Source organism: Carcharodon carcharias, chromosome 31 (assembly GCF_017639515.1).
Source record: "Carcharodon carcharias isolate sCarCar2 chromosome 31, sCarCar2.pri, whole genome shotgun sequence".
NCBI lineage: Eukaryota > Metazoa > Chordata > Chondrichthyes > Lamniformes > Lamnidae > Carcharodon > Carcharodon carcharias.
Window position 1 is genome coordinate 14661361 of NC_054497.1, and position 71090 is coordinate 14732450.

Sequence of the window (71090 nt, forward strand, 5' to 3'; positions counted from 1 at the left end):
ATCGCTGGACAAGCTGCTCCAAAAGCAAGAAAGGCCAACGTAAAGGGAGTTTGTAAATAGGGAACATTCAGAATGCAGAAACTGTGCTTAAAGTGTGGCAAAGAGGAAGTTGGATAAGTATGCAGGGAGGTAACCTGATAGAGGTCCATTATGAAGGTAGAATCGAAGGAGAAACAATATTTCAATTTGTAGGGGGGGGGGGGGAGGGCACAAATATAAGGTAGTCACTAATCCAGGAAAATTCAGGGAAAGCCTCTTTACCCAGAGAGTGATCAGAATGTGGAACTCGCTGTCCGATTGAGTGGTTGGGACAAACACTATAGATGCATTTAAGGGGATGCTAAATAAACAAATGAGCGAGTGCCATGAAGAGATATTAATATGTGTAGTGTTATTGGAAATTATTTTTTTAAATAGAATTCTAGTGGGAGTCTGTGTCTGTGGGTGTGTTTGTGTGTGTCTTAATTGGATTAAAGCCAGCTAGTCTGGGTGCTTTGATGTATAGTAGTTTTGAGATGTTAATTGGGTGAACAGTAAGGAAGTTAGGGTAAAGAGTGCATTTGCATTTGTTGAATAAACCATTCAAGACTGTGGGTAAAATCTTGCACCTATCTAGAAGCCAAACAATGACCTGAATGTTTCCGGCGTCGGGTGGGCTTGGCCAGGAGTGGGCGGGAGCGGTCAGGAACCCGAGCGTCACCCGCGATCGGGTGTGCACCACCATTTTGTGTGGGCAGGCCAATCACGGCCCTCCCGGCATAATGCGCACCTCCAGGATCAGCGGGAAGGGGCGGGAGCTCAGTGTCCGCTGGGTCCAATGGCAGCCCGGCGGCCTATTCAAAAACAGCGCAGGCAGCTGTGCGAAGGCTGCCATTGGCTTTGCAGTGCCGTAGCGATGCAGAACGTCGTTGCAGAACAGGGCAGAAAGGAGGACAGTCAACCCCGAGGTTTTCAGACGAGTGCCTCGCTGCCCTCCTGAAGGAGGTGGCAGCACGTCGGGATATCCTGGTCCCAAGGGACAGGAGGAGGAGGAGGAGCCACCCCCCCCACCTCCCCAAAAATACCTGGGATGAGGTGACATCCAGGGTCAACTCCCATGGTTTGGTGAGGCACACATGGGAGCAGTGCCACAAGCGTTTCAATGACCTCCTGCGATCGGGAAGGGTGAGTACCGGGTTGGATTGGGTCACTTAGCACAGCAGGTAGGTGCGCCCCCATCCATGGACCTCAGAGCTCTTAGAGTGTGAGTGGCAGATGTCAATGAGGCAGCATCTGGACAAGAGGGTGAGCCCTGGCTGCTCGGAATGAGTGTCTTGCGGCTCCAGGGTCACGACTCAGCTGAGCGCTGTGAGGTGATCCTCAGGTGGGGCTGGGCAGGCTGCAATGGCGCTGCAGGTACAGGATGGACTAATCAATGCTCCTCCCTCCTTTCAGGAGAAGACAGCCCACAGAGAGGCTGCACACTGGTGGAGGACCGGTCCACCTTCTAATCTTGAACAGATACGAGCAGGAGGCACTGGAGCTGGAGAGGCACCACGCGCCTGGATCAACCGGCCGCGGTGAGCTTTGGGTGCCACAGCGAGGTAAGAGTGCACTGCACTGAGGTCAGAATGTCTGTCGTTGCAACCATTCCACTCCAACATGAAATCCCCATTGATAATGGAAAGACGAGGGCACCCTGATCCGGATGCCAGGCATGCATAGTAACAGTGTAATGACTTCAACTAATCACATGTCCTTGTTCTTCCTTTCAGGCTCACCAGAAGCCCATCGGGGTCAAGAGCTGAAGGACCACCGCTCACCCCAGAGGACACAGAGGATCTAAACGCACCAGCGTCACACCCTCTCAGCCAGGCAGGCACCAGCGCAGATACCAGCACCTCGGTGGGGATAAGATCGTTGGATAGTATATCGGTGAACAGCACTGAGGGCACTTCACACTCGCTTGAGGTGCAGACAGAGGCAGAGCGCGCCCAGGGTGCCGGCAGTCAGAGGGCTGCTGGGGACCAGGAACATGCTCGGTCGGTGGCTGATGATGAGCCTCTGGAGTCGTCCCTGAGGCAGCAGATGCTGGAAGTCCAGCAGAGTGTGCGGGAAGATCTGATGGAGATACACGAGGGAATGTGTGCTATGGTGTCCGTGATGGAGGACTCCATGCAGAGCAAGAGCAATGCAACGACCCTCATGGCCAAGCGCACTGCCTCCTCCATAGAGAGAGTGGCAACTCTCATGGAGAGGCTGCTCCAAGGGCTCAATCAGGGGTTCCTGGGAATGCGATCGGACCTGCAAGCCCTCACACTGGTCACTGTCAGTGTGGGAGATGGATGGGGCATCCAGTATCCCAGCTAAGTGCCCATCCATCAATGGTGAGCAGGGAGGTCCAAAGCGACCTGATGTTGGCACACGAGCTGCCTGTCGTCTCTGCGGGCTCCTCTCAGGGCGCTCCAGATGAGGGCAGCAGCTCCTTCGTCCCTCTGCCGGTAACTGTGGCATCCAATAAGGCTGCAGCGACTGGGGAGATGCCAGCCATGCCACTGGCCACTCCCTCCCAGGTGGGGCCAGCACAGGCTCCACGGGCCAGAGGACGACCGCCAAGGTCATCAAGGCCAACAGGACAGCAGAGTCAGCAGCTGTTTCCAATACCGCTGGCAGCGAGGGGGGAGCACCAAGACATAGCACCCAGAAACGCAAACATAAATCACCGTACGCACAACACAGGCTTATCACTGGTGTTATTTTTTTGCCCCACGTTTAAGTTCTTTTCAAATTGGTATGATGGAGGACACCTTTACATTTAATTTGATTTCTGTATGCCAGGCTCCACACCAGTAAATGTATTGGTTCTCAACAAGCCTCTGGGTGCTTCATTAGTTCTGCAGGAGCAGGGTAACCCATGATGTTATGAGTGACTGTTTGTCATTGAGCTTTATTGAAATGGCACATAGTGCATGTCGCTGACGAAGCAAATGTTGCTCTCAGCTATCGAGTATGGAGCCTGCAGCCCTGGCATGTGATAGTGGTTCATCTTTAGTAGGCTAGCTGAAGGAGCGTTGGATCAAAGCCTCCTGGGTGTCCCTGCCTCCTTGGAGGTTGCCCAGGTCAGCGTCTATCCCCTCAGCGTTCTCCTGAGTGTGCTTGTCCTCAGATTCACTACTGGACTCATCGTCTGCTGCCAGAGCAGCTGCATCTACATCTTCTTCCTCCACTGTGTCCCCCCTTTCCAGCGCCAGATTGTGGAGAGTGCAGCATGCAACCACTATCAGTGACACACGATCTGGGGCTATTGGAGTGTGCCCCCTGAACAGTCCAGGCATCGGAAGCGCATCTTGAGAACACCGATGGTTCTCTCCACCTTGTGGAGGTGCTGCTCCTATTGTAGCGCTGCTCAGCTTCTGTTCCTGGATAGTGGAGAGGCATCATGAGCCACTTTTTGAGGGGGTAGCCCTTGTCGCCCAGCATCCATCCATCCAGCCGGGCTGGAGCACTGAAGAGCCCCGACACCTGGGAGTATCTCAGGATGTAAGTGTCATGGGAGCTGCCAGGGTATCTTGCACACACTTGCAAAATCTGGATCCTATGGTCACGCTCTATCTGCACGTTCATGAATTGGAAGCCCTTCCTGTTGACAAAAGCTCCCAGCTCACCCACTGGTGCCTTGATGGCCACTTGTGTGCAGTCGATTGCCCCCTGAATGTGGGGAAACCAACAATCACGGCAAAGTCTCTGGCTCACTCTGCCTGGCTGGCCTCGTCCGTGCGGTAGTGAATGAAAGTCAATACTTGCCTGAACAGAGCCTCTGTCACCAGCTTGACACAACTGTAAACAGCTGATTGGGAGACTCCACAAAGATCACCCCACCGACCCCTGGATAGAGCCAGAGGTATAGAAGTTGAGGGCAGCTGTGACCTTTAGCGCCACCAGCATGGGGTGTCCACCCAGACAGTCGGAGCTGATCTCAGGACCGATCAACTGACAGATGGAGGTCACTGTCTCCCTTGAGAGACGGAGCCACCTTCAGTATTGCACCTCGGACATATCGAGGTAACTGCATCGCCGACTGTAAACACTGGCAGCAGGATAGTGGCGTCTTCTGTGGCCCCTTCCACCTTGGACTTCCTGATGGCCCTGCGCCCCTTGTGCCTGCGTCTCTCTTCCCACAGGTGGCTCCCCTGGAGGCTGAAGAGGGACACCTGGCCTCCTCTCCCCTCTGGCCCTCTCTTCCTCCTCAGAGGAGGTGCCTCCAGTGGAAACCACAATCCCCATTCCCTGGGTAAGGGAAGGCTGTCTGATACCTGGAAGGCCCCAAGTGTTATGACTCCTCCGGGGTCCTGAACTGTTATTTCTGACAAAGCAGCTCTGAAGCAAAATGAAGTTGTCCTGTTCACACAAGCAAGTAGCCGTAAGTAATAATCTAAAGTTCTAACAGCTCACATTCGCAAGCCCACTCACCCCTCTTATCCCGCCCGTGGATGAGGTTACTGAAAATGTGGCCTACCCGCCTGCCCATTGTGCCCATGTGACACCCTGAGAATCGCACGGGCTGCACAAAATGGAAATCAATTTCTGCCTCAAGGGCCTTAACTGGCCCATTGATTAATGGCGTGTGCGCCTCCGTACACATAGCGCACCCGCCTTCCGAAATATCGTGACGGTGCGCAGTGATGTCGGGTCCACATGCCTGACATCATCGTGCATCATTTTATGCCCACCCCTGCACACCGACTGTAAAATCCTGGCCGATGTGTTTAATTTTTCAAATTACTAATAAAATTGATTCAATGGAAGGGGTTTTATTGTTAGAAGAGCTAAAGTTCAAAAGACCTGGGGATACAATGGAAAATTTACCTTCAAAGGGAAAGCTAGCTATATAAAGAAAGGAGTTTGTGTGTGCAATGTAGAGGCATTTAACACCTAACCAGCCTGTACGCCTCCAATCAACTTGCAAAGGAACCTCATTTGGAATTCGTAAGGTCAAATGTGCTTTGCCTGGTGTCTATTTCAAGTCTATGGGTTACTGTTGCCTTAGTGGAGATTTACCTGGGGGTGATTAATTTGGAGATTTGCTAAAAAGTTGTTATAATAACAATTTGTAACTTGTAATTTGTAGCCATGTGTATGTGTTTGATTTGCTGTTAAATTAATAAATGTTCAATTTAGTTTGATATAAAACCCACAGGACACGGTGGTCTTGTTCCTACTGAATTCAAAGTCTGCATATCGAAATTGCAAATTGCAAGAAATGGGTTATGACAGTTGTTTCAAGTTTCCCTCTGGGACTTGAACAGCTCAGCCTTTACCAACTGCTGTGTCATAATAGGGAGAAAGGAATAGAATGATATGTTGGTGGGAATAGATGGGGTGGGGGTGGGAGGAGGCTTGCGTGGAGCAGAATGACCTGTTTCTGTTCGGTAGACCCGATGCAATGCGGAATAATTATCTGTAAGAGTTATTATTTCTCCCCACCCGAACCCCCAATCACATTTTCTCTGCTCTTTCCCTGAGGCTGCTGACTGATTCAGAGGGGGCTCACGAGTGCCTTGGCACTGTGTCCTTCTTTAATTATGATCCTAGGCATTAACCATTACCAGGCTAGTGGCAGCTTGGCTCAGTTGGTGACACTTTTGTCGCTAAGTTAGAGTTGGTGGGTGCAAGCACCGTGCCACTTATTCCAGTGCAGTCAATGTCACATCATCAACTAGGCCATCTTTCGGATGAGACAATAAGCCGAGGTCCCATCCACCTGCCAAAGTAGACATTGAGGTTCCTGCAGCACTATACAAAGATTGAGGGTAGCTATAGAGGTAATTCTGGAGCTTAGGACGTAGACAACTGAAGGCACATCCAGTAATAGTGAAGAAAAGGGAATGGGATGCATAAGAGGCCAGAGTTGGAGGAGTGCCGAGATCTCAGGAGGCTGTAGGATTGGAGGAGGTTACAAAGATATGGGGGAAGGGAGTGGGGGGGATCACGGAGGGATTTGAAAACGAGTATGAGAATTTGGAAATTGCGGCTTGGTGGACTGGAATCCAATGCAGGTCAGCGAGAACAGACTACACTTCAAAAGTGAAAGCAAAGCACTTTGACACGTCCTGGGATGTTACTTTTATATTGATCTGAGTGATGTTGAAACTGTCAGCATGAGACTCTGAAGAAATGAATTGAGTCAAATGGTTGACACGTTTCCTGGTTATTCTAGGTTAGGCTTAGAAGCTTTCCGCATGACACACAAGGCAGACAGAGCATGTCCTTATGTCTGTTTCCATAGCTAGTTTTTCCCGGAACAGGTCACCAGAGGCTATAGTTTGAGGGGTGCCACTCAACATCAAACATGGTTGGCCAGCATTCCTGCTCTCACCACCTGCAGTAGACATGTTGGAAGGACTTGCAGGTTGATAACTAACCTGTTTGGCCACATTATGAACGCACCTTCCTTAGCCACTAAATCCTGAAATGGGTCTCAAACCTGGAGACTCAGAGGAAGGGACTTTACCCACTGCACCACAAGACCTGGTTCTAGATTGCTGGCTTTGAAAAATGAATAATTTAATATTTAGACATATTTGCAGGTTGCTGATCGGAAGGTTCACTCTATTTAGTGAACGGATTTGGTTTTTGATTACTCCAGATTTAGTCAATGAGGTTATTTGATTTAATCAACTTTGCTAATGTAACAATCAGGGTAGTTAGTTAGTTTGCCACCATATCGTGTCTATCAGAAATGTAATATTATGAAAATTGTTAAATGTAAGACATTTTATTGTATAGATGTTACACTTGTGTTCTCCTACACCCGTAATCCTTATGTCTTCTGAAACACATTGCATAGTTAATGCTAATTGTTGCTGAACTATGACTACAATGCTGTAGACACATGGCTACTGGAAACTGGATTATCACTCCCCAAACTCCTGTTAATCAGGTCAGTCAACAGCTGCCAGAGATAGAAACAGAAGAAAGGAGTGGGAGTGAAGGAGAAACAAAGAGACAGATCTTATTGAAATGTATACAATTTTTATAGATCTTGACAGGGTTGCTGCTGACAGACTGCTTCCCCCTGGCTGGAGAGTCTAGAATACAGGGTCATAGACTCAGGATAAGGTGTCGGCCATTTAGGGCTGATATAATGAGAAATTTCTTCACTCAGAGGGTCGTGAATCTTTGAAATTCTCCGTCCCAGAAAGCAGTGGATGCTCAGTCGTTGAGTGTGTTCAAGATTGAGGCAAATAGCTTTTTGAATACTATGGGAATCAAGGGCTTTGAGGATAGGGCAGAAAAGCAGTATTGAGGGAGAAGATCAGCCATGATCCTATTCAATGACGGAGCATTACGATGGGCCGAATGACGTACTCCTGTTCCTATTTGTGGGATCCTGCTGTGTGCAAATTGGCTGTCACATTTCCTACATTATAACCGCAACTTCACGTCAAATGTACTTTGTTCAATTTGGAATGCCCTAAGGTTGTGAAAGGCACTCTATAAATGCAAGTCTTTCCTTTCTTTCCCTTATCACTAGGTCATTAAGAGAGCTCCTACAATTATTTGGTTGAATAAAGCTTCCAATTCATTTCAGATTCAGAGCGGGATTAGTTCATCAGCCAGCAAGTGTTGGTCACTGATGTAACAGCTCATCGAATATGTTGAAATTCCCTCCTAGCCCCTGAAATATTAGTTTTATTAGCAGGTGGCTGTCGCAGATGGAGCAGAAAAAAAACTTGGGACAATAAAATGAAATAAAATATTCAGAACAAGGTCATCCTATAGGATCATACGGCAATGGCCAGAGTGCCGGATGACAACTCATGGAAAGCAGACGGGAAATTTATAAACCAGCAACTTGTGGGACACGCGCAATGTGGAAAGGAAAGTCTAAAAATTAAAAAAGACTTAATTGTTTTCAGCATTTTAATCTTGTTTGAGCAAAGAGCCTAAGCAGTTTCTCTTTGGGTGTGGAGAGGAAGTCAGGTTTATTTTTGTGCGGCTGATTTTTGCACTAGGGCCAGAGTGGAATATTTATGAGACAATTTCCTACTGATCTCATTATTGGCTAGACTGAGTCAGAGTCAGGCTTAAGCAGTTCATTGAAGACTGGAGCGTGAAAGAAAGAAATTGGATTTCTATAGCGCCTTTCACATCCTCAGGACATCCCAAAGTGCTTTACATCCAATATAGTACTTTTTGAAGTTAATTATAATGCAAGAAACAAGGCAGCTAATTTGTACACAGCAAGATCCCAACAAAGAACAACGTAACTATTGGCCAAGACAACGGAGGGAACCCTTTTTCAAAATAGTGCCTTGAGATCTTTTATGCAAACCTGAGAGGGCAGATAGGGCCCTTGATTTAACGTTTCATCCAAAAGATGACACATCTGACAGTGCTGCATTACCTCAGTAGTGCACTGGGAGGGCTGGTCTGGATTATGAGTGGGGACTCAAACCCATAATATTCTGACTCACAGGCAAGAAAGTGACCCATTGAGCCACAGCTGGCATAGTGTGTAAAACTTCCCTGCCGCAATGTTACATCAATGGTGGCATCATCAAGTGCACAATCCACCACAGGAAGTTTTGGTGGGAGGCAAATATATTGCCTGGATAGTACAGGCCCGATAGCTCAGTTGGCTGTTTCCTGCCCATCATTTTCATCTGCTCCTAAATGTGAGAAGATGAGAGCCTTGGCCAATTGACTAAGATCATTGTGTATATGATACACAGCCCTGCATGCTTACTTAGAACGTAGGGTTTGGTAGCTTCCTACAGCTAATTGGAAAAGGCAAAAAGACTCTTTGTTGTCCAGTTGGATTAATCTCGACCATTAATGAAACAGTCCAGTGCCAATATGCTTATAACAAATGAAAGTCTTTGAAGAAATTTAAATAAAATAACAATTTTGTTTTAATACCTCCATGATTTTACTCCTGGAGTTGCTGGCGGAAGTGACCTGAAAATTAATTTTCAAATCCTGGGAGACTCCAGGACATCCTTGGACAGTAGGTAATCGCTGTTGCAAATGACCATTTTCAGCACCTTGCTATGAGTTAAGATTTTTTTTTCTGTACTTTAATAACGAACCACAGCAAAGTGCCTTATGTTTGGCCAAAGCACTGATAAAGTGAGAGACGATCTCATACTGTCAGTCACCTGTCAGAATGTGGCAACAAGGGGCCGAGTCAAGAGCTCAGAAATATGACATTTATGTTGGCTGGAGATTAGCAGCAAGTCCACAACATTATTTTAGACTCACCTTAATTAGGCAAACAATAACAGATCGTTGCTTGTAACACACAGAACAAGGTCATTAATCTGCTGTTTAAGAGTGTGCTGCCTACATGAATCGCACAGCTACACATTTCAGAGCACATTACCTATTTATTAATACAGTAATACACTTGATTTGTCATGCGTGGCTTAGTGGGTTGTACTCTTATCTCTGTGTCTAAAGGTTGTGGGTTCAAATCCATGCTCCAGAAAATTAAGTCCATTAATCCAAGCTGACTCTCCCAGTGCAGCACTGAAGGAGTGCTGCACTGGGGGGTGGGGTGGGGTGGGGGGGGCATGTAAAATATGACAGATGGGTAGTCCACTGCTTTCCTGTCCACCCCAAGCTGGTTCCCATAAAATGGGTGAGGGGGCAAGATGCCCCTAGCCCCCTATCCTGCCTGCCCTTTGCCCTATTGAGGCATATTATTGCCCACTTAAGGCCTCCACTACCATAATATGCTGCACAAATGAAGGCTGCAAGAGTGGGAAGGCTGTTTTTTCACCAGAGTTGGCTAAAGGGCAGGAGGGTCCTGATCTGGGGAGGAGGTCTCAAGGTATTCCCAGCTATCCATTCTTTACCCTGGTTCCTTGCCTTCCTTTCACTCTCCCACTTTCTATCCTTTTCAAATTTATGGGGACGATGGAAAAAAGGTTTAATTTATGGATCAGCTCATAATTGTCAGCCATTACTGCTGCCTGTCTAGCACATGGTCTTCCTCATTGCAGAAGGTAGGGAGTTTTTAAATTCTTCTATGAGAATGGTTTCTCTGAGAACCTTCATAGGTAGTTTCAACTCCTGATGCTCATATCCACCTGTCAAAACTACTTTGCTTAACCCTTTCAAATTCAATGTAAGTTTGCCCAGGCCGTTTCCTTAAATTTCGAAACTTTTGTCTGTAAGCTTCAGGGACCAACTCATATGCACTTAAAATGGCCTTTTTCACCACATCATAATCCTTAGAAACCTCCTCTGACAGTGAGGCATAAATTTCCTGTGCTCTACCTGTCAGTTAGCTCTGCCTGAGCAATGTCCAGATTTCCTTTGGCCAATTCATCTGTTTAGCTTTCTTCTCAAATGAAATAAAGAATGCTTCAACATCCCTTTCTTCAAACTTTGGAGGAGCTTGTACAAAATTAAACATCTCCCCACTGGGTTCTGATCTGGGAATAAGTCCTGCCTCACCTCCTGGTGTCTTTTTTTAACTGCCAGCATTTTAAGCTGGTATTCCCTTTTTTTATCCTTCTCTCTTGCCTGGAGTTCTCTGTCTCTCTCTCTTTTTCTCTTTCCTCCTTTTCTAACTTCACCATTTCTAATTCCTTTTGGAATGCCCTTTCTCTTCCTTTTTCTGCTGCCTCTAGTTCCATTTTTTTTTATCTGCAACTGAATTTGAGCCCATTCCAATGAACTACCCCTTGGAGAACTCGATCTCTGGGGTATTCCTTCCAGTTTTAAATTCTATGCCATCTCTCTGATTATCTCTGCCTTCCTAGCTTTGGCAATCCTACTCTTAATTTACTTGCCAATTCGATTAACCTGGCTTTTGGGATCCCTTGTAAAATTGTCATGGACATCTCTTCCACTTGCAGGAAGGTTCTAGCAGTTTCCAGTGCCATCTTATTTTTGACAGTGCTAACCTGGTGTTTCCTATTAGCTTTTATTATGTACTGAATCTACACCCAAATCGTTGTTGTCTTTTGTTCCAAAATATCCCTGACCTGAGCCCCCAAACTTTGTCACGATTCACTGAGGATATTTCGCTGTAATATCAAGCCACATTGCTCCCAAGCCAAGATAAATGTGAGAAGTTTGATCAGGCTACCAAATTGCCCCAATTCTAACTATTTCATTTAGATTAACAGAATACGAGCACCAGGTTTGTAAACTTAACAAGTAAATAACTGTTAATTAAACAAATCTGTAGCAAAAGAAAGAAAAATGAACTGCTAATTTCTAAATTTATAATTTAAACTCTACCCCTTCTTAAACCCAGTACACAAACACAAACACACACACACACACACACACACACACACACACAAGACACACAAAACATGGATTTTAAGGGTGAGATAAAACAGTTCAATAGCACCAATCTGGAGTACAGGATTCAATTGGTTGATTTTGACTGATGTCTTCCAAATTCCTTGTAGTTTGGTGTTGATGACATGAGGTTGTTTCCCAGCATTTTCAGTCTGTGGTTCACTGGTTGAAAAACTTGCTTTTCAATGTCTCTGCTGGTGATTTTTCCCCTTTTCCTCTTGACAGGGGTTTTCAGAGAAAGCAGGCTACAGAAGTGTGCAGGATAGCCAGCTAGCTACTTTGGCAGAATTACTGGGATCTTTCAAACACAGGAGAGGTTTTAGGTCTTCCCTCTTTGCAAGCTAGGAACTGTACTGCCTGCACTGCTACCACACAAAACACTGGTCACCTGGTCAGGAGCCAATTAAAAAAGGAAGTGAGAGAGGAAATTGCAGAGTCACCGGCTCCTCTTAGTCCAGGACTCCATTCTGGCACCATCCTGTCCTTTTATGGCACACTCTGTTCCAGGATAGCAACATTGTAGATATTCGTCATGCTATTCCAATGAACATGTCTTTCAAACTGCAGCCATGGTAGTTTTTAAAGCTACAGTCCAAGAAAAAAAAAGGATCTTTACAGAGACAAGAGGCATGGCTGAGATGTTAAATAAATACTTTACATTTGTCTTTACCTACGAGGTAGATGCTGCCTAGGCCATGGTGACAGAGGAGGAGACTCAGTGACTAGAAGGGTCTAAGATCGATAAGGAGGAGGTGTTGGATAAGCTGTCGTTACTTAAAGTTGACAAGGCATCAGGACCAGATGAGATGCATCCAAGGATATTGAAGGAAGTGCGAGTGGAAATTGCAGGAGCACTGGCCATAATCTTTCAATGTTCCCTGGATTCGGGGGAGGTGCCAGAGGACTGGAGAATTGCAAACATTACGTCCTTTTTCAAAAACGGTTGTAAAGATCTGCCCTGCAATTACAGACCAGTCAGTTTAACTTCTGTGGTGGGGAAACTTCTAAAAACAATTATTCAGGATAGAATTAATAGTCACATGGAAAAATGTGGATTGATTTGGAAGAGTCAGCATGGATTTGTTAAAGGAAAATCATGTCTAACGAACTTGCGAGAGTTTTTTGAAGAGGTGACAGAGATGGTTGATGTGGGCAAGACAGTTGATGTGGTGTAAATGGACTTCCAAAAGGCATTTGATACAGTGCCACACAACAGACTTGTGAGGAAAGTTATAGGTCATGGAATAAAGGGGACAGTAGCAACGTGGATACAAAATTGACTGAGGGATAGGAAACAGAGAGTAATGGTTAATGGGTATTTTTCAGACTGAAGAAGGTTTGCAGTGGAGTTCCCCAGGGGTCGGTATTGGGACCCTTGCTTTTCCTGATATATATAAATGATCTAGATCTTGGTGCGCAGGGAACAATTTCAAAGTTTGCGGAGACACAAAACTTGGGAGCATTGTAAACTGTGAGGAGGACAGTGTAGAACATCAAAAGGACATTGACACATTGGTGGAGTGGGCAGATAGGTGGCAGATGAAGTTCAATGTGAAGTGTGAGGTGATACACTTTGGTACAAAGAACATGAAGAGACAGTACAAAATAAAGGATACTATTCTAAAGGGTGTGCAGGAGTAGAGAGACCTGGGTGTTTATGCATATAAGTAATTAAAGGTGGCAGGACAGGTAGAGAGAGCTGTTCCTACAGCAGACAATATTCTTGGCTTCATTAATAGGACAATAGAGTACAAGAGCAGGGAGGTTATGATGAAGACACTGGTTAGACCTCAGCTGGAGTATTGTGTACAGTTCTGGGCACCACATTATAGGAAGGATGTGAACACATTGGAGAGAGTGCAGAAGAGGTTTACAAGAATGGTTCCAGGGATGAGACACTTCAGTTATGAGGAAAGGTTGGAGAAGTTGGGACTGTTTTCCTTGGAGAGGAGAAGGCTAAGAGGAGACTTGATAGACGTTTTCAAAATCATGACAGGTCTGGGCAGAGTAGATAGGGAGAAACTGTTCCCGCTCGTAAATGGATCAAGAACCAAAGGGCACAGTTTTAAAGTGTTTTGCAAAATAAGCAAATGTGAGGTGAGGTTTTTTTTATTATTCATTCACGGGACGTGGGCTTCACTGGCTGGGCCAGGATTTATTGCCCATCCCTAGCTGCCCTTGAGAAGGTGGTGGTGAGCTGCCTCCCTGAACTGCTGCAGTCCCTGTGGTGTAGGTACACCCACAGTGCTGTTAGGGAAGGAGTTCCAGCATTTTGATTAGTGACAGTGAAGGAATGGTAATATACTTCCAAGTCAGGATGGTGGGTGGCTTGGAGGGGAACTTCCAAGAGGTGGTGTTACCATCTATCTGCTGCCCTTGTCCTTCTAGAAGATAATGGTCACAGGTGTGGAAGGTGCTGTCTAAGGAGCCTTGGTGAATTCCTGCAGTGTATCTTGTAGATGGTACATACTGCTTCTAATGTGCGTCGGTGGTGGAGGGAGTGAATATTTGTGGATGTGGTGCCAATTAAGCAGGCTGCTTTTTCCTGGATGGTGTCGAGCTTCTTGAGTGTTTTGGGAGCTGCACTCATCCAGGCAAGTTGTGAGTATTCCATCACATTCCTGGCTTGCGCCTTATAGATGTGTACAGGTTTTGGGGAGTCAGGAAGTGAGTTACTCATTGCAGGATTACTAGCCTCTGACCTGCTCTTGTAGCCACAGTATTTATTTGGCTGGACCAGTTCAGTTTCTGGTCAATGGTAACCCCCAGGATGTTGATAGTGGGGGATCCAGTGATGAAAATGCCATTGAACATCAAGGATCAATGATTAGATTCTCTCTTGTTGGAGATGGTTATTGCCGGACACTCATGGGCATGAATGTTACTTGCCACTTGTCAACCCAAGCCTGGATGTTGTCCAGGTCTTGCTGCATTTGGGCATGGACTGCTTCAGTATCTGAGGAGTCGCGAATGGCGCTGAACATTGTGCAATCGTCAGCGAACATCCACACTTCTGATCTTATGATGGAAGGAAGGTCATGGATGAAGCAGCTGAAAATGGTTGGGCCAAGGACACTACCCTGAGGAACTCCTGCAGTGATGTCCTGGAGCTGAGATGACTGACCTCCAACAACCACAACCACCTTCCTTTGTGCAAGGGGTAAAAGCTTTTTCACAGAGCAAGCAGTTAGAGTTTGGGATGCACTGCCTGGAAGTGTGGTGGAGGCAGATTCAATTGAGGCATTCAAGAGGGCATTGGATGATTATTTAAATAGAAACAATGTGCAGGTTACAGGGAAAAGGCAAGAGATTGGTACTGAGTTAAAATGCTAAGAGAGCCAGCACAGATACGATGGGCCAAATGGCCTCCTTCCACACCGTAACAACTCTGTGATTCTGGGGTATATCCTTTGGGGGAATGCCCTGTCCGCATCGGGAGAACCCCCCCCCCCCAACCACGAAATTGTACTCCCAATTTTTGCCTCCTCATCTGGCCTCCAATCCCAGCCCTCCCCACCTCCCTCAACCTACTCCTTAGGGTGCCCAATCCCACACTCAGCCCAAAAAGGCCTGGTCTCACCTCACTCTGGGGTGCATGGTGTCCTCTTCGTGCAACTGTTTGCCATCCCGGTAGCACCCATTACTGAATTCTGGCACTGCTGACTGCAAGAGCTCCTGGCCAATCAGGTTCCCAGCAGCTCTCAAGGGTGTGACTTCCTTCTACTGAGGATTGGAAGTCCGACTTTCTGCCTGTTAAGGTCACCATAGCAACTGACTTTTCCAATGGGGGGCGATGGTGTAGCGAGCAATACGCCCCCTGTAAAATTCAGCCCGCGGTCCTTCAGACAAATCATTAAGCCAAGGCCTTGTCTGCCCTTTCAGGTGGTTGCAAAAGGTCCTGTGGCACTATTTTGAAGAAGAGCAGGGAAGTTCTCCCTGGTGTCCCGGCCAATATTCAACACCACTTAAAAACAGATCATTTCTCAATCATTATCACGTGGCTGTTTGTGGGATCTTGCTGTGCACAAATTGATCGTTGCGTCTCCCAGGTTACAAGTCGGTGATTACACTTCAAAAAGTCCTTCACTGCCCGCGAATCACATTGGGATAACCTGAGGTCGCGAAAGGCTTTACACAAAGGGGGAGTTTCTATCTTCGGATTAAATCGGTTCTTACAACGTTCTGACTCAGAGGCAAGAGCACTACCCACTGAGCCATGGCTGACACTTAATTCACTGCCACCTTCATTTCAACTTGTTTTTCTTCGTCTCAGTGAATGGAAAACCGCTGAGCTCAACACGCCAACGACAAGTGACAGATCGATAAATATTTGGAGTTGTTGATGCTGGCATCAGCTTCAGACTAGAGCGTGCCAGGAGATAAAAACCAAGATCAGAAAATAAAATCAAAGGCCCAGGACCACCCATTGAGAGCAGAACAAAGCTATCAGGCAGGAAGCATGCAGTCCAACTGTGTTCAATAGATCAAAATGTGGCTTTGAAGGAACAGAATGGGGTCACCTTATGACTTTGCTTAGCAGCTTTTTGTCCCTCGCAACTCTGAGATCAATGGATTATCTGGTCGGTCAAGGGTATCAGGGACATAAAGTTAAACGGGTACATCAGGATGGAGCAGTTCAGTCATGATCTAATGACATGGCAGAGCAGGTTCATGGCAGAGTAGGCTTCCTAACGTGCCTACAAAAGTGTTTTACTCCCTGATAATCCTCACATCGGTGGGCACAATTTCAGAAGAATCATTTTGCATGGAAGATCAATTGTTGGTGTTGCAGTAATTTTTTTGTCATGTTTGTAAGATAAAGGACCTGAAACTCTACCAGATCTGTGGCTCCTGCAGGTCTCTTCTTTCTTTTCCCTTTGGGAAATAAATGGATACACTCAATGACTAACTCCCTGAGGTTGACAACGCAGGAGCTGAGTTGGTGGGTAAATGCTGACAACAGCCGTAATTCCACGGTGCTTTGTCCAGAATGGTCCTTGGGGTTGTGCCACTCAACTAGAGACTAACTGTGTTGCTCTGACATTGGGCAGAATTTTATGACCGCGGGATTTAATGTTCCCGCTGTCGTCAGTGGGATTTATAATGGCCACCGCATTTTCCGTCCCCACCGAAATGGGGCCATAAAATTCTGCCCAATTGATTTTAATGTTGCCATCTTGTCACAATGAAGTTCATGCTGCAGTTGTGAGTGAAAGCAGCTGTTACTAACTGGGGAAAGGTTAGGGCATTATTCTTAAGTGTATATAAGAACCGGTTTCCACCTGTGTGTGGGGGGAAAAGGAAAAATGAGTCCATGCCCCTGTCCCTGTCTGTGTCTGTGTTCGTGTCTGCTGGGTTTTGTGAATAAACCTATGTTAAGGAAGGACTGGCTCCAGATTCCTCCTTTACTCAGTGAATGAGCAGCGAATTATAACACAATAGTCCAGGAAACAGCAACAGAAAAATGGTGAAACTGTCTTTCATCAACAGGAGGGGAGATTTCATAGAAGTGTTCAAAATCATGGTGGGGTTTTTTATAGAAAGGCAGAACTTGCATTGCTATAGTGCTTTGCACAACCTCATATCATCCCAAAGCCCTTTACAGCCAATGAAGTGCAGTCATCGTAGGAAACACAAAAAATAGGGAGAAACTGTTTCCACTAGCAGGAGGATCGGTATTCAAAATACACCGATCCAAAATAATCAGCAAAAAAGATGAGGATCATTTTTTTTGTTTACACAGCGAGTTGTTGTGATCTGGAAGGCGCTGCCTGAAAGGGCGGTGGAAGCAGATTCAATAGGAACTCTCGAAAGAGAATTGGCGAAATACTTGAAAATGAAAATATTTGCGGGGGGGGAAGAGTCATGTGAGAGTGGGACTAACTGGATAGTCCTTTCGAAGATCCAGCACAGCACAATAGGCTGAATGGTCTTCTTTGCTGTGTGATGCTCTAATTCAATTTTTCATTTTAATCTAGTTGCCAGTTACGAGGAATACCTGTCACAACAGAAAGCCTGAAAAGATTAACAGGTGGGCTAAGATTTTACATGGTCTTTGAAGCAAAGAGGCCCACTGAACAAAGCATTTTTGGGGGAAGCGGGAGCAGAGTGGGAGAGTGGCCTAGTTAGGAGAAGGAGACGCACCGCACCAGGCACCAGCCAGTACAGAGGGTTCATCAACCAAGAGAGGAAAGAAACCACAGTGCACATCGCAGTTGAGGAAATGAATAAACCTGCTGCACTGCAAATGCTTTTTATTCCTGTCAGTTGGTGTGAAAGGGGTTGCATGTCGAGTCAGTTGGTCCTGTTAATTAGTATAAGGTGCTAATTTGACCTGTGGATGACTCTATGATTTCCCCCTCCAGTCAAATAGCTGCCGGCATGGGAATAATGACTGTTTGGTTGGGGGTACCAGATGGTGTGCTGTACTTGTGCAGCAAAACCCAGCCAGACAACAGTGACCTAGATCAGGGTGAACTTAATAAATTCTTACACTTAAAGAAGTATGTGGGATTTTCTTGGCTTTATTAATAGAATATTAAAGTACAAAAGCAAGGGAGTTGTGCGAAACCTCTTGAACGCATTAGTTAGGCCTCAGCTAAGCACTGTGTCCAATTCTGGGCACCACACTTTAGGAAGGATGTCAAGTCCGTAAGAGAAATTGCAGAGGAGATTTACTTAGAATGATAACAGGGACGAGGGACTTCAGTTATGTGGAGAAACCGGAGAAGTCTGGGTAGTTAAGAGGAGATTTGATAGAAGTGTTCAAAATCAGGAATGGTGTTATTGATAAAGTAAGTAAGGAGGAATTGTGTCCAATGACAGAAGGGTCAGTAACTAGATGAACAGATTTAAGGTGATTGGAAAAAGAGCCAGAGGGGAGATGAGGCAATTTATTTTTATACAATGAGTTGTTAGGATGTGGAATGTGCTGCCTGAAAGGGCGGGTGGAAGCAGATTCAATAGTAACTTTCAAAAAAGAATTGGATAAATACTTGAAGGGAGAAAGTTTACAGGTCTCTGGGGTAAGAACAACAGATTAATTTTATAGCTCTGCCAAAGAGCTGGCAGAGGAACAATGGATCAAATGGCCTCTTTCTGTGCTGTATAATTCAGTGATTCTAGGAGTCAACATCATCTATGACACGCAACACAGCACAGCTGCCACCTAACTGTCAGTGTGGCCTGGTAGCACTCACCACCCCCCCCCACCACCCCCCACTGAACCAGAAGGTTTTGGGTTCAAGCCCCAGCCCAGATCTGAGCGTAATATCTAGGCTGACGACCTCAGTGCAGTACTGAGGAAGAAACAATTCTGAACTATTTCTGTATTTGTGGAATAACACCAATAAAGGTAGTTTCCATGGTGACAAGGCTTCAGGAGCTGTTGCTGTCCTTTGTTCTTACGTGGTCTGTGTCTTGCAATGCTTGAAGAAAGCAACTTGGGGAATAGTAAAGGCGAGGGCTTGGGGTGAATTTCTGGCCCTCAGAGGCGACAGCGGCGGAGGGGGGAGTGGGGTGGTGGTGGAGCAAAGACAATGAGCAAAAAAAAAAAATGACATTAGAAGAAATGCTGATGTGTTCTCACCTCCTCCCACATTTCCCGGAGGTGGTTTCTGGGCACTGGTGGCAACTGGCCTGGCAGCAAAGGGAAGCCAATTGAGGTTGTTAATGAAGCAATTAGCAGACGTTCTCCAAGGACGATGGAATTTTACCAGCAGCAGACAGGACCCCCGCAGTATCTGCAGCTCCTCAACTCACAGGAGGCGAGTGAACGACAGGAAATTGGAACACCGTGAAAATAACATGTAATCTGCACGTCAGGGGTGACAGTCAGCAAACCTGAGGTCACCCAGAAAAAGTGGCTTGGATCGCATGATTACCTCCTGGAGGTGGGTGTCACAGGCAGTGCTGGTGGGGAAGAAGTGGTTGCCACTTCCTTGAGTCGTTTCGTGCCTCCACTTTGTCCCACCTTCTCTCGTCCCACGGGGACGTTAGGGAGGGATTAGGAGGGTGGAGACTGGGTGCACGGTCTAGGGCTAAGGGAAGTGAGCTTGGTACACGGGGAACAATGGAGCAGGGCTGGGTGATGGGTGGAGGACAATGCAATGCAGGTAGAGTAAAAAAACAGCCCACAGAATATGGAGCCTAAATGCGAAATTCACAGAGGATGGCATGTGTGCAGAATACAGGATGAGGAGAGTGAAGAAGATAGGAAAAACTTACATTTATATGGAACCATGGAAAAATGATGGCGCAGAAAGTGGTCATTCAGTCCATACAGTGCCTCTCACACCCTCAGAACATCACAAGATGGTCAACAAAGGACTTTTGAAGTGTCGCCACTGTTGTTGCAGAAGCCATTCTGCACATGCAAGATCCCACAAACAACATTATGATAATGACCGGATAATCCGTTTTTTTTTTAAGTGATGGTGGTTGAGGGATCAATGTTTGCCCCAGGACACTGGGGGTAACTCCACATGCCTTCTTCAAAATAATGGCTATGGGATCTTTAACTTCCACCTGAGAGGGGCAGGTTTTGATGGGGTCAAGGCTGGAGGGCATCGGCGAGACATCCTTAGTACTTAGGCTCCGTGCGATTTCAGGCCTAGTGCGTGTAGGTCAAGTGAGGACAGAACTGGACAATGCTATTGTCGACCCCATTCTCCTCACACCCCCACCAGCCCCCCTCCACCACTCTGTCAGCCCCTGGATACAAACCCCACCCCACCCCCCCAACCCCAATTGGAATCTTTCCTTTGAGCTTCACACAGGAATAAGGCGCATTTGGACAAGGTGCAAGGGAGAACAGTCAGCACCTGTGCAACCAGTGCGCCAGGAAAGGGAAAGGTCAGAGAAAATTGGCAGCGATCCACGTCACTTGTTAAGAAAGAAAAATCTGAGAGCACTTTGCATGCTACACATGTATTTAATTTAAAATCAGTTGTTGGAATTTGAGCTCAGAGGGACTGCTAAAGGAATTATCTCATTTATAATGCATGGACCACTCTGCTCGTCAGCATTGTCAGATTGTACTGTATTCCCCCATTCCCCACACTTCACCCCCCTCCCCCGCCCCCCGCACCCCCACCGACCCCTAACCTTCTGCAATTCTCTTTACCGCTCTAGGAACCATTTAAAGACATTTTGGAAGCTGCAGGTTCGAAACTGCAACAGGCTACAGAAAGGAAAATTCTCCCCGGGCTATTCCTGTTTGACTCATATCTCCTCCCAACAGAGTGTGTAGCAAGGCTGTGCTCCCTCAGTGCCATGCATAATACAGAAGTCATTATCAATAATATCAACAACTTGCATTTATATAGGGCCTATAATGCAATAAAACATCCCAAGGCACCCCACAGGGGCACAACTAGCAGAAAAAAACTGACATTGAGCCACGGAGGATGATATTAGGATAGATGGGCAAAAACTTGATCAAAGAGGTAGATTGTAAAGTTTTAACAGGGAGAGGAGCAGAGGTCTAGTGAGGGAATTCCAGAGTTTAGGGCCCAGGCAGTTGGGGCATGGCCACCAATGGTGGAATGACAGAAATCAGAGATCTTCAAGGAGACAGAATTGGAGGAGCATGATTCAGGTGAGAGTGCTACCCACTGAGCCAACATTCAGCCCGTCTATCCAACCTTCTATGAAAACAGCACAGCTTTTTGACTAACTGTCAGGTGTTTGGCTGTATTCATCATGCTTATTTCAGTTCCTGAACCTGGCATTACCAAATTGTGGAGGGTTAACAAGAAATGGAGCTTTGGATTAACCCTTCCTATTCCAATGGGTAGCATTCTTGCCTCTGGGTCAGGTCATCAGTTCAAGTCACACTCCAAAGACTTAAGCCCATAATCCAGACTGACACTCCCTGTGCAGTACTGAGGGAGCACCGCACTCCCAGAGGTACCATATTTCAGATGAGACGTTAGAGTGAAGCCCTTTCTACCCATTCAGGTGGACATAAAAAGGTCCTAAGGCACTATTGTGAAGAAGAGTAGGGGAGTCTTCCTGGTTTCCTGCTGCTTATGCCTCTACCAACATTACTAAGATTATCTGATCATTGCCACATTGCTGGTTGTGGGATCTTGCTATGCACAACTTATATTACAACAGTAGCGACACTTCATTTGGCTCTCATGGTCAAGAAAGGTACCATATATGACCACAACTGGATCCCAATTTGCCACATGTGACTACAGCCAGTCTGTGGTCAATAAGGAAATGGTGCAGAAAGGTAATGGAATCACGAGAATATCTGATCCTCTTCAACAACCAAATCAAAATGACAACAATGTTTAAATGTTCTCATTTATTCTTTTATATTCCACCTGTTTTTAATGGTGTTCCTTTCCATCATCTTTCATCCATCTCCAAACACCATGTGCACCCCCCCCCCCCCCCCCCACCCGGCAGATGAGCAGCTCTGTGTCAATACCACATCCAACCCAGCCCCTCAGAGATACCCAACAACAATCCAACGCACCAAGGGAAGATGGGGAGAACAAAGTCCCTCCCATGTTGCTTTCCTTTCCTAGGGGTGAAAACTCACTGGCAATGTGACACTATGCCACAATGGAATCGGCTGGAACAGGAACTCAGAGCCTAGGGCATTGCAAGGCCCCGATACCGAGCACAGTTTGGTCAGAATTAGACCTCTGACCCATTTTGCCTGTACCTCTGTAGAGAATTTCAAAGGTTTTCCCCTCTCGGGAGCATCAGCATGGAGTGTAAATGCACAGGCACAACTTTAACTCACCATCTTATGAGTGCGGTGAGGAGGGATGAATTGGCTCCACTTTATTCAGCCCCCTCGGTTGGTCACAACAAAGGTTTTTAAAAATTTTCTTTTCCCCATAAATGCCTTTTCTAATCCAAATGTATTTACTTTTTAATAAGGAGCCAATCAAACCAGGTCTTCTTGAGTCAAAGAAAAAGCAAATTTATTAGCTACTAAACCTGAGAAAAAATAATAAAAGACACACACAAATCTCAGAAGTCCAAATAAAAGTTAAAAGGAACATGATTAAGTTCTTTGCTTGTCTTTGAGGCGCAGATTGTTGAACGCTGCGGCTGTTTGAAGTTAGCTGGTTTCTTTTAAATTCTTGGGGTTGAATTGAAGTTCAGGTAACTGCACTTTGCTGGAGACAATCTTAGCTTGAGAGAGAGACGTTTCTTACTGCTTCCTTCAGCAGTTTTTCCACATGACTGCAATGACTTCCATTTCTGGTTTGGCAAAACCAGTTCTTAAACCTCCTGTCTGTATATTCCATGAAAGGAACTCGGTTAACGTGTCTTGCAATCGTTGTTGTAAAACAAGTAATCACATTTCTGATCTTTCATTTCAGAAAGACCGCATTTCAAGATAGTAGAAATCAACAGGAAATGGAGTTATTTCGTCCTCCATAGGAGGTTTGAATGTCTATTGGGTGTGTCTGGCTGGTTAGTAGTTCCCATTGTCTTGACAGAATTACCATTGATTAAAGTCCAGACTTTGCATTTTTAATACCTTTCTTTCAAGAATCCCTTTTTGAAGTGGACCCTGACACCACCCACAACACCCCCCCCCACCCCCCACCCCCACAAGGTGTGAAATTCCATGCAACATGCCAAGACAGTTCTGCAATGCAATCCATATAGGAACGTTCCATAAAAGTGGTCAAGTTACAATACCAGGCATCAGGTAGCCATCTTTGGTCAGTGTCTTTTCTTGTATTTAAAAAAACAGGTCCTCTTTAAACAGTTCAATATGTTTTTGGTTAGCTTGGAAAGTTACAGGTAGATCTCACTCAGTCACAATTTCCCATCGTCATGACAACCACTATAGGTTGATCCAACTTTTCAACCAAGTTATCATAGTATGGAGCACAGAGAAGAGGCTATTCAGCTCATCATGCCTGTGCTAGCTCTTTCCATCCAACCAGTCCCTTTACCTCTGCGCTTTACCCATTTCCCTGCAAATGTTTCCCCTTCAAGTATTTATCCAATTCCCCTTTTGAAAGTTACTATGGAATCTGCTTCCATCGCCCTCTCAGGCAGCGCGTTCCAGATTCTAACATCTCATTGCGGAAACTAAAAATTACTCTAACATTAGCGCCCCTCACCAAACCCCGGCTTTTCTGTCAATTATCTTAAATCTGTGTCCCTCTGATTACCAACCCACGGCCCACTGAAAACAGTTTTTCCTGCTCTCCTCTACCAAAATCCTGATTTTTTGCAAACCTCTTTTAAATCCCGTCTTAACTTTCTATGCTCTGGGGACAACAGTCTCAGCTTCTCCAGTACCTGCCCGTTACTGAGGTCCCGCTACCCTGGAACCATTCTGGTAAATCTCCTCCGCACGCTCTCATAGGCTTTGACATCCTTTCCTAAAGCAAGGCGTCTGGAGTTAGACACAATGCTCCAGCGGAGGCCTAACCAGTGATTGACATAAGCTGGGTAGGGATGCAGAGAATTTGTCAGGGGGTGTCTCAAGAATGCAGTGAGGAGAAAGGGGGGTGTTAAGAGAACAATTATCTCAACAGTGAAGTGCTGCAGTGTCAGTGGGTCAGCGGAGAGGCTTCTCACAGATAGTATGGTTGCATTTAAAAATAACTTTAAAAAAATTATTCTTGTGAGAAACCAGGACACAACAGGGTGAAATCAAGGTGAATTCACAACGCCAAGAAATGGTACAAAAATCAGGATTCTGCTCAACCTTTCTGTGCCAAGTGTTTCTCAATTGTCCCATTGACCTTCCAGGCTGAATCAGGAATTGAGGAGACACATCCTCTGACAAACATTCCACCCTCTCTATTCCCCCTTTCTCCCTCATGCTAACATGCACTGTTGCTTCAGATAAAGCACACTGAGGCATCTCCCACACAGGGAGCTGGCATTCTTGTGCTTTCCTGCAACCCTGCGTGCAATGAACTTAGGCAGTCTCAATCTAGTAGGTCCAGGCATAAAATGACAATAAACTGTCTGTCTCACTCAGACAGGCCACACAATGACTCGTGTGGTTAGCGGAACATTGTCGGACTGGTGCAATAGAAATATATTTTTACAGTGGGGAAGACAAAGGCAGGTTGTTGGCACAGTGTAGAAGAGGTTTACTCTGTAATCCGTGTTGTACCTGCCCTGGGAGTGTTTGATGGGGACAGTGTAGTGGGAGTTTTACTCCGTATCTAATCCCGTGCTGTACCTGTCCTGGGAGTGTTTGATGGGGACAGTGTAGAGGGAGTTTTACTCCGTATCTAACCCCGTGCTATACCTGTCCTGGGACTGTTTGATGGAGACAGTGTAGAGGGAGCTTTACTCTGTATCTAACCCTGTGCTGTACCTGCCCTGCGAGTGTTTGATGGGTTAGCATTTCCATTTAAAATAAGGGACAAAGGAATCGTACACAAGCGGGTTATGTGATTGTTCCCTGCTGTCCACATAGGGTAATTTCAAGGCCTGTATTTATTGAAGCTTCTGTGTGTGGGGGCGTTGCTGTTTTAAAGCTTTGCCCTTGTGGTCACCCAGAGCTTAAAGTATGCTCTTTGCTGCCATCTAGAGGTCGTCCTCAAACTGCCCCATTCAAAACCACACAATTAGAACGATTTGCTGGTTGCCTTGCCTACTCTCCTGAAGGCACTGACACAAAACAGGAACATAGTCCCACAGCCAATGGTAAACCACAGTCCCTCACCTGGGCAGCCACCATCTACAGAGGCTCCACGTCAACCATCAGCAGATAACCTAACCACCAAAGAGGAATAGAAGAATCAACAATGCAGTTATCATCCCATATCCCGCTTCCCTGCAAAGCTCCTGCTGCCTAGTGAATGGGATCGCTTGGCTGCTTTGACCATTCCCATTCCTGGAATTGCAACTCCCTCTACACTGTCCCCATCAAACACTCCCAGGACTCAAAGCAGGCCAGGGAGTGCACCTTAGCTCTGTACCCCACAACCTAGTGCAGGTTTGTGTATCTGTACCTCCAGGTTCCTCTGTTCCTCTACCCTTATTTTCCAGGGAGTATGGGGCCTCCTTTATGTTCCCGCAAAAAGTACTATGTCACACTCGTCTATATTGAAGTTAATTTTCCATTTACATGACAATTCTGCAAGTCTGTTTTTCAGTATTGTCTCACACTCCTCCGCTGTATTAACTAAACCTCTCAATTTCCTGTCAGCCCCAAATTTTGAAATTTTAAATTTGCACTTCCAATTCCCGAGTCTAATTTGTTCATAAGTGATGAACAGTGGTCCCAGCACCAAGCGCTGAGCAACATTAACCTTCCCCATTTGCCAAAGAGAACAAAGAGCAATTACATATATAGTATAGCAACAGACCATTCAGCCCAGTTAGTCAATATTTTCCACACGGGTCTCCTCCCATTCTATCTGGCCCATCTCAGCCTTTCAGCATTATCTTTCTCCTCCCTTTTCTCTCAGGTATTTATTCTTCTAGTTTCCTTTTGAAAGCATCCAAGCTCTTTGCCTCAACCACTTCTGACAACTGCAAATTCCACATTCTAACCACTCTCTGAGGAAATAAATTTCACCTTATCTCCCTATTAGATTTATTAATAAGTAACTTGCATTTATGGCTCCTGAGTTTGAATTCTCACACAAGTGAAAACATCCTCTCTATATCTACCCAGTTCAACACATTCATCATTTTAAGAAGCTCTATCAGCTCTCCTCTAAATCTCGCTTTCACTAAAGGAAAAAGGCCCAACCTGTTCAATCTTTCCGATAGTTGTAATCACTCAGTTCTAGCACGATCCTTGTAAAATCTTATGTTTTTTCCAGTGCTTCTATATTCTTTCTCCAGTATGACCAGGACTGCATACAGTACTCTAAGTGCATCCAGACCAGGGCCTTATACAAGTGTAATGTAACTCCATGACTTTTGAATGCTATAACTCTCAAATTAAATCCTAATGATTTGTTAGTGGCTTTAATTGCTTTGCAAAGTTGGAAGGCAGATAAATTTTATTTTGTTTGAAAGGTTCTGTCTATGCTTGGTCTGCCAGCTTCTATACAACCCCTTCCCCAAGAAGAGTGATTGCAGGAAAGCACAATGCTGCTCACAGTACAACCTACTCACTGCACTAATCATGGCTTCAAATCTGATACACCTCACTCTAGGTGCTTCCCTCTCCCAAAGGTGAGCCAAGCTGGGGTGCGATCCCACATGGGGCAAGGTACCAATGTTCCCTCTAAATTTGCTTTGTTGTGCTTAGAGTATTTATTGCAATGTACGGTACCATTGATTTTTTTTTTGTACAGCTGTCCACATGTAGTATTTTACATGAAAGAACTCCAGGAGCCTGCATGGTACCTTACAGTTTGCTGTATGAAGTCACACAAATCCAGCTTAGCAGAATGATTGCTAGTTACCCTCTGATACCTCACTCAAGTTGCCATTCGCCGCAAGAGGGTCTAAAAAGCTCAGTGAGTTAGTCATTTCGATGGATATCACAGCCAAACCTGATCCTGCTATGCATACATGGGCAACTTAGGCAGCGATCACTGTGCAGTGATCAAAAGCAGGAACCCTGCCTGATTTCCCTCTCTCTCTGACCCAGGGATCACTGTTCAGTGATCAGGAACAGCAACCCTGGCTGATAGCCCCTCTCTCTAAACCAGGGCTCACTGTGCAGTGAGCAGGAACGGGAACCCTGGTTGATTTCCCCTCTCTCTAACCCAGGAATCACTGTGCAGTGATCAGAAGAAGGAGCCCTGGCTGATATCCCTTCTCTCTCTAATCCAGGGCTCACTGTGCAGTGATCAGGAACGGGAACCCTGGCTAGCTTTTCTTTTCCCTCTTTATAATCCCAGATTCTAGCTGCTGCTGATCCAGCCAAGCCTGCACATCCCCAAATTCCTTCGCCCTGTCATTGGAGGAGGAGCCTCCAACCGTCTAGGACCTAAGTTCTAGAATCTGTACCCTAAACCTCTCCATCTTGGTCTCCTCCAGTTTAAGATGCGCCTTAAAACCCAAAGTTTTGACTAAGCATTTGATCACCTGTCCTAAAAATCTTCTTCTTTGGCTCAGTGTCAATTTTTATTTGATAACAAAAACAGCTTCCTGTGAAGCGCTTTTTTTACTTCATTAAAGATGCTGTTTAATGTGAATTGTTACTGGTTACCCTGCTGCCTTGGCACTGACAAGGGATGGAAGCTGGGTGCAATCTAGAGCTGGCTAACAAAATGGCAGAGCAGCTCAATAGGCCAAATGGCCCAGTTCTCTTCCTATGTATCTATACAGGAATTGGCTTCTTTAGCTTGTCATCAGTGACAGGATTACATGCTGGCAACCAAACCTATATTTAAACTGGCAAGCTGTCCCACTCCACAATATTGATTTTGAGCGTCTTAATCTGTGCATCATGATCAATAAGATATTCTGACAGAAAGTCTTTTAATTTTTCTAAAACAGTAATATTTTTGGCTTGCAGGAGAGCAGTGTGCTCCAACCAACTGGTACCCTCTGCTGTTTTCACCCCTCAATGCAGGTTTATCCAAAGGCATATTGGGGAAATGAGAGCTGAGACACATCCTGAGGACAGACCCTGTATTTCAAACTCTGTTCTAAGGAACTAAAGCCCACAGCCTTCCATTTAAACAGCCTAAACTAGCCTCTCTGAGCACGGCTGCAATTGTTAAATACGACAATGTCCACAGCTTAGTGACAGGATGTGTTAACCCTCGGAGTGCCACTGTAGCATCTCCCAGCAGTTTCTCCCAGCAGAACATAATGAATACAATGGATCTGGCTAACAGCCGAATGTAAAAGCTCCCATGGCACTGTTTCAAAGAGCATTCTCCCCGGTGTCCTGACCAATATTTATCCCTCAACCAACATCAAAGTACTTAATTGGCTGTAAAATGCACCAGGGTGTCCCGAGGTTGCTACAGAAATGCAAGTTCATCATTTTTAAAAATATTCCAAAAAAGAAAATTGTTTTGTTTAAAAATGTGAAGAGCATCACAGCTAAGCAAATGTTGTGAGGTGGATTTTTTTTAATAAACAGCTTTGCAAAGATAAAGTTACTCCACAGAACTGGGCCAGGTGCTTTAAGAATAATAACACAGCAACAACTGATGGAACGAGCTTCTCCCTCCGCTCTGCGAGTCAGAGAATGCCGAAAATCAGAATCTTATTGCCTGCATTGGCCGTGGGACACAGACAGAAAACAGTTGCATAATAAGCTGAGTTACTTTACAGGAAACCCTTCCCCAACTGTTGCAGGGATCCCACCACCCCCCCATTGTTCCCACTTAAACTGAAGGTTTGTACTGGCCTCCCAGTGCTGCTTAAAATGCAGCACCTTGTGTCTGTTGCTGCAGTGGATCATGTGGCACTGTTTCCAGATGCATCTTCCGTTTGGCCAATGGTATAGAGTCAGAGAAAGAAAGAGAGACAGACAGGGAGAGACAGAGAAAGTCAGAGACACAGAGGGAGCAGGAACCCTGGATGATTTTGCCTCTCTAACCCAGTGTACAGTGAACAGGAACAGAGAAGGAGAGACACACAGACAGAGAGAGAGAGACAGACAGACAGACACAAAAGAGACGCAGAGAGGCAGAGTGTTGCCCAGCTCAGACCAGGGTAGGATGGGTCAGAGGTGTGGATGGAAGAGTCAATGCAGAATGCTACACTCTGGCGAAGGCAAGAGTTGGTATGCCAGGGGTGCCTTCTTGTAGTTTATGGTCGAGTGTGGTTTCAGTTATAATGCACACACTCTGCAGGGCTGAGAGAGGGGGTGACATGTTCCTGCCTGCAAGGGGACATGGTCACACAATGGATCGGATGTGTTCTAACTTGTCCTCATACATCCGGTGAAACACTCTGGCCAAACTCTGAAATGGAGCGTCGCAGTTCTCCATTTCTTTCTGCAAAATAACACAGAATGAAAGATGGTGAAGCTAAAGGCCAAAGTACAACAAGCAGCCCAATCAACCGCCCACAGCCCAATCAACCACAGTCCAATCACCTTCAGCCTCACTAACGATATACACAATTCGCTATCAAATCCTTGTCCATTCTAATCCCGTCAAGTCGATGTTCTGCACCTTATTATACACAAGTCTCTCATTTTTACTTCTTATGGTTTACATTCAGTTTTTACGTCTATATAACTATTCGGTTCAATGTTTTCCCTCCAGCTCATTCAAAGGAGTCTCAGTATTGGTTACACGCTCAGCGCAATCATGTTACACAGTTCACAAACAGTGTGACAACTGGTTGGGTGAGGGGTAACAGGAAGTATCTGAGTCACGGCCTTGAGTGGGAAGCCATGCTGATGTATTTTATACACTAAGACTGGTTACAGTGACAGGCGACTGTCACCCTGACTGAGCGCAGCCACTTCAGTACACACTGCAGCTAGAACAAGGTCCCTCCTGGTCTAATGGTTCAGGACACTCAGCAAATAAGAAGGGCTCTTAACCTCAGCAGTTGTTATTTCTTACCCATTGTAGCTATGACAGCTGTGTCCCAGTGGGTAACACTCTCGAACTCAAATCCTTCTGATTCAGGCAAGTTCCACTTCAGGAGCTGGAGCATAAAGTCCAGACTAGCATTCCTTATTCAGTACTGAGGGATTACCACACTGTTAGAGAGTTAGTACCAAGGCAGCATTGACCGTCAGAGGGTCAGCACTGAAAGAGTCTTACATTGTCCGAAGTGCAGTACCAAGAGTGCTGCAGTTTCAGACGAGGCATTTTTCGGATGAGACATTAAACCAAGGCTCTACGAGATGGGCGTTAAAAAGTCTCCCAGCATTTTTTTGAAGAAATTCGGGGAGATTTCCCTGGTTACCTGTCCAATATTTATTTCTTGACCAATGCCATTATCACATGGCTTTTTGTGGGAGCTTGCTGTGCAAATTGGTAACTGTGTTTCTCACATTACAACAGTGGCTACACTTCAAAAAGTGCTTTATTGGCTGTAAAACGCTTTGAGGAGTCCGAAGATGTAGAAAGACACTCCATGCTTTTGCTGAAAGTCTCTGTCTCACTTCTAGACTGACTGTGAGATACCAGGTGTTTCTCAGGCTGGCAAGTCGATGCAATGGGGAGGAGGAGAAACAGAAAGAGAAAAAGTTGAGATTATCCCTTCACTTACTGCAGAGGTCTCAAAGTACTCCAGGCCCTGGCTCACTGCCCATTCCTGTGCCTGGGTGTACTCCACAGCACGCCTGCAGGCTAGGTCCATCTTATTGCCCACAAGGACTCCTGCAAACCAATCAAAGGCAATGACTGGTTGAGGTACCAAATTCACTGTGCAACTTTCCTACATTCTACAATGACATTCTCAGAGCCAGAGGAGCACTGACCTGCCAGCTGGCCACTGGGGGCTTGTGCTCGTGCCCTTTCCAGCCACTTTGTACAACTGTTGAACGTTGCCTCATTGGTGATGTCATACACAAGGCAAATGGCAGCCGCAAGCTCCCACTGTTTAAATGGAGAAAACGCAAGGTTTAAAAAAAGCAAGAGAACGTGCACTTTATCCCTGTTGTAGGCTCTGGGGGTTCACAAAGGCTCTGATCAGCTGAGAGTAGTCTTAAAGGCTCAGCTTCCATTTCAACACAATATCCAAGTCAGAGAGGCTGACGGCAAGTTCCAAATTCACCAGAAAGACACAACACAGCAACACAAAGAAAAAAAACGCTAGGCAGAGCTTTCAACTTCCTGAATGAATGATCCAGAGAACGTGAGTTCATTATCCCACTGCTTCAGTTTGAGAATTTGAATTTGGCTTTATAGGAATCAGTGAAAGTTACCAGAAAGCTGTTGAATTATCATAAAAAGGAAGAAAACATGCCTACATCAGTGTAACGTACACACTTAAAACTTCAGCAACCATGTAAAATGCGTGATATCAAATCAGGCGCCCATTCTGCCACTCACCTGAAGGCAGGCTGGTATGGGACTGGAGTCAGATATAGGCCTGCCCAGATAATGTTGGCAGGTTTTCTTTCTTAAAGTGATTTTTACAACCATGGGATGACTTTTACCTATTCCTTTATAACCAAGCTCAACTTATCAAACTGCCACAGTAGGATTTGAACTCACTTTCTCTGCATTACTAGTTCAGTAACAGCTTCTTAGGCAATCCCCTGGGATCAAGGATGACTTGCTTCCATGGTACTGAGATGGCTGATAGGTCCAGTGCAGGGGGCAGGTGATGCTTGAAGGGTTTGGTTAGATGGGGTGTACTCTCTCTTGACACTTCGACTTGGCCTCTGTGTGTTCTTGTTTAATAACAGAGTCACTACACCTCAAAACTGGGAGAGTCAGCCCTGGGTATGCTTTTTCACACAGCCTAGCCGTCAGTTTCAGAGTAGCGTTGGCAGAGGACTGACAGTAAATGATCCTACCTGCCCTTGCTGGTATGGATAGTGGGCATGTCCTACTGAGAGGTGTAGATTAAAGGACAAAATAATTCAAAGAATGAATGACAGAGCCTAAGCCTCTGCAGAAAACAAACCTACTAGTTGATCTCCGTACCTGGCTTTCCACCATGTCATAGAAGATTTCTTTTCCTGAAGAATCGAATATGAAGAGTTCCTGGAGACAGGGAAGGTAAGGGAACACAATTAATCAACATCGACGCGCTGAAAGTCTCTCGGAATTCACACTCAAACAGAATGATGACATGCACTTTTTTAAACACTCACCACGCTGTCAGGGGTGTCTGGAATGGGGACTGGATTAACAAAGACTTCCACTCCAGTTGTCTAGACAGGATAAAGAGAGTTAGTACCACTCTCAGACCCACATCCTCTGTAACCTCACTAACTAAGCTTCCTGCTCGTAAGATTCAAACCTGACCAAACTCCCAAAAAATGGAATTCAAAGATTGGGGTGTCGAACACGATGAAATCTAGAAATATCAGTTCTGGCGTCCTACAGTTGTGGTGTGACGCTTGCGGCCACCATCCCGACTGGTGCACAGAACACTCCATCTCCTAACGGCCAGGATTCACATTCAGTAGCCCCTTGCCTTGTATAGACAGTTGAACAAGAATCAATGGGGTAGCAGCTATCACACAAGATCTCTGTTGAGTAAGTTTATGAAGATCATCGTAGGAACATGGGATTCAGCCCCTTGAGCCTGCCACACCATTCAATTAGATCATAACTGATCTCCACAACTCCATTTAATCACCTTTGCTCCATATCCCTCATACCTTTACTCAACAAAAATCTATCCATCTCAGTCCTGAAAGCTCCAGCTGGCCCCTAGCAATTACAGCCTTCTGGGGAGGGAAAAGCGTTTCAGATTCCCACTACCCTTTGTGTGAAAATGTGCTTCTTGATTTCACTCCTCAATAGCCTATTGCTGATTTTAAGGGTAAATGTGTGTCAAAAAATAAAAACAAAAAAACTGCGGATGCTGGAAATCCAAAACAAAAACAGAATTACCTGGAAAAACTCAGCAGGTCTGGCAGCATCGGCGGAGAAGAAAAGAGTTGACGTTTCGAGTCCTCATGACCCTTCGACAGTTCTGTCGAAGGGTCATGAGGACTCGAAACGTCAACTCTTTTCTTCTCCGCCGATGCTGCCAGATCTGCTGAGTTTTTCCAGGTAATTCTGTTTTTGTTTTAAATGTATGTGTTGGCATCCTTCCATCTATAAGAGATGACGATATGCAGCAAACAATCCTTTTAGGTGGGAAGGTATTTATTTGGTGCACCTTCACTGATGGCTGTGAGGGCCAATCCTTGAAAGGGAGATTCTTCCACAAGTGCTGCACATGAAGCTGCCAAGTGATTTTGTGGGTTGCCAAGCTGCTGGTCATCGTGGTGGTGCACATCAGCCCCAGGAGACATCACCATTTCTCCCTTTGGCCAGCTATAGTCAGGTGGGATAGTCAATGTCTAGGACCTTCATGTCTTACTTGCAAGCATCCTTGAAGTGGAGCTTTGGGCATCCCACTGGTCGCCTGCTTCCAGCTATCTCGCCAAACAGAAGTTTTAAGATTTAAGAATGTTGGGATTATGTCCCCTTGTCTGTGTTTCCCCACAAGGGAATAGTTCCTCCCTATCTATCAAAACCCTTTGTCACTTTAAACACCTTGACTAGATCACACCTCAAAACTTCTAAACGCAAAAGAATATAACCCAAGTTCATACAAAATGGCCTCCTAATGTAACCCTTTAAGCCTTGGTATCAAGTTTATTATTCACTGTTAAATTAAAATTCCTCTGAGATTGTTTGGCCCAATATTGTGTTATAATTCCTTCCCCAAACGGTGTGTACTACCTCGCAGGTAGTTTCTAAAACCTGAATTTAGGGAAAAGTCTAGAAAAATCAGAAAGTAAATGAGTCAGATTAACTGCAAGCTTGTTTGGAAGCTCTCAACCAAAACAGAGCATATAATCTCAGCAAAGAAACCTTGATGGTTCAGATCACAAGATCGACACAAATGAAGATAAGCCTCTTTTATTCTAGATCATTACTCTAGTCATTCCTCTTGAAGGACTGTAACAATGTCCAGAATGGTGCTAGCATTTCTGTCTCCCTCCACAACTCCACTTTGAGTCCGCTCCATATCCCGATCATTCCATATGAAACACACGCTGTGTTCTGTTCTTCCATCACCTCCTTGTGCTTGCTGACCTACTCTGGTTCCCGGTCCTACAATGCCTCAATCTTAAATTTTATGTCCTTGTTTTCAAATCCTACCATGTCTTCGTCTTCTCCCTATCTTTGTAACCTCCTCCAGCTTCCAAATTCACTGCACTCTTCCAATTCTGGTCTCTTGCGCATCCCCGATTTTAATCACTCCACCATTGCCAGCCATGCCTTCAGCTGCCTGGATCCTACCTCTCCCTAAGCCTCTCCACATCTCACTCCTCCTTTAAGATGGTCCTTAAAAGCTACCTCTTTGACCAAGCTTTTGCTCATGTATCCTAAATCACTTTATGTAGCTCAGTGTCAAATGCTGCTGTGAAGTGCCTTGGGGACATTATACTAATGTTAAAGGCACTATATAAATGCAAGTTGTTGCTGTAAAGTAACAATTTTTAAAATTCATTTTCAGAACGTGGTCATCACTGGCGAGGCTGGCTTTCATTGTCCAGTTACCTTTCTTGTATAAAGGCAAAAAACTGCAGATGCTGGAAATCCAAAACAAAAACAAAAATACCTGGAAAATCTCAGCAGGTCTAGCAGCATCTGCGGAGAGGAGCAGGGTCATTCAGACTCAAAACGTTAACTGTGCTCCTCTCCGCAGATGCTGCCAGACCTGCTTAGTCTTTCCAGGTATTTTTGTTTTTGTTACCTTTCTTATTTACTCTTTACGTACCTCTGCAATATCTCATAAACCTTTCTACAACCTCCTTTCAAGGTTGAATTATTGCTCAATGGACGGACATACCAGGGTATAATTTTTCAGAAAGTGAGCACTTTCGCTGCGAAACACATGCACCAGCGCACTCTTCCCAACAGTGGAGTCACCTGGAAAAAATTGAGTAAAAGAAGAGCGTTGTGAGTGGAGAGCCAGGAAACACAGACAAACACTACACCACAACACAGATCCAACTGGTGCCTCCGCTGGTGTAACGGTTGTGTGACTGGGCTGGACTGATAATCCAGAGGGTTTCTTCTAACAATCCAATATGAGCCAGAGTTCAAATCTCACCATGTTTGAGAATTTGAATTTAGCTTTAGAAATAGGGAATTACAAACTTTGCATCAGTGGAAGTCAGGCAGTCACACGAACTGATAAAAGTCATCGACCTGAAACGTTAACTGTCTTTCTCTCCACAGATGCTGCCTAACCTGCTGAGTATTTCCACCGTTTTCTGTTTTTATTATAGGTCACAAGAATGCAACTGGTACACTAGTGTCCCTTTAGGGAAGGAAACCTGCTGTCCTTACCCAGTCTGGGCTTTCAAACCCCAACACAATCAACTCTTAACCGTCTTCCAAGCTGGTTTAAGCTCATCACCACCTTCTCAAGGAACTATGGATCGGCAATATTTACCAACCTTGCCAGCAACACCACCTCCAAAAATTTATTTTTCTTTAAGTTATTGAGTGAAATGGCCAGTTTGGAATTAAGTCAGAGATATCTCACCCTGGTCGGGACCAGGTAAGCAATATGGTGAGATGAATTAGGGTGGGAGGAGGTAAGAAGCATAAACACCAGCAGCTTTTGTGTTGTGAAATATTATGTACCGTAATTCTACTGCACTACACAAGGTAACTTTCGCTTTTCTTCCCACTTTCCTGAAGCTGCTGACACTGCTTCAATCGACAGGTAGGTGCCAACAGCCACTCTTACTGTGTCTAAGTCACCATTCTTCATAGTATAAGCCCAAAGGGCAGGCAATGTCAGCAGGGATTTTCCAGGAGGCACTGTCTGGTGGGTCAGCATTCTGCTCAGCAGAGAGTTCTTGGAAAGCGAAACTTTCGCTGGAAAGCAGTAAGCGTCAGTTCAGCATTAGCCGATGCTGATGCTCAGGCTTTCAGGACTGCATGAAGTGAAAACAGAGGCAAGGCACTCAAAGATCAAAATACATTTGCACACTCTACTTCTCATCTTAACCATTTGACCCACAAAACACACAAGGTTGAAGTCAACAGGTGTCAGCATGCGAACATGAGTATTGAGATCACATAACCAACGACATTGTCTATTACTCATGTTTTATTTACTGTTTAAGAAACACAATTAGCCAAATCTGAATTTCCAATTAGCCGCAGGCTTTTCAGGTCAGCTCTGAAAATCTGATTGCACAATTTGAAGAGAAGGGGAGTTTGTCTATTGTCTGAGATAATGTGGTTCAGGAGAGCTAAGGGAAGAGGGGGAATGAAGAAAGCTGTGGGGGGCCATTATTAACCTTTTGCCAGTTTTCCAGGCATAGCTCCCATCCATTCGATTTCAGTCACAAACAAACCGTTTTTCAAGGCAGAGAATGTAGACAGTAACCTGTAACTCAGTGGGATGCACTCTCACCTCAGGGTCAGAGTCATTGTTCTGCCAATATTTATTCCTCAATTAAGATCACGAAAGAAGATGGATTACCCAGACATTATCATCTTGCTAGTTGCTTCCTACATTATAACAGGCCACAAAAATTTTAATGTATTTCATTGGTAAAGCGTTCTGGGAAATTCTGAGGTTGTGAAAGGCACTACAGAAATGCAAGGAATGGATTCCACTCTGAAACTTGAACATGGAATTCAGGCACTTTGAGTGCCAGCACTGAAGGAGTGCTGCACTGTCAGGAGCCAGTGCTGAGGGAGCGCTGCACTGTTGGAGGAGCAGTACTGAGGAAGCTTCACACTCGCAGAAGTTCAGTACTGAGGGAGTGCTACACTATCAGAAGGCCAGTACTGAGGCAGCTCCGCACTGTGGGAGGGGCAGTACTGAGTGAGCACCGCGCTGTCGGAGCATCAGTACTGAGGGAGCACTGCATTGTTGAATGACAGTACTGAGGGAGCTCCACACTGTCGGGATGGCAGTACTGAGGGAGTGGCACACTGTCAGAGGGGCAGTACCGAGGGACTGGCACAGTCAGAGGGGCAGTACCAAGGGAGTGGCACACTGTCAGAGGGGCAGTACCATGGGAGCGCCAAGCTGTCAGAGGTGCTACCCTTTGGATGAAACATTAACTAAAAGATCAGTATACCCTCTCAGTTGGGTGTAAAAAGGTCCCACGGCCACTATATTAAGAACAGCAATTGTGATGAAATTGGTGCCTAGTTTATGCAATGTCTTCTTCTCTGGTGTCCCTGGCCAATATTCACCCCTCAACTGACATCACACAAAAGAACCACCTCATTATCAGGGCTAGCAGGAGCTGGATCTCGGTGTGGCTAAACAGAAAGACTTGCATTTCGATGGGGATCACCTGAGGTTGCGAAAGGCACCAAAGTGCTTTACAGCCAATAAAGTATAGAAGGTTTCACATTGCTGCTTTGTGGGATCTTGCTGTGCGCCGTTTGGCTGCTGCACCTCCTGAATTACAACCGTGGCTGCGAGGCGCTCTGTACCGTCCTGGGAAGGTGACGGGCGCTAAGGCAACGTAAGGCCTGCCTCTCCCCTCCCCCCTTCACCCACTCACCTGCCAGCACACATTTGGCTCGCAGTTTCACCATGGCTCCCGCTTGGTCACTAAACCCATTAACTGGTGAACTGCATCAATAATAACCTGGTAATCCTACCCCCCACCCCCCCCCCTCCAGCCTCAGCTACTGCAGGCCGCTGGCCGCCATTAGCCGCTCCTTGGTTACAGCTCCCTAGCAACACGGGGTCTCCCCTCCGCACTCATCCCATTGGTTGCCGCGCCTGCCGGCAATTAGAATTGGTCGCTACGCCGTCAATCAGGCTTCCCTTTCGTTTGATTGGGCGGAGCGGCTGTCAATCAAAACGTCACTTCTGCCAGTAGTAGGGAGGAGGTACTCTTTCAAATAGCTGGGATTGGGATGGGGATAATTAGCAATGTTATTTTAAAGCATAAAAATATTTCCTAATGCTGCTGTAATTATATTTTCAATTCTAAATAATTTGGTGTTCAGCATTCCATTTTTTCTGTCAGGCATTTTATGTTCACTTGGCTTGACCTCAATGGGTAAAATAGATGGTGGCTCAATATGGTTTCTAAACTGGAAGATCTACAATTGACATGACTTTCTCAGAAAACAAAAACAGAATTACCTGGAAAAACTCAGCAGGTCTGGCAGCATCGGCGGAGAAGAAAAGAGTTGACGTTTCGAGTCCTCATGACCCTTCGACAGAACTTGAGTTCGAGTCCAGGAAAGAGCTGAAATATAAACTGGTTTAAGGTGTGTGTGTGGGGGGCGGAGAGATAGAGAGAGAGAGAGAGAGGTGGAGGGGGGGGGGTGGTTGTAGGGACAAACAAGCAGTGATAGAAGCAGATCATCAAAAGATGTCAACGACAATAGTACAATAGAACACATAGTTGTTAAAGTTAAAGTTGGTGATATTATCTAAACGAATGTGCTAATTAAGAATGGATGGTAGGGCACTCAAGGTATAGCTCTAGTGGGTTTTTTTTATAATGGAAATAGGTGGGAAAAGGAAAATCTTTATAATTTATTGGAAAAAAAAGGAAGGGGGAAACAGAAAGGAGGTGGGGATGGGGAGGGAGCTCACGACCTAAAGTTGTTGAATTCAATATTCAGTCCGGAAGGCTGTAAAGTCCCTAGTCGGAAGATGAGGTGTTGTTCCTCCAGTTTGCGTTGGGCTTCACTGGAACAATGCAGCAAGCCAAAGTCAGACATGTGGGCAAGAGAGCAGGGTGGAGTGTTAAAGTGGCAAGCGACAGGGAGGTTTGGGTCATTCTTGCGGACAGACCGCAGGTGTTCTGCAAAGCGGTCGCCCAGTTTACGTTTGGTCTCTCCAATGTAGAGGAGACCACATTGGGAGCAACGAATGCAGTAGACTAAGTTGGGGGAAATGCAAGTGAAATGCTGCTTCACTTGAAAGGAGTGTTTGGGTCCTTGGACGGTGAGGAGAGAGGAAGTGAAGGGGCAGGTGTTGCATCTTTTGCGTGGGCATGGGGTTGTGCCATAGGAGGGGGTTGAGGAGTAGGGGGTGATGGAGGAATGGACCAGGGTGTCCCGGAGGGAGCGATCCCTACGGAATGCCGATATGGGGGGTGAAGGGAAGATGTGTTTGGTGGTGGCATCATGCTGGAGTTGGCGGAAATGGCGGAGGATGATCCTTTGAATGCGGAGGCTGGTGGGGTGATAAGTGAGGACAAGGGGGACCCTATCATGTTTCTGGGAGGGAGGAGAAGGCGTGAGGGCGGATGCGCGGGAGATGGGCCGGACACGGTTGAGGGCCCTGTCAACGACCGTGGGTGGAAAACCTCGGTTAAGGAAGAAGGAGGACATGTCAGAGGAACTGTTTTTGAATGTAGCATCATCGGAACAGATGCGACGGAGGCGAAGGAAATGAGAGAATGGGATGGAGTCCTTACAGGAAGCGGGGTGTGAGGAGCTGTAGTCGAGATAGCTGTGGGAGTCAGTGGGTTTGTAATGGATATTGGTGGACAGTCTATCACCAGAGATTGAGACAGAGAGGTCAAGGAAGGGAAGGGAAGTGTCAGAGATGGACCACGTGAAAATGATGGAGGGGTGGAGATTGGAAGCAAAATTAATAAATTTTTCCAAATCCTGACGAGAGCATGAAGCGGCACCGAAGTAATCATCGATGTACCGGAGAAAGAGTTGTGGAAGGGGGCCGGAGTAGGACTGCAACAAGGAATGTTCCACATACCCCATAAAGAGACAGGCATAGCTGGGGCCCATGCGGGTACCCATAGCCACACCTTTTATTTGGAGGAAGTGAGAGGAGTTGAAGGAGAAATTGTTCAGCGTGAGAACAAGTTCAGCCAGACGGAGGAGAGTAGTGGTGGATGGGGATTGTTCGGGCCTCTGTTCGAGGAAGAAGCTAAGGGCCCTCAGACCATCCTGGTGGGGGATGGAGGTGTAGAGGGATTGGACGTCCATGGTGAAGAGGAAGCGGTAGGGGCCAGGGAACTGGAAATTGGTGATGTGACGTAAGGTGTCAGAGGAATCACGGATGTAGGTGGGAAGGGACTGGACAAGGGGAGAGAGAAGGGAGTCAAGATAACGAGAAATGAGTTCTGTGGGGCAGGAGCAAGCTGAGACGATCGGTCTACCGGGGCAGTTCTGTTTGTGGATTTTGGGTAGGAGATAGAAGCGGGCCGTCCGAGGTTGGGCGACTATCAGGTTGGAAGCTGTGGGAGGGAGATCCCCAGAGGAGATGAGGTCAGTGACAGTCCTGGAAACAGTGGCTTGATGTTCAGTGGTGGGGTCATGGTCCAGGGAGAGGTAGGAGGAAGTGTCTGCGAGTTGACGCTCAGCCTCCGCGAGGTAGAGGTCAGTGCGCCAGACAACAACAGCACCACCCTTGTCAGCGGGTTTGATGACAATGTCAGGGTTGAACCTGAGAGAATGGAGTGCAGTAAGTTCAGAGAGAGACAGGTTAGAGTGGGTCCTACTCCGGCCCCCTTCCACAACTCTTTCTCCGGTACATCGATGATTACTTCGGTGTCGCTTCATGCTCTCGTCAGGACTTGGAAAAATTTATTAATTTTGCTTCCAATCTCCACCCCTCCATCATTTTCACGTGGTCCATCTCTGACACTTCCCTTCCTTGGCCTCTCTGTCTCAATCTCTGGTGATAGACTGTCCACCAGTATCCATTACAAACCCACCGACTCCCACAGCTATCTCGACTACAGCTCCTCACACCCCGCTTCCTGTAAGGACTCCATCCCATTCTTTCAGTTCCTTCGCCTCCGTCGCATCTGTTCCGATGATGCTACATTCAAAAACAGTTCCTCTGACATGTCCTCCTTCTTCCTTAACCGAGGTTTTCCACCCACGGTCGTTGACAGGGCCCTCAACCGTGTCCGGCCCATCTCCCGCGCATCCGCCCTCACGCCTTCTCCTCCCTCCCAGAAACATGATAGGGTCCCCCTTGTCCTCACTTATCACCCCACCAGCCTCCGCATTCAAAGGATCATCCTCCGCCATTTCCGCCAACTCCAGCATGATGCCACCACCAAACACATCTTCCCTTCACCCCCCCTATCGGCATTCCGTAGGGATCGCTCCCTCCGGGACACCCTGGTCCACTCCTCCATCACCCCCTACTCCTCAACCCCCTCCTATGGCACAACCCCATGCCCACGCAAAAGATGCAACACCTGCCCCTTCACTTCCTCTCTCCTCACCGTCCAAGGACCCAAACACTCCTTTCAAGTGAAGCAGCATTTCACTTGCATTTCCCCCAACTTAGTCTACTGCATTCGTTGCTCCCAATGTGGTCTCCTCTACATTGGAGAGACCAAACGTAAACTGGGCGACCGCTTTGCAGAACACCTGCGGTCTGTCCGCAAGAATGACCCAAACCTCCCTGTCGCTTGCCATTTTAACACTCCACCCTGCTCTCTTGCCCACATGTCTGTCCTTGGCTTGCTGCATTGTTCCAGTGAAGCCCAACGCAAACTGGAGGAACAACACCTCATCTTCCGACTAGGGACTTTACAGCCTTCCGGACTGAATATTGAATTCAACAACTTTAGGTCGTGAGCTCCCTCCCCCATCCCCACCCCCTTTCTGTTTCCCCCTTCCTTTTTTTTCCAATAAATTATAAAGATTTTCCTTTTCCCACCTATTTCCATTATAAAAAAAACCCCACTAGAGCTATACCTTGAGTGCCCTACCATCCATTCTTAATTAGCACATTCGTTTAGATAATATCACCAACTTTAACTTTAACACCTATGTGTTCTATTGTACTATTGTCATTGACATCTTTTGATGATCTGCTTCTATCACTGCTTGTTTGTCCCTACAACCACACCACCCCCCCTCCACCTCTCTGTCTCTCTATCTCTCCGCCCCCCACACACACACCTTAAACCAGCTTATATTTCAGCTCTTTCCTGGACTCGAACTCATGTTCTGTCGAAGGGTCATGAGGACTCGAACCGTCAACTCTTTTCTTCTCCGCCGATGCTGCCAGACCTGCTGAGTTTTTCCAGGTAATTCTGTTTTTGTTTTGGATTTCCAGCATCCGCAGTTTTTTTGTTTTTATCTCTTTTGACTTTCTCAGAGTTGTCCCCAACCGAGTGTTGCAGGCTGGCACAATCCAAAGTCCAGGACTACGTGCTAAGGGACACACTAAAGCTTGGGTCAGCTGCCGCAAAGGCGCAATGGGGAAAGGTCGCTGTCTTAGACCTTTCTGCCACAGTGCACCGAGGGGCTGGAAACTGTTTAGAACCCCTCGGGCTGTATAGCTCAAAATTAATGTCTGCAAATGATTATAATATTCATTTTGATGCATTTCGTGATACATGTTGCAAAAGTTGAACCTGATTGTACTTTTGTGATGGTGATTTTGAAATGGTTTGGTATGTTCTTCCAGATATTTTATGAATAAAGTATATTTTTCCCAAAAAAAAAGCAAGAGAATGAGAAACAAAGGAGACCAGTATATATTGCCTCCGTAGGCCTCACCAAGTTGAACATGTGAGCACAGAATCTCAGAATTGTTACAGCACAGGCCATTCAGCCCATTGCATCTGCACCAGCCCTCCAAACGAGCAATTTACCTAGTGCCCCAGAACCCTGCATTCTTCCTTTCCGGAATAATCCAATTTCCTCCTGAATGTCTCCATTGAATCTGCCTCCACCACATTCTTAGGCAATGCATTTAATCCTAACCACTTCCTGCATGAAAAAACATTTTCCTCACATTGCCTAGTACCTAAAATCTATGCCCTTTTGTCTTGATCCTTTCACAGTTAGGAAATCCAGACCACTCATGATTTTGGATACTTCTGCCAAACCACCTCTCATCCAAGGAAGACAATCCCAACTTCTCCAATCTATCTTCAGAACTGAAACTCCTCACCCCTAGAACTAAGAGGCACTCTACTGGAGTAATTTGCCTCTTGCCAAAGCTGCTCAAGTAATATTTCAGGTGGAGATTAGTTTTTTTAGATTTCCAGAATTTGCAGTATTTTGCTTTTGCAACCCTTCTCTGCGCCTGGTTCCAACTGCTGCCTCACTCTCAGCCAAGCAGGTTTATTCTCTTGAAGGTGTTGGCTGGTGCCAGTAGTTACACTCCCATTGCCACTAACCACCCAAGTTGTACTTCACCCAGTTGCTCATCTCCACATCTGTAGCACTTAATTCACACTGCATAGTTAAAACAGAAACCCACTGCTCATTAAAACTCATGTGTTGGTGTTTGTATTCTTCCTACATCCTCTTTGTCTAACCTTCAGCATCACTTTCTATGAATCAATTGTATGACACTAGTTAGGCCTCATCTGGAGTACTGCATCCAGTTCTGGGTGCCATACTTGATGTGAACACAGTGGAGAGTAGAAGAGATTTACAAGAATGATTCCAGGGATGAAGAAGTGTAGTTATGAGCATAGGTTGGTACTGTTTTGCTTGGAGAAAAGGCTGAGAGGAGACTTGATAGAGGTATTCAAGATCCTGAGAGGTATGGACAGGGTAAATAGCGAGAAACAGTTCCTACTCAAGACAGCATCAAGAACTAGAGGGCAGATTGAAAATAATTAGCAAAAGAAGTGATCCAAGGAATTTTTTTGTAACCCGGAGGGTGGTTGGAGTCTGGAACGAACTTCCTGGAGGCAGGTTCGATCATAAGGGAATTGGATCCTAAAAAGAATGTGCTAGGGTTACATGGATAAGGGCAAATGACCTCCTTCTGCACTGTAAAGGTTCTTTGATTCAAATATTTTATTGGCTATAAAGCACTTTGGTGCCTTTCATAACCTCAGGAGAACCCAAATAAGTGCAGTCACATCCAGATCCAGCTCCTGCTAGCCTCCCTGATAATGAGTGGTTCTATGATCCAGAAAGCAGGAGGCGGCCAGGCGATCGAAACACAACTATGACATCAACATTGAAATGGGAATATGCTGGAACTTTGCCATGATTGTACAAGTTCTATTTGTTAAAAGATTACTTTCTTCACTATTTAACAAGTCTGAAATCAGGTTAACCACCATTCAAATAACCAACCAGTAACTTCTAACTGAATGTAAAAATTAGAGACAAGGGGCAGGGAAGGCCAAATGTTTTTGAAAGGGTAAATAATATTTCTATTTGAGCTAAAAAATATATTTTTCCTGTTAAATAGAAAAATGACAACTTGCATTAATACAGTATTTCTCACATCTTCAGGGAATTTGAATGCATTGCCCAGTTAGTTCAGTTAACCAAGTCACTGAATAATCTTAAGGCAAAATACTGCAGATGCGGGAAATCTGAAACAGAAACTTGCTGGGAAAACTCAGGTCTGACAGCATCCACGGAAAGACTGAGCTAACGTTTCGAGTCCATATGACTCTTCAGAGCCAAGAGAAGTTAAAATGTGGTGAAATTTAGTGTTTAAGTGGGGTGGGGCAGGTGAAGCTGGCTAGAAAGCCAGCAACAGGTAGAGGCAAAGGAGAGATTGCCAAAGAGGTCATAAACAAAAAGGTCAAAGTAGTGTTGGTGGTGGTACTGGCTTAAGGAGATGCTAATGGTGACATTAAAGGCAGAAAGAAGAATGTAATAATAGCTGGACAACGGTTAACACTCTAGAAAGATGGCTCTAGTGGGGTGGGGAACAAAGTTTTATCCACACCTTTTAGCCTATTTTCAATGAGTAAAAAAAAAATTGTGGAAAAAATGAAAATTAAAGAAAAATGAATGGAAAAAAGGGGGATAAAAGGAGTGAGGATGGAGAGTTCATGATCTGTTGTTAAACTCAATGTTAAGTCTGGAAGGCTGTAAAGTGCCTAATCGGAAGGTGCTGTTCTTACAGTTTGCATTGAGCTTCACTGGAACATTGTAGCAGGCCAAGGACTGATATAAGGGCATAAGAGCAGGATGGTGCTTTGAAATGGCAAATGACAGGAAGGTCTGGGTCATACTTGCAGACAGACCAAAGGCAGAGCAGTCACCCAGTCTGCATTTGGTCTCTCCAATGTAGAGATGACCACATTGAGCGTGGCAAATGCATTAGACCAAATTAAGGGAAGTGCAGTGAGTGTTTGGACTCTTGGATGATGAGGTGGTTTGGGGTGGGGGGGGGGGGGGGGAAAAAGAGGAGGAGAGGTAAAGGGGCGGGTGTTGCACCTTCTGCAATTACGTGAGGTGTCATGGGAGGGGGTGAGGGAGGAGTGGACCAGGGTGTCCTGAAGGGAACAGTCCCTACAGAATTCTGAAGGGGTGGGGGGTGGGTGAAGGGAAGATGGGGTTGGTGGTGGCATCATGCTAGAGTTGGCAGACAGCAGATGAGCCTTTGAATGCAGAGGCTTGTTGGTGGGGTGAAAAGTGAGCCCAAGGGGGACCTTAACATTGGTTCTGCAAGGTACAGGAAGGTGAGGGCAGAGGCATGGGAGATGGGTCAGACATGGTTGACGGTCCTGTCAAATGGTGTGGGTGGGAAACCTTGGTTAAGGAAGGCACACATACATACATATCAGAAGCACTGTTTTGGAAAGTGGCATCAGAACAAATGCGACAGAGGCAAAGGAACTGAATGGGATGAAGTCCTTACAGGAAGCAAGGTGTGAGGAGCTGTAGTTAAGGTAACATTTTAGTTCAACAACTTCAGACCATGAGCTCTCCCCTCCATCCTCCCCACTTTTAAATATTTTATTTCTTCCCCACTTTTTTTATTACTTTAATTCATTTTCATTCTTTAGTTTTATCCCCACCTTTTAGCCTATTTTCAATCTTTTTTCCCCTACCACCATGCCCCTCTCTCTTTCCCCTCCCCGCCCCCCAACCAGGGCCATCTGTCACTTGCTCATTTTGTTCTTTCTAAAGTGCTTATCCTTGTCCAGCTATCATGCTTTCTACCCTTAATGTCACTATTAGCATCTCCTTTAGCCAGTACCACCACCAATAACCCTCTGACCTTTTGTTTACGACATCTTTGGCGATCTCCTTTGCCTCCACCTATCCAGCTTCACCTCCCTTAAACAGTATAAATTTCACAACATTTTTACTTCTCAGCTCTGAAGAATCATGTGGACTCGAAATGTTAACTCAGTCTTTCACTCCACCAATACTGTCAGACCTGAGCTTTTCCAGCATTTTTCGTTACTGAATAACTTATTTACCTCTGGCTCGGTGTCCATACTAGAGCTGGGACCAGTTCAGGCAGTGAATTAAAGACTTATTCTGTAAGGAGATGAAGCCAATATATTTTCGAACCTAAGCCTAGAGGCAAATATCCAGGTAGAGCCAAAAATGCCCAAAAGCAGCAAGCTACGAATTGGATTGGATTAGACTGGGGAAAAGCCCACTACCATTTTGCTGCAAAACTAGAGAAGGGAAGGAATGGCGAGCTATTAAGCCCACATTAAGCCAGAGGACAGAATTAGATTTCACCCAAGCCTTTAAAACTAGTCAAGTACCCAACAGGAATGCTGCACCTTTGAGCCAGAGAAGTATGAAGCTATAGCAGTTGTAAAACAATCACAAGCACAGAATTAGGTAGAGCACAGCTTGACCACTGCCTGAAACTGTTTGGAACAGGCAGAACAAAATCCAAAAGCCAGCAAATCTTAAAAAAAAGAATTTATTGAACACTGCATCAACATCACAACTGATGTAATTGGCCCTTGATTTATGCAGTCTCTTCCTTGGCAATTCGATCCTTCTTCAATGGTCCCTGAAAGCAAAAGGAGATAGATGTCAGAAAAAAGAACAAACCTCATGAGTTGGACATGCAAACCACAAGAATTAATGTGCTCATGGCAATTCAGGTTCCTGTACCTTCAGTCTCAGTTATAAACTAAGAAGGCTCATTATTATTTCCTGCAATGGTCACATAAATCACTCACCATAAATGCCTTCTTCTCCTCAATGGTCTGGAAGCGGCCATGACCAAACTTGGAAGAGGTGTCGATGAACTTCAGGTCGATCTTTTCCGCAGCACGGCGGTTGGTCTGCACCAATAGGGACTGCAGGGTGGAAGAAAAATTAAATGCTCTTTAGAGGAAACTGCCAACCAACTCCAAACTGAAGCACACAGTGGGTTTGGGCCGGGGGGGGGAGGGGGGGAGTTAATATATCCTCACCAGTTTAAACAGTAAATGGCAGTCTCACAAATCACATTGCTCTGGGATAAATTACTACACAAAATTGAGCACGCACTTTCAGCACAGGCTGCAGTGGTTTAGGGTGGCTCATTTCATTACCACCTTTCAGGGCCACTAAGGCCTCTGTCATCAAAGCCCATCAGCATCGCAGGGAGACCCCCACCCCTCCCAACCTACTGTTCCCTGGGCTCAGGGAGGTCCCATTCTTGAATATATTTAAAGCTAAGACTTATCTCAAGTGAACTGAAGGATAATAGGAACACAGCAGGAGTAGGCCATTTGGCCCTTTGAGCCTGCTCCATCATTCAATTAGATCATAGCTGATCTACTTTAATGCCATTTTCACTGCACTATACCCACAACCCTTGATATCTTAAATAACCAGAAATTTCAGTCTTGAATAAACTCAATAACTGAATCTCTGCTGGAGTAAATAATTCCAAAGATTCACCACCCTCCAGCGAAGTAACTCCCCCTCGTTACCGGAAGTGGATAGGAAAATGGAAATGAAGCCAAAGATCAGCCATGATCATACAGAGCTGGTTCAACAGGTTGTATAGTCTACTTCTGCTCCAATTTAAGTTTAAGTCACTTTCTTATTTAAGAGAACCCAAAGATATCCAGAGGACACCTGTGGTTTAGTCCATGGCTTAATCATAGAAGTACATGGAAATCTGAAAATTAACCAAGGGTAGCTACACTATTCTCCCCATCCACCTAGCAAGGGAACAGAACACCAAGAATGACAATGTTTAATATTAAAGAAAGTCACCTTGCGCAGTGTGAGGACACGCTTCTTGGTACCAATAACACAACCTTTCACCATCACAAAGTCATTGGTCACTTCACCATAGTGAGGAAATCCTCCCTGTAGATGGGAAAGAACACCAGTTAGCAGAGCCCAGAATTAAAGATACATTTGTGTTGTGTGGAATATCTTGGATAGCTTGCTTAAAGACATTCACCAGGGGGTTGATGCTCTTGTCTGTCAGGTCATACTCTGTAGAAGCATTGTTCTTCACTAACTTGCCATCCTTGGTTTGGTAACCTGCTCCAATCCTGTAGACCTAATGAGGAAGGGAATTTGGTTTTAGTACACAATCACTAAAAAGATCATGGTAACATAGCAGTGCTTTTGAAGACAAGGGGAAGATCTCTGCTCAGGAAAGACAGTACATATTAAGGACTGCAATTAATCTGGTGTACAGAGGTTTTGAGAGTTGTTATATAGTGCTATCCACTACAAAGTCAACTGGAACACTGGCAGTTTGGTTTGTGTCATTGCCAGAGTGGGTAACATTCAGTTGTTGGCATGTAACTGGACTAGTAACCCGGCAACCTCAAGACTCACCCTTAGCAACTTGAGACTGAATTCAGAAATCTGGATTATAAAATGCTGACATCTAACTGTTGGATTGCTGTAAACACCCAGCTGATTTGTCAGTGTCCCTTAGGGAAGGGTATCTGCTATTCTTACCCCGTCTGACCAAAATGCAACTCCAGACCAACAATGGCTTGTTTGGCAATAGTTGCATTCAGTTCTGGGCAGCTAGGCAGACAACTTGCCAACATCCAGAATCCCTCAGCCATTTTAGATCACACATTTGGAAGTGCTTACCTTCTTGTTAATCTCGGTGCGGTGGTGGTAGCCCTTTTGACCTGCACGGGCAACAGAGAAAGCCACACGAGCAGGATGCCAAGCTCCAATACAGGCAACTTTACGCAGCCCCTTATGAGTCTTCCTTGGCAGCTTCTTTGTGTGCCAACGACTGGTGACCCCTAAAGAGAAAGAATAGCTGTGAGAAACCAGGATGCTTTTCAATTCTTCACTGCTCCTTTACTGGAGGATCTCAGAAGGAAGGCAGCATGGAATGGTTCCTCATCAGAGTCAGATGCTGTTACCAACAAATTCCACGTCATCATCACAGAATGCTCCAAGAGTAAAATATACTTGTTCAGCCAAGCCCCATATTAAAAGCAGACATTACCTTGGGGTGTATATATACACAGAAGACCCAAAATTACAACTAATCAAGATTCCCCCCCACCCCACCTTAAACAGCTGAATATGCTCCGCACCTTTGAAGCCATGGCCTTTAGTTACACCAATGACATCAATCATCTCATCCTGACCAAACACCAAGTTGACAGCAACCTGCTGTTCCAGTTTTTCTCTTGCCCAATCAACTTTCTCTGAGATTGTCCCACCATTCAGCTGGATCTCCATGATGTGAGACTTCTTCTGACGCAAAGGGAGCAGGCGCATCTGCAGAGAGGAAGAATTCCAACAGATTAGAGCTAGAGCTGGGCAAGATTCTACTGCCGACTTTAAACCGTCCAAACCTCCTTTGAAAATCATCCCGTTTTCTACACTCTTGCTTATTCAATTTCAATTGCTCCAGCTTTTATAGGTGTCTCCAGCATGCTTAGAATTCCAGAATTCTCCTCTAAAGACAATCCTTAAAATCTACCTCTACCTGTCCTAATATCTACTTAGGAGTGACTTGTTGCCACATGTGTTTACAAGAGATTATGCTCCATGAAGCATCTTGGGATATTTTCCTACAGTAACAGTTTTTAATTGGGTATATCCACAAAATGCAACCTTGGCAGCATTGTAACATAAAAGCAGCACTCCACAAACCATCCACAAGACATGGTATGGACCCAATGGCCACCTCCTATGCTGTAACAACTGGACAGGAGGATGCTTTGAAAAGCACTCAGTAGCCTCACTATTAAGACTTTGTTAAAACAGACTAAAGTGCACCAAAGCAATTTAATAGGCAATATATACGAGGCTAGACCATGCCCCCCCACCCCATCCCACCCAATGTAACAGAGTGCAGCAGCTTGCAATTACCCAAATGGATTAAGCCCCAGTGCCTACCTGTGTGTGAGCAATGATGCGAATAACCTGGCAGTACTTCTTCATGCTGTTGAAGTCCTTCTCCAACTGTTTCTTGCCATCTTCATCCTGCCATTTCTTGCAGTATTTGGTGAAAGCCTTCTTCTTTGATTTGTACCTTTTATAAAGAGACAGAAGACAATTGGTGCGATCCTTCATCACACAATGTGAGCGGAAGGTATCAGCACCAAGCAGAGTGGCTCATTGTTGGGATCAAAGGACATTTTCCTCCAACAAGCAGAGCCTTAGCTCATCGACTGATGTTTCCATAGTCGAGCGGAGCTGCTGATAATGGAATCCAGATTAACATCATTCCGCATATCTTTGAACTGTTTAAAGGTTCTGGAATTGTTTGACATATTTACCAGTTCTTGTAGAAGCGTCGCTTGCATTCATCACTGATGTGCTCAGCAAAGACAGTCTTAAAGGTACGGAGTCCACGGGGAGTCTCAATATAGCCAACAAGACCAACGATTACCATTGGAGGAGTTTCAATTACTGTCACTGCCTCTACCACCTCCTTCTTGTTCACCTCTAAAGATTCAGAAATCAACAATTTCAATGCAAATATTCTAAAAAAAAAATCAGACATTAAAACATCATCCATTTATTGCCACAGATACTAGCAGTGCCAACATTTTTGTTTTAATGCAAAAAGTTCGCAGCCATTGCTGAGTATCACAGCATGGCTGGTTTAACCAGTTACACAAAATGATTGCAATTTAAACTGGCAGACCAAATCTATCCATGGGAAGACCTTTCCCACACCACCCACAGCCAAAAAATAACTCCATGCTCTGGTATAATTGCAGGCTCAAACCTGCTTGCTATCATCCTGCAAAGAGTGACATCCTTGCAGTTACCACAAATGCCAAGTGTCTGGTCTTTATTGCACTACAGTCAGCAAACTCGACATTCAGCAAAAACCACCACAGGTGATTATTTATGCCCGCCCGTCGAGTTTTATCATCATGTGTAGTTATTCTACTTGCTAGCACAAGTCTAAAGCTGACATTAACAGATTATTGTACAACACGTGCTTTTCCCCAAAATGGAGCTGCTTTAGGAGTTCAGTCACTGTATAGCAGCTCACATTAGCCTTGCAGCTACTCTGTATAAACAACTTAAGGAGTGATATGGTCTACAGTTGTCAGGGAGAGGGGCAGACACTTTGATAGGACTAACTAATGTAGATTTTTAGCTTTCCCCAAATTTTCCAGTCTGCCTCAGTAACATGCAGGAAGCCACTGTAGGGTAAGTAGGCTCTACTTCATTGCTAGCATAGGCCCTAAAATGTGTGCACCGAGGTAAATTAAACAAACCATAAATCTCTATTTCCTTCTCCTCCCCATGAGATGACTTACACCCAGTCACAAGACAGCTTTAAGTTAAGCTGCAAGTTATGAAAGATGCATTTCTAAAGCAAAGTTGAGATAAGCATTGGGCAAGTAACGTGAACTAAATTACTGCCAAGGCTTCTTACCCAAGGAATAACTTTCAGTTACTTGCAATCCAAGCAGTCTAGCTACTTGCTAACTTTACTTAGTTCCTTAGATTTTTGATCTACAAGAGAATCAAATGTTGTTATGGAGGGCAAGCAAGCAGGAAGTTAAGGCCACAATCAGATTAGCCATCTCACTGAATGGCCCCTTGAACCTGCTCTTTTTTCTGTTCCTACCCAACACACTGTTGCCAAACAGCATTGGATGGAAATTAACCTACCCTTTTAACAGGTACTCAAGTAACTGAGAACCAGTTCTAGGGGAAATGAAACAAAATCAGGCCATGCACAATGTCAGAAGCAGCCTATAACAGCATTAAGATCATTAGAGCCTGCACCCCCCCCAAACAGACTCAGCAGCACCACAACATGTACAGGTCTGGGTTGCAGTAGTCACAAGTGTTTCCCCCAAGTGGGTAGCATTCCTGTTAATTCAAATATCACTCACTTGAACCAGGTCTGTCAACCTCACGGACAATGTGGGTCATGCCAGCCTTGTAGCCCAGGAAGGCAGTCAGATGGATGGGTTTGGATGAATCATCCTTGGGGAAGCTCTTCACCTTGCCCCTGTGTCTGCAGCTCCTCTTGCGGGGCAGGAAGCCCAGAGAACCGTGTCTGGGGGCCGAGAACTTGCGATGAGACTGCAGGACAACAAAGAATTTCAAAGTTTAGTGAAGGATCATCAGTTCCAACTGGCATTTGAGGTTGGAAAATAAAAAGATAAGCTGGTGTCCAAATAATTTGAGAAATAATATTTGCATACTTTAAAAGAGCAAAATGCACAGTTTGGAGCCACAAACTTATATGCAGCATTGCAATGGCCTTTCATTACTCCATCCTCAACCACTTTCCACATTTAATTTCTGTACTGTTGCAAGATTGAAACTACAATTGTCTCCAACAACCATCAGGAAAAGCTACCAAAATGTAGTGCGACTTCCAATCAAATGCACCCTGGAGTTGCCCCCCTCCCTCCCAGGGCCTGGCCCGCTTATCTGGGAGTTGGGACTCCATTTTGGGAGCCAGGTTAAACACCATCCTGATTTCATCAGTTTTAAACACTGGATCCAAATAGAATTCAGGAAATAATGGCACAAACTTAAAAACTAGGCTGACACAAGTGATGATATCGGTCATCGCCGACTGAACGAGCAGGATGGCTCGGATTTTACTCGGATGGCGTGCAGCCGAACCAGCCAGCAGTCGCCATTTTGTATTCAATCCCAAGTAAGTTTTGACCAGCTATCCGACATCATCCTCAAAACATCCGATCAATACAACGCCGATTCCATTGTTAAGAACGGTCTGTACATGCACCTGGCCGCAGGAAGTCTCTAAGTCCTCGGATGGCTAGGATACGGCTCAGATAAAAAAAAACAAACAACTCACCATTTCCAAAGTTGGCCTAAAAGAGAGAACAATCGCCCCGCGTCCACCCTTTTATAGTCAGATCAGACGTCACTTCCTGGGCATCGAAAGTCACTCTTTTACTTTTATAATTATTCCCATAATATAAATTACTCTCTTTAATTTATAATATTTCCCACGCATTTAAAAAAGATTACCTTTCTATTTATTAAAATGTATTCTCCAAATCTACCATTGAACATACGTCACTTCCTTTATCCTTCTTTAACACTTTATAGACCAAAACCCCACATTTAAACCTAATTAATTTATATCTCATTTTACTAAGATGGTCCTTCAACGTTCTTTTGACCATGGAGGTTAAACTGTTGTTTGGTCAACTTTCTCCTCTGTTGGGTACATTTCCCCAGCCCCCCAAATAACTCAAAAAGAAAAATAATATTTGCATTTATATAATACCTTTCTTGATTGACCACCGAACATCTCAAAGCTCTTTACAGCCAATGAAGTAATTCTGAAGTGTAGTCACTGTTGTAAGGTAAGAAACACAGCAGCCAATGTGTGCACAGCAAGCTCCCACAAACAGCAAAGTGGTAATGGCCAAATCCTTTGTTTTTTGTAAAGCCGATTGAGGGATAAATGTCAGCCAGGAGAACAGGGAAAAGTCCCCTGCTCTCCTTTGGAATAGTGCCACGGGGTCAAGGCAGTTGGGGCCTTGGTTTAATATCTCATCCGAAAGTGGGTACCTCTAAACAATGCAGCACTCCCTCAGAACTGCACTAGACAGTCAGCTTTGATTTTTGTGTTCAAGCTCTGGAGCGGGTCTTGAACCTGGAACCTTGTGAACAGAGACAAGAGTGCTACAAGCTGCATCACAACTGACACTTTCAACCCAAAAACCATTCTTCAGAGTAGACTATTCAACCATATAAGCCATTTCAGCCAATCCCAATCTTAACCTCACCCAAAGTCTATACTGGCTAACGAATGTCATTGACTGTAATTGCAATAGAACAGTTGGAAAAGGATGTTCTCACCCCCAGTCCACACACACATTTTCCAGAAGGGGTTACTAGATAGCAATCGGGTGCGGAAGTCACTCTGGGCTCCCAACTGAAGCACCCAAAATTCTAGGTAAATTAAGCAGGAGCCTAAATTAACTTTTCTCTCTCAAAAGCTGAATGAAGCAAAGGTGCCCTTTTGCATCCATCCTATTTAATAACTTCATCAATAATGCATAAGAGATGAGTTCAGACTGCCTCTTCCAGCTATTGCTGAACTCACCTAGGGATCTAAGACATTCATTATCATGAGCAACAGGGTAGTTGTTGGAATATGATAATGTATGCCTTGTAAAACAATATTATGACTGCACAATCCTTGAGTACTACCATCAGAAGCGGCAAAGGGCACTTTGCCATTGTTCAGAAGTCCAAGTCCTGCAATGGAATGGAAGGGCTCCCTTAAAACTGTGTACAAGATGCAAATCTAACAGAGTTATGTTTGGGGTAAAAACAGAGCAGGCAGTGCGCTCTGATCTAGGAACAGGAAGAGGTCACAGCACCATTCATTTAGACATGGCTAATCATGTACCTGAACTCCATCTATCTGCCTTGGTTCAGTAACCCACAAGAATACAAGAACACAAGAATTAGGAGCAGGAGGAGGTCATTCAGCCCCTTGAGCCTGCTCTGCCATTCAATAAGATCATGGCTGATCTGATTGTGGCCTCAACCCCATTTTCTTGTCTTCTGCCTATAACCCTTGACTCCCTTGCTGATCAAAAATCTATCTAACTCAGCCTTGAACATATTCAATGACCCAGTCTCCACTGCTCTCTGGGGAAGAGAATTCCACAGACTAACAAACCTTCGAGAGAAAAAAATCTCCTCATCTCTTAAATGGGAGATCCCTAATTTTAAACTGTGTGTCCCAACTCCCAGCATCCACCCCATAAAGTTCCCCCTAGGTTCTTATATATTTCAATAAGATCAAGATCACCTCTCATTCTTCTAAACTCCAATGGGTTTAGGCCCAACCTGCTCAATCTTTCTTCATAAGATAATCCCTTCTTCCCAGGAATCAGTCGAATGAACTTTCTCTGAACTGCTTCTAATGCAATTATATCCTTTCTTAAGTAAGGAGACCAAAACTGCACAAAGAGCTGCAAGTGTGGTCTCAGCAATGCCCTGTACAACTGAACTTCCCTACTTTTATACTCAATTCCCCTTACATTAAACACCAACACTCAATTTGCCTTCCTAAATCACTTACTGCACCCCCATAACCAACTTTTTGTGATTCATGTTCCAGGACCATCCAGATCCTTCTGTACTGAAGACCAACCCTTAATACACTTGCCTAATGAAAATCTACCAATCTCAGTTTCAAAATTTTCAATTGATCCCCACCCTCGACATCTCCTTGGGGAGAGAGTTCCAGACTTTCAGAACCTTTTCTGTCAGGAAGTGCTTCCTGACGTCATCCCTGAATGGCCTGGATATAATTTTAAGGTTATGTCCATTTGTCTTGGACTCCAGCCACCAGATGAGATAATTGCTCACTATGTGCCCCATCATATTTTTTAATCATTGTAAACAACTTGATTAGATCACCATTTAATACTTGAGGGAAAACAAGCCTGGTCTATGTAGACTGTGCTCATAATTTAGCCCTTTAAGTCTCAGTATCATTCTGGACAATCTGCACTGCATCCTGTCCAAAGCCAATATATTTTTCCTGAGGTGCAGTGCCCAGATCCAAAAATCAGTCCCAGCAAAGTGACAGATTTGAAACCTTGGTAATTTCACATTCTTGAATTACAGCATTACTCCTTTTCTGGAGTGCACTGGCATTCAGGAGTAATCGAGGCTGATAATGCAAGACAGATAAATTAATATATACACCATTGAAATGACATAGTCAGTGAAGCAGCTTAGATTAATGGTCGATTCTGCAGATTCTAATTTAACTGCCTGCACGCTCTCTGGGTATCTCGAAATGCTTCCAGGCAGTTCTTCCAATGATGTCATCAAAGCGCGTGCTTTCAGATAGAAATATTAAATCAACCAAAGCGGTGTTCATGGAGATTTTTATGACAATTTCATTTTATCTTGAAAAGAGTCTGTTTCCTTCGCAAGGTTTCCTTGTTAAGTGTTGACAGACCCCTGTCAACAGGCCATTGAAAACACATTTAGAAAATAACTACACAAAAATAGAGCTTGCATTTCTATAGCACCTTTCACCAATGAAGTGCTTCTGAAGTATAGGCACGGTGGTAATATAGGATATGCAGCAATTTGCACACACCAAGATCATTAAAACAATAGTGCAATAATGACCAGATAATGTTTTATCGATAAATGTTTTAGTTCTGAAGAAGAGTCATATTGGACCTGAAATGTTAACTCTGTTCCTCTCTCCATGGATGCTGCCGGACCTGCTGAGTATTCCCATCACTCTGTTTTTTTTAAAATGTGTTAGTGATGTTGGTTGAGGGATAAATATTGATCCAGGAAACTGGGGAGAACTCCCTGCTCTTCCAAAATGCTTTTAGCCAGAAATACAAATTGTGTAAATTGCTCAGGAGTGGGGGCGATAGATAGATGGTGATGGAAGAATTATCATTTTGAGAAGGGGGTGGTTGGAGAACAAATTAATTTTAACAAGACAAGTAAGGCTTCCAACTCAACCCACGCTCTGATAGTCAGACACACACACACACACACACACACACACACACAGCTGATCAACCAATTCCCATTGGAATGTATAATTAAATCTTCATTTCCATATTGGGTTAGAAGGTCACATTGTCTTAATCAGAGGTCACACCTTCACCCCGTGATGTGCCTGATATGTTTCAGAACAACCAGGCACATTATTCACTCTGTGATACTCTTGACTTTCACTTGCTTGTTGAAGTGCTGTTGTTTTATTAATGAGGCAACTCTATAAGATCCAATTATAGATTGAAAAAATGCAACAAATGATTGGCAATTAAAAGGGCACTTCCATCATCAAGATGAGATTGGGAATTATTCTGTACTAAAAGTGATTCACAGCAAAAGTATTGCACGGTGCAAGGCTGTGTCCAAACCTCCTACCTTCATGGTGCATCTTGTGTGCTATGGGGCACTAGATAAAAAATTAAAATCCATTGTTTGCAGATTGCTGATGCTGGGAGCTCTTGTTTTCTGGTTTGAGGATTCATCCACCAGGTGAGAGTTAGAACCAGCACCAAGAACAGATCCAATCCAAACCTTTCAAATTTCAAACCAGATGTAGCAACAAACAACGTACCCTTGCCTCAGCTTATTGTCTGCAGAAACCTTCACCCTGCGATGTCCTTTATTACCTTTAGACTTGGCTATTTCAACGCACTCCTAGCTGGCCTCACAACTTGCACCAGCTGTAAACTTGAGCTCATCCAAAACTCTTATTTTATTTAGTTCATCGGATGTGGGCATCATTGGCCAGGCCAGCATTTATTATCCATCCCTAGTTGCCCTAGTTCAGGGGCATTTAATAAGAGTCAACCACATTTCTGTGGATCTGGAGTCACGTGTAGACCAACCTGGACAGCACATTTCCTTCCTTAAAGGACATTAGTGAACCAGATGGGTTTGTACAACAATTGACAATGGTTTCATGGTCATCATCAGACTTTTATTGAGTTCAAATTTCACCATCTCCCATGGCGGGATTCAAACCCAGGTCCCCAGGGCATTTCCCAGTGTCTCCAGAATACTGGTCCAGCAACAATATCTCTACACCATCACCTCCTCTGTTGTACCATATCCTAACTCACACCCAGTCCTATTCACCCATTACCCCTCAACTTGGTGACCTACATGAATGAGATCTGGAAGCAGCTTGATTTTGAAATTCTCATCCTTGCTTTGGAATCCCTCCATAGCCTCACCAACCCCCATCACAGTAATGACTCCCAGCCCCACACACAACCCAAAGATTTTGGGAGCTAGAATAGTGGTTACCTTGAGCGTAGTTAGAATGTGATATTGTGTTGCAGCAGAAATGATGCACAGCCACTGTGTCCACTACCCTTATGAAGTTAAGTGCCCTAGTTCCCCATTAACTGGGTGTGCATCAGACCACAATGCTAATTGTTGTGCTCTGGCTTTAGAGATTACTTTAGAGAGGGGCCCAGGAGGTTGAATTTGGTCAGTTAGTGTTCAAATCATTCTAATTTGAATGTTGTGTCTGACTTAGACTTGAAAAGTCTTTCATCACTTTGATTTTGACCTCCAAATTGTCCCAATATTAATCAGTAGTTTTCTGATAATTGACCAATCATCCTGTATTCTGCACTGCCTCTCAGGTGCTTTTCCCCCATTACTGTTAATACCTACTGCCCTAACAAAATTTCTCATCCTGTATGTTCAAACATCAAGGTATCTGGCTGTGAAGGGCCTAAGGAGCAGGAGGCCAGTCAGTCCTTGAGCTTGTTCTGCTATTTAATTAGTTAATGGCTGGGCTACACCCTAACCCTTTTTGCCCAGTTTTGCTCCAGATCCCTCCACTTCTTTCTAACAATAACCTATGAATCTGACTTGAAGCTTCCAATTGACATCCAGCATCACAGCCTTCAATGAAAGGAAGTATTTCCTGATTTCCCCCAGAGGAAGTAATTTCTATTTAGTCTGTAGAACCCTTTTATCATTTTAAACATCTCAATCAGTTCTTGATTCCCTTAGTATGAAAAAATCTATCAGCCTCAATCTTGAATATACTTTTACATGTTTCAAATAGATCATCCTTCATTCTTCTAAACTCCAGAGAGTATAGGCCCATTCTACTCTATCCCATCTCATTAGGGCAACCCAGTGAACTTTTGTTGCACCCTCTTTGAGGCAAATATATCTTTAGGTTTCTTTTTTTTGCAAAAATATACTTTATTCATAAAATATCTTCAAGAACATTCCAAACCATTTCAAAATCACCATCACAAAAGTACAATCAGGTTCAACTTTTACAACATAGATCACGAAATGCATCAATACAATAAATGAATATTACAATCATTTGCAGACATTCATTTTGGGCTGTACAGCTCGAGGGGTTCTAAACAGTTCCCAGCCCCTCGGTGCACTGTGGCAGAAAGGTCTTAGGCAGCGACCTTTCCCCATTGCGCCTTTGCGGCGGCTGCCCCAAGCTTTAGTGTGTCCCTCAGCACCTAGTCCTGGACTTTGGATTGTGCCAGTCTGCAACACTCGGTTGGGGACAACGCTTTATACTGGAAGATCAACAAGTTTTGGGCCGACCAAAGAACATCTTTCACCGAGTTGATGATCCTCCAGTTGCAGTTGATGTTTGTCTCGGTGTGTGTCCCTGGGAACAGCCCGTAGAGCACAGAGCCCTGTGTCACAGAACTGCTCGGGATCAACCTCGACAGAAACCACTGCATCTCTCTCCAGACCTTCTTTGCAAAGTTACAATCTACAAGGAGGTGAACAATGGTCTCTTCCCCACCACAGCCACCTCGAGGGCAACGTGACGAGGGGGTGAGACTCCTGGCGTGTAGGAAGTATCTGACGGGGAGGGCCTTTCTCACCACCAGCCAAGCTACGTTTTGGTGCTTATTGGAAAGTTCTGGCGATGAGGCATTCTGTCAAATGACTTTGACAGTCTGCTCGGGGAACCATCCCACAGGATCCACCCTCTCCTTTTCCCGCAGGGCCTCTAAGACGTTACGTGCCGACCACTGCCTGATGAACTTGTGGTCAAAGGTGTTTCTCTGCATAAATTTTTCCACAAGGGACAGGTGGTACGGCACGGTCCAACTACTTGGAGTGTTCCGCGGCAGCGTGGTCAGACCCATCCTTCGCAACACCAGGGACAGGTAGAACCTCAGCACGTAGTGACACTTGGTGTTTTCGTACTGAGGGTCTACGCAACGCTTGATGCAGCCGCACACAAAGGTGGCCATCAGGATGAGGGCAATGTTGGGCATGTTTGTTCCCCCGTAAGGAGCCCAAAACTGTGCACAGTATTCCAGGTGTTATCTCACCATATATAACTACAGCAAGACTTCCTTCCTCTTATACTTCATACTCCAAGTCCCTTACAATAAAGGCTAATATAACAAGACATACAGTCATTTAAACTCAGATCCAGATCATTCAGGAAGGTCATAGGTTCAGGTTCCACTCCAGTAATCTGAGCACAGAACTCATATTAACACTCCCAGTGCAGTATTTGTTAATTGTATGTTAATTAGATTGTTAAGATTCAAAGGTGAAAGGCATTGATTTAATTAGTTTCTTAGAGCACTTGCAAAGGGAGACTTTAACACCACCACCCACCCCCCCTTCATAATGTCATTTTGTTTTGATTCAGTAAGTTTCCATTCAGACTTTTGCCCTTTGTTACAGTGCCCCTTTAAGGGCTGTCACTTTAATTTGATTTGCTAATTTGTCCACTTGTTTATTGTTTCTGCTCAGAGTACAAAGGGAGATTTCAGGACCCAAGTTGACATTCTAATTTAATTTGGTAAGGTTCCTTTAAATTTTTCTGTAGTTACTGTTCCCCTTAGGGACTACCAATTGGTTTGATTGGCCTTTTTTCCTTTTTGTGTTACTGGTACTCCAAAGAGTTACAAAGGGAGACTGGTGTCTTGTGCAACAGTCTATACAACCATAGGTTGTGATGGTTTATGGACTCCTAGGCCATTTTGGAGAGCACATCCACCATGCAGGTGTGTGATACTCTGTCAAAGCCTTCTCCTGGTCCAGGCTGATGAGGCAGATGTTCACACCCCTGTCCTGCACATAGGCAATCGTATCCCAGAGTAGCGCGAGACTGTCAGAGATCTTCCTCCCGGGTACAGTGCAGGTCTGGTCAGGGTGGATCACCAACTCCAGAGCAGACTTGACCCGATTGGCGATGACCTTGCACAGAATCTTATCGTCCACATTCAACAGTGAGATGGGTCACCAATTTCTAATTTCCTCCCTTCCCCCTTCTGCTTGTAGATGAGGGTGATGATGTCTTTCCTCATGGATTCTGACGTGCTGCCGGCCAGGAGCATACTCTCGTACCCTTCTAGCAGGTCTGGCCCGATCTTCCCACAGAGCCGAATATAACTCAGCCGAAAGCCGTCGCTTCTGGGAGTCTTACTCTTCTCGAAGGACTCAAGGGCCTTAGTTAGTTCATCAGGAGTTAGCGGTTTGTCCAGACTTTCTCGTGTACTGTCATCTAAGACCTCCTTGATAGAGGACAGGAAGGATTGGGAGGCCGTGCTGTCTGTGGGCTTCACATCATACAATCCGGCACGAAAGGATTTGCTGATCCTGTCGGACTACGATGACTTTACTGAGCTGTCTGCTTCCTTCAAGCTGCTGATCACAGAGTTCTCTCTGTGTACCTTTTGGAAGAAGAAACATGAGCACGTCTCATCCTGCTCCACAGAGCGGACTCTGGACCGGAAGATGATCTTGGAGGCCTCGGAGGCAAAGAGCAAGGCTTGCTAGCTCTTCACCTCTTGGAGTTCCTCCTTGACACCGACCCTATTGACTGCATCTAGAGCAAGTTCTACATGTTTTTCTGGAGTCGGGACATTTCCCTCTGTTCCTTTCCAGCTTTCTAAACACGTTTGAGGATGAAAAACTTCTTATCTTCTGGTGAAGAGTCATATGGACTCGAAACGTTAACTGTGTTCCTCTCCGTACTGTCAGACCAGCTGAGTTTTCCAGGTATTTTTGTTTTTGTAAAAAAACTTCTTGATGTTCTCCTTGATCACTTCCCTCCAGTATGTCAGGGACTTAAAAGAAGGGTTTCATGGTTCTCCAACCTTTGTAATCCCTCTTGAGTTCCTCAATGTTCTCTGGGGTCAGCAGTTGCACATTCAGCTTCCATGGCCCCCTGCCAATCCTCTGGTCTTCCTGTAAGTGACAGCCAGCCAGTAGGAGGCAGTGGTCAGAGAAGAACACCGGCTTGATGTTGGTGGATCTGACTGAACGCACGGGACACAAACAGGAAGTCTATCCTGGAATGGCTGGATCTGTCTGGCTGCGACCAGGTGTATCTAAGCTGCGCTCCGTCTGCAGGGTTGCTGAAGATGTTGTGCAGCTTGGCATCCTTCACTGTTTCCATCAGGAGTCTGGACGTGGCGTCCAGTCTGCTGTCGGCCCTGCCGGATTGTCCAGCTGCATTGAGGATGCAGTTGAAGTCACCGCCCAGAATGATTGGCCTGGAAGTTGCCAACAGCAGTGGGAGCTGCTGAAAGACAGTCAGCCGCTTGCTGTTTTGAGCCAGGGCATACACATTAGTTAACCGGAACAGAGCAGTCTTGTACGTTACGTCTGCTACGAGGAGGTGCCCGCCCATCACCTCCTTAACCTCGGAGACAGTGAAGTTGCCTCCCTGCAGCAGAATACCCAGGCCAGAGGGATGTGAGTCGTTTCCTCCTGACCAGATTGATGCCCCATGGGACCACCATGGTGACCATTGCCTGTCGGAGCTGAGGTGCGGTATCACACACTCCTGCAGAAACAGCAGGTCAGCTTTGACCATGGCAAGGTAATCCAAGGTCACAATACATCGCGTAGTAGATTTAATGCTACACACATTTATGGATATAATCTTTAACCCCATTTTTAAAGCATTTTGTCGCTTACCAAAACTGCTGTCTTTGACAGTTCCAGACATTTGGTCTGCTCCCACATACCCATTGTGATTGCAAATTGTCTCACTTTGGGGCTGAGGAAACCATCCTGAACTGTCCCGTTGGAGATGTTCCACTCAGGTGGCATCGGGGGGTTTGTGCAAAGAGCGAGGTTTGAATTGTCACTGGGTCAAAGGAGGAACTCCCTCCTTGACAGCACTGTGGGTGTACCCACATGGACCCGCAGCGGTTCAAGTAGGCAGCTTACCACCACCTTCTCAAGGGCAATTAGGGATGAGCAATAAATGCTGGTCCAGCCAACAAAGCCCACATCCCATGAATGAATGTTTTTTTAAAAGTCTCATTTCGAGGAAGTCTCTCCAATCCAATTGCCCTCCCTCTTGTCACTACTTCCAGCTTCCTGGGGCTGCAATGCACTGGCCTCTTCAATGTTCTGGAGCTTGGGTGTTTCCTCCTCCAGCTCCCTCGAGCTTTGCCACTTCTGTAGGTGCCATCCTTGCCCTTCTTCATCCGAAGAGCTGCGGCCCTTGTCATCTGTGTCAGATGGGAGACCCCTCTTGCCAGTCATCTGGAAAGTGGCTTGGTCCCTTCTTAACCCCTTCTTCTCTTTGGTCCTCTTCCCCAGCTGCCACTCCCTGGGATGATTGTCTGCTGGTTCCTCCTCCATTGGTTCACTCTGCTGAGGGGTGGGAGGTTCAGGGGGTGGTGCAGTCATTTGGCTGTCTGCTGCCTTAATGTTTCCCTTTGTCTTGTCTCTCTCTGTCTCCTCCTTTGTCCCATTGTGCTCGCTGGAGGCCTTGGCAGGGGAGGGTTGCGAGTGTACTTGGCGGTAGTGACACTGACCGTTTTGTCTGCTTGCCCCTTGTTGGTTTTGGCCGCCTGTGCATAAGTGAGATAGCATTTGGGGCAGGTCTTGTAGAGGTGGCCTGCCTCACCACACAGGTTGCAGCATTTAGTCTGTTTGCAGTCCTTTGTCCTTTGTCTGGTACCCTCCTTGCTTGCAATTCTTGCAGATGATGGCACTGCAGTTGGCTGCCACATGACCAGACTTGCCGCATGAGCGACAAACTTTGGGCTGCCCAGTGTAGATAAGATAGCCGTGGCTTCCTCCGATAGCAAAGCTGGAAGGGGGATGGAGGATTGCTGCCTTACCATCCGTCTTGACCTGGTGTTTGCTGGTCCAAATCCCGAAGGCGTCTTTGACCTCGGTGCCGTTCCCAACCTTGTTGACATACCTGGCGAGGAAGGTGAGCACATCAACATCAGGAAAATGGGGGTTGTAGAGGTGCACAGCTACCACACTGTCCCGTTGTGACATCAGAGCAAAGAGTGGCTCCACCGTGAGGATTCTCATCTGTGGCTGGTCTCTCTTCTCCTTGAACACCTTCAGGGACTTGACCGAGGCAGCAACGTTCCTGAAAGTCACATCGAAGTATCCAACCCCGGGGAAGTCCTGCAGACAGTGGATCTCCGCAGCTTCAAATCCACAGAACTCCAAAAGGATCCTCTTAATGAAGAAGGCACGGTCCATGGGTGTACCTCCTTCGTTGTCCTTCACAGCCACCCTAACAGTGTTACGTACCCCCTGGTTTGGGGCTGGACTGGCTGCAGCCATCACCCCTATAAGTCCCCGATATTAGGCGCACGCTGAAGCAACTCATACGAGCAGATACTACACTCGATCTTGATATTTAACGGGCGTCGTTATGCTTTTGATATAGTTGGAAGATTATTTTGTGTGCAAGTTAATATTTTTGATACAGTTACAAGAACGACATGATATTAATATTTTAAATATATTTACAAGATTATGTAACGTGAGCAATAAATACTTTACATGTATTCAACATTACTGAATATAAGCATTAAAATCACAATCTTGTTTTAAGGAACGAATGTATTTAACATTGAAGATGAATGTAGTGTTTTAAAAAATATAGGTTAATATGCATAGTTATATTTTAATAATTAAGCAATAATTGATTATATAATAGGGTAAATTAAAATGACTTAAACATGGTGCAATTAATAATTTATATTTTTGCAAAATTTAATGCATTTTGTGCATCTTGTGTGGTTTTGAATTGTGTTTGTGAATCGCCTTTTCTTCCCCCACCCCACTCTCCCCTCCCCGTGTTCGTACTTTGCGGCTTCCATGGGTGTCAGCGCGCGCTCGCCCCCCCACCCCCGGACGCTGCCCAGGGTCCGTGCGCGCCCGCGCGCCCCCACAGCCGTCGCGCGCCCGCCCGCCCGCGCGCTCCCGGCGCCGAGGAAGAGGCTGCAGGAAAGATGGAGACTGCAGCAGCTTATGGAGCTGGCAGAGCTGGGGGAGCCTTCGACCCCCTCACCTTCATCAAACAGCCTCAGACCATCGTCAGGGCCGTCAGCTGGGTGAGTGAGGGAGGGAGGGAGGGAGGGAGGAGGAGGAGGAGGGGGCGCAGAGGGGATTAAATCAGCTTTTTTTTGGGGGGGCAGAAAGGGGGTTAAATCAGCTTTTTGAGGGCAGACTGGGAGTTAAATCAGCTTTTTTTTTTGGGGGGCGAAGGGGTTACATCAGCTTTTTGAGGGGAGGCAGGGGGTAAATCAGCTTTTTTTGGGGGGGAAAGTGGGTTAACTCAGCTTTTCGAGGGGAGGTAAGGGGTTAAATCAGCTTTTTTTGGGGGAAAGGGGGTTAAATCAGCTTTTTGAGGGGAGGCAGGGGGTAAATCAGCTTTTTTTTGGGGGAAAGGGGGTTAAATCAGCTTTTTGAGGGCAGACTAGGAGTTAAATCAGCTTTTTTGGGGGGGAAAGGTGGTTAAATCAGCTTTTTGAGGGGAGGCGGGGGTAAATCAGCTTTTTTTAGGGGGAAAAGGGGGTTAAATCAGCTTTTTGAGGGGAGGCAGGGGGCAAATCAGCTTTTTTTAGGGGGAACGGGGGTTAAATCAGCTTTTTGAGGGGAGGCAGGGGGTAAATCAGCTTTTTTGGGGGGAAAAGGGGGTTAAATCAGCTTTTTGATGGGAGTTAGGGAGTTAAAGCAGCTTTTTTTGGGGGAAAGGGGGTTAAATCAGCTTTTTGGGGAGGCAGGGGGTTAGATCAGTTGTTTTGGGGGGCAAAGGGTTAAATCCACTTTTTGAGGGGAGATGGGGTTAAATCAGCTTTTTTTGAGGGGAGACGGGGTTAAATCAGCTTTTTGAGGGGAGGCAGGGAGTTAAATCAGCTTTTTGAGGGGAGATGGGGTTAAATTTTCTTTTGGGGACAATGGGTTAAAGGCTTTTTGGCAGACAAGGGATTGAATTTTATTTTGGGGATGAGGTTAAATGAGCTTTGTAGCAGAGATGGGGTTAAATTCTCTTTTTGGGGGCAAGGGGGTGGTTAAATCAACTTTGTGACAGAGAGGGGATTTTGGGGGAGATGGAGTTATATCAGGTTAAATCAGAGGGTTTATTCAACTTGGGGGTTGGGAGAGGGATTAAACCAGCCTTTTTGGGGAACATGGGTAAATCTAACTTGGGGGAGACAGCAGGTGAAGCCTGCTTTTGGGGGGGGGGAGCAGAGAATTGGGTAGACTTGTGTGTGTGAGGAGGGGGTGGGGGGAGAGAGAGAGGGAGAGGACAGAGATAGTGGGGGGGTTGGGGGAGGAGAGGCAGATGATCATAAGATGGGGTAGGCCTGTGAGCGAGGATAAGCAATGTCACCTAGCAGTCAAACAAGATAAGACATCAGTTTGACAGGGAGCTGTTCAAAATGTCCTGACTATTTGGTGCTTTGTGTTAATTGAGAATCATTGCACACCCCATGTCCCCTTCCCTCTGCTTTAATAGAATTTATGAGCATTTGCAATCTGCTCCATTCCAATTAACACAGGATCGCTGACCTTGTTTATGAGATATTCATATTCCTGATCCGATTGCTGTATAATGTTTATGGGATATGTTTCTGGTTTAAATCTACACCCAGCATCTCTTGAGATTTCTGCAATATTGATGGTATTGGGCAGTATTTAGCAACAGTTCAGAATTTGTACGTTTAAATGGGGTTAACTCAGGCGAGACTGGCTCTGATCTGTTTTTTGTGTTGGATTTTGTTGGCAACAGCTTGTACAACGATCAACATTTTAATTGTTTAAAAAATGTAAAATTAAACATGAATATGTTACAAAACCTTTTATTACCAGAGAACAAAGTCAAATTATTACTTAAAATAGATTTGACTGTGGTGTTTTTCTGGGTCTGTGTGTCCCTTACCCTGTTTGTCTGTCTCCATGTCTCTTGCCATGTTTGTGTCTGTGTGTCCCTGGCCTCTCCGGCTGGGCCCCAAGGATCCCTCGCCCCGCTCTGTCTGCGAGTATCTGTCTCTCTCTAGCTTTCTGACTGTCTGTCTATGTGCCTCCCTCTCGTTTTGCCTGTGTCTCTCTGTGGGTTGATGTGATAGGGGAGTCAGGGTTTTCCTGGGGGTGGTGGAGGATGGATCCAATGCTGTGCGAGGGAGGGAAGTATGCTGAAACCCTTGAGCCGTTTTGTTGCACTGAGGTCGGTGGGATTCAATGGAGCCATTGACCAGTAGTGCAGCAGAGAGTGGGGCAGGAGAAATGTGGGAGATTTGCAGCAAAACACAAAATGAATGGAGATTGTGAAAGTGTTAACTGGCAACAGACAGTCAGAGACACGAGGAACAAGTGTCTGTTGAGAAGCAAGATTTAATTTCTTGAGCCTTTGGCAAGTTGTAGAGAAGGAGTGGAATAATTGAGCTTTTGAACCTCGACTGGATGATGTATAAAATCTCAGCACAGTAACACAAAGGGGTTTAATCTTTAAGGCTATATCTCAGTGAGCTTTCCTCTGTCATATCTCAACTCTTTTTAATCAGAAGCTGATTGTTCAGAGTTCCTTCAATGTTTTGGAAAGAAAAGGCAATGTTTTATTGGTCTGGTAATGTGTGTTGTTGAGCTTAGGTCTAGTCTGGTCTTTAAGGTGGTTTTAATAGGTGTTGAAAGTAAACTTTATCATGTCGGAATCATCTCAAAGTGCCCTTTTTAGAGTTCTCATATAAAAGAGAAACACGTTCAAGCTAAACTATGCAGAATAAAGCTGGACAGTTCCATCTAAAAGGGTAAAAGCGAAATACTGTGGATGCTGGAAATCTAAAAAAAAAACAGAAAATGCAGGAAAAATTCAGCAGGTCTGGCAGCATCTGCAGAGAGAGAAACAGAGTTAACGTTTCGAGTCTGTATGACCCTTCACAGAGTTGTGAAGAAGAGTCATACAGACTCGAAACATTAACTCTGTTTCTCTCTCTACAGATGCTGTTAGACCCGCTGATTTTTCCCAGCATGTTCTGTTTCTGTTCCATCTAAAATGGTACCTTCCCAACTTAATCAAAGTGTTGTTATAAGTGTCTATAGGGTGCACATACCCTTGCAGGTCAACTAGTCATGAAAGGTATTAACCATATCATTGTACACAGCACGCTGTGTGCCTGGCACAAGATTAGTTTCTCCTGCCTGATGTAGGAGGACCCCTCACTCAGTGTGACTGAGGATATATTGTGGTCAATGAGCTGGTCTCGTGACAGCAGGGCTGGGGGGTAGGAGCAGTTGGGGTGGATCACTGCATGTGAAGGGAGTGTGTTGGTCACTTTAGCGGGGCTGTGCCACAGTGAACTAGAATGCAAATGAGACTTTGATACAGCATTTCCCCAACATGAGTCTGTGGTTATGGCTTGGAGCTCATGGTGGAGGTACCTTAGGTGGAAGTAGATTGCTCAGGTAGTGAATCTTTTCCTCATTCTTGTCCCAGGAAGTTGCCCAGTTCTGTCTGCGTTCTTATGTTGAGGTGGCTATGCTGGAGGGGTGAGCTAGTGCAAGAATTTAGTTTGTTTTTTTTTTAAAAATGCACTTTATTCATAAAATATCTGGAAGAACATTCCAAACCATTTCAAAATCACCATCACAAGAAGTGCAATCAGATTCAACTTTTACACATGGATCACGAGGTGCATCAATACAATCAATGAATATTACAGTCATTTCAATATGGTCATTACAGACAATCAGACAGTGGTATTGGAGTTATCAGCATACATCATGTTGCACTCTGAGGTGCTTCAATACAATTATAATACAATTAGTATTCACTGCATACATTCATTGTGAGCTGTACAGCCTGAGGGGCTCTAAACAATTCCCAGCCCCTCGGTGCCCTATGGCAGAAAGGTCTTAGACAGCGATCTTTCCCCATTGCGCCTTTGCAGCAGCTGCCCCAAGCTTTAGTGCGTCCCTCAGCACGTAGTCCTGGACCTTGGAATGTGCTAGTCTGCAACACTCGGTCGGGGACAACTCTTTGTGCTGGAAGACCAACAGGTTTCGGGCAGACCAAAGAGCGTCTTTCACCGAGTTGATGATCCCCCAGCTGCAGTTGATGTTTGTCTCGGTGTGTGTTCCTGGGAGCAGCCTGTAGAGCACAGAGACCTGTGTCACAGAACTGCTCGGGATGAACCTCGACAGAAACCACTGCATCTCCCTCCAGACCTTCCTGGCAAAGGCACAATCCAGTTTAGTTTGTCGTTGATATACCCCATCTCTTCAGTAAAATTCATTCACATTCAATATCTAGGTTCTCTTCATTTCCCTTTTTTGTTTATTCTTCCCTTCTGTCAATGTTCCTGCACTATTTTCACCTCTATGTAGAAAAGAAAAATCACTATCATTTTCTTGTCACAGTCGACAGGATCTAGTGCTCACTGACCTCACCAGGATCAAAGCCAAAGGGGGAATATTTGTTATGCTAAACAGTTCATGTACTCTGCATCACTGATGTCCACCAGGGATTTATATAGCAGAAGATTCCATGGCCACTATTTGAAGAACAGCAGGGGAGTTCTTCCCCTGTCCTGGCCAAAATTTGTCCCTCACTTAAAAATCATGACCTGGTCAATAGCACATTGCTGTTTGTGGGAGCTTGCTGAGTGCAAATTGGCTGCTGCATTGCTTTGAGCACACTTCGTGGGCAGTAAAATGCTTTGCAACATCCTGAGGTTCTGACAGGCGCTATGGAAATTGAAGCTCAGTCACTTGTTTTTTTTTTTGCCTCCTGAGGGTGGGAGGGATTCTCAAATTCAGCTCCACGGTTGTTATCAGCCTCCCCCACGTGGCTAGTATTCTGGTGAGCTTGGTCTGATGGGCTGTTGAGTTGAGCATGACAAGCCCGACCCTGCTCGCTCCTGTGTTCACTCTCGCCGTTGTAAAACTTCCCAGCCGCTGTCTCCAGGCAGTGATCCAAAGCTGATCGTCCAGAATGAGATGACTGGGGAAGTGAGCCCCAAGAATGAGCTACATGAGTTCCATCTGTGGAAACCAGCATTTCCTTCAGTCGCGAGCGTAATTACAGACTGTCCCTGTGCCACTAAGACCAGATGGGAGGTGGCAGTTGGGGCGGGGGTAATGGTGTTGGTATCTGAGTCACATTTATGTGCCAGAACTGGAAGGAGAGGAACTGTCTGTCATTTCTACAATACCTCCCACAACCTCAGAACATCCCAAAGTACTTTACAGCCAATGTAGTACTATCAATGTGCAGTCACTGTTGGAATGTAGGGAACGCAGCAGCTAATCTGTGCACAGCAAGATCCCACATTCTCAATGTGAGAATGACCAGATAATCTATTTTAGTGATGTTAATCGAGGGATAAATATTGTCTCGGAATTGGGAAGAACTCCCCTGCTCTTTTTCGGAATGGTGGCCTGGGATCTTTAATGCCTACCTGAGAGAGCAGACAGTGTCTCGGTTTAGTATCTCACCTAATACTAGGAGAAGTACGTGACTTCTGCTTTGTCTTGTGGGTGTGTACATTTTAAAATGTTGTTACAGGTACATTGGAGGATAAATTGCCCCCGAATCACTAAGTATTAATGTTGTCTGATGCATTTGTGAGATGTTCTTAGTTTGTCATCATTTCTAATTTGTCATCATTTCTAATCACACCCAACTCCCAGTGATGGACCTGTTGCCACCAGTACTTTACAGCCTAAAATTTTCTCCAGACGCAAGTCGGGTTTGGAAGGACATGATCAATAAACTTTCTGCCAGGTGTTGTTGTGAAATTCATTTGGCCACAAAGACAAAAATCAACCTTTTTGCCATTTGTCTGTGCAGCGTAGAATCACATCATGATACTATGCAAAAGGAGGCCATTTGGCCCATTGTACCTGTGCTGGCTCTGTGTAATTAGTTTCACAACTACCCACCCCCTGCTATTTACCCAATTTCCTTTTGAAAGTTACTTTTGAACCTGCTTCTACCACGCTTTCAGGCAGCGCGTTCCAGATCGCAACAACTCACTGTGAGAAAAATCCTTTCCCCTCATTTCTATCTAGAAGCAAAGTACAATTAAAATGCAGATTGAAACCACAGGGTTTTTTCCTGAACCTCAGTTTAAAATGTGGGGTAGAGAGTTGGGTGTGAGAATGTGTGCCTCAGTCTTCCTTAGACTCAGGGAAGGTGACAGAGGACTGGAGAATTGCAAACATTATGCCCTTGTTCAAAAAAGCTTGTAAGGATAAGCCCAGCAGACCAGTCAGTTTAACTTCAGTGGTGGGGAAGCTTCTTGAAATAATTATCCAGGATAGAATTAAGAGTCACATGGAAAAATGTGGATTGATTAGGAAGAGCCAACATGGATTTTTAAAGGGGAAATAACGTTTAACTAACTTGCTAGAGTTTTTTGAAGAGGGAACAGAGAGGGTTGATGAGCTTAA

General features: G+C 45.4%; 3 protein-coding genes and 1 non-coding gene across 7 annotated transcripts in view; 1 reads left to right on the forward strand and 3 right to left on the reverse strand.

Moving 5' to 3' along the window:
• Positions 1–22237: 22237 nt before the first annotated feature.
• ift27 (intraflagellar transport 27 homolog (Chlamydomonas)) lies at positions 22238–37514 on the reverse strand. 3 transcript variants are annotated; one of them, XM_041177828.1, is made up of 8 exons: positions 37364–37496; positions 36137–36350; positions 34669–34748; positions 31964–32023; positions 31794–31853; positions 30620–30737; positions 30409–30518; positions 28287–29174 (listed from the first exon to the last, which is right to left on the reverse strand). In XM_041177828.1, the coding sequence occupies exons 2-8, from the start codon at positions 36165–36167 to the stop codon at positions 29076–29078; spliced, it is 558 nt and encodes a 185-aa protein (XP_041033762.1). In that variant the 5' UTR covers positions 36168–36350; positions 37364–37496; the 3' UTR covers positions 28287–29075. The 3 variants fall into 3 exon arrangements, with proteins under 3 accessions (XP_041033763.1, XP_041033762.1, XP_041033761.1); XM_041177829.1 differs by lacking the exons at positions 28287–29174; positions 36137–36350 and adding an exon at positions 22238–22564 and having other exon boundaries at positions 37364–37514; XM_041177827.1 differs by lacking the exon at positions 36137–36350 and having other exon boundaries at positions 37364–37514.
• Positions 37515–46397: 8883 nt separating this feature from the next.
• Positions 46398–52802, reverse strand: rpl3 (ribosomal protein L3). Its single transcript, XM_041177954.1, has 10 exons — positions 52735–52802; positions 51794–51986; positions 50210–50378; positions 49827–49962; positions 49016–49202; positions 48555–48715; positions 47902–48003; positions 47709–47804; positions 46679–46798; positions 46398–46506 (listed from the first exon to the last, which is right to left on the reverse strand). Exons 1-10 carry the CDS (start codon positions 52735–52737, stop codon positions 46462–46464), a joined length of 1212 nt encoding a protein of 403 aa, XP_041033888.1. The 5' UTR covers positions 52738–52802; the 3' UTR covers positions 46398–46461.
• Positions 48781–48870, reverse strand: LOC121271861. Its single transcript, XR_005941779.1, has one exon. It is a non-coding gene; the product is annotated as a small nucleolar RNA U83B (small nucleolar RNA).
• An 11807-nt stretch (positions 52803–64609) lies between the features above and the next one.
• Positions 64610–71090, forward strand: part of LOC121271675 (synaptogyrin-1-like) — a 24487-nt gene continuing 18006 nt past the window's right edge. For both annotated transcript variants that reach the window (XM_041177810.1, XM_041177809.1), the window contains exon 1: positions 64610–64750. In XM_041177810.1, the coding sequence (XP_041033744.1) occupies positions 64649–64750 (102 nt within the window). In that variant the 5' untranslated portion in view covers positions 64610–64648. The remainder of the gene's footprint in view (positions 64751–71090) is intronic.

Bases quoted from the DNA above. Each gene is read 5' to 3' on its own strand.
- rpl3 (XM_041177954.1), bottom strand. The intron at 50,379-51,793 runs GTGAGTGATATT...CTGAATCTTTAG, and splicing joins GGTTGACAGACCTGGTTCAA to AGGTGAACAAGAAGGAGGTG. The intron at 47,805-47,901 runs GTGAATGTCTTT...TCCCATCTACAG, and splicing joins ACAAGAGCATCAACCCCCTG to GGAGGATTTCCTCACTATGG.
- ift27 (XM_041177827.1), bottom strand. From the start codon at position 37,397: ATGGTGAAACTGCGAGCCAAATGTGTGCTGGCAG. The intron at 31,854-31,963 runs GTGAGTGTTTAA...CCCTGTCTCCAG, and splicing joins CAGACACCCCTGACAGCGTG to GAACTCTTCATATTCGATTC. The intron at 30,738-31,793 runs GTACGGAGATCA...CCATTTAAACAG, and splicing joins ATGACATGGTGGAAAGCCAG to TGGGAGCTTGCGGCTGCCAT.